Source organism: Solanum lycopersicum, chromosome 7 (genome assembly GCF_036512215.1).
Source record: "Solanum lycopersicum chromosome 7, SLM_r2.1".
Taxonomy (NCBI): domain Eukaryota; kingdom Viridiplantae; phylum Streptophyta; class Magnoliopsida; order Solanales; family Solanaceae; genus Solanum; species Solanum lycopersicum.
Window position 1 is genome coordinate 50,161,842 of NC_090806.1, and position 60,948 is coordinate 50,222,789.

Below are 60,948 nucleotides of genomic sequence, written 5' to 3' on the forward strand. Positions count from 1 at the left end.
TTTCATTTACCTCTAGCCTCATAATGTCGTTAGATAGAATCTGAACCTCTCTAGCCAATGGACGTCTAGAAACTTGCAAGTGGGCTAGACTTCCCATGCTCCTTGCCTTTCTACTTAAGGCATCTGCCACAACATTAGCCTTTCCCGGATGATACAAGATAGTGATGTCATAATCCTTCAGCACTTCCATCCACCTTCTCTGTCTTAAATTATAATCTTTCTGAGTAAAGACATATTGTAGGCTACGATGATCCGTGTAGACTTCACACTTAACCCCATATAAATAATGTCTCCATTACTTTAATGCAAACACTACCGCAGCCAACTCCAAATCATTGGTCGGATAGTTACGTTCATGCACCTTTAATTGCCTCGAAGGATAAGCAATTACGTTCTTCTCTTGCATTAGCACTGCACCCAAACCCGAATAGGATGCATCACAATAGACAATGAAATTCTTACCTTTCACGGGCAAGGTGAGAATTGGTGCAGTAGTCAACAAAATCTTGAGTTTCTGAAAGCTTTTCTCTCATTCGTCCGACCATAGAAATGGAACATTCTGCTTAGTCAAGTTCTTCAATTAGGAAGCAATGGAAGAGAATCCCTTGACAAATCGACGGTAATAGCTAGCTAAACCAACAAAGCTCCTTATTTCTGACACATTAGTAGGTCTTACCCAATTCTTCACTGTCTCAATCTTAGAAGGATCAACCATCACTCCATCCTTAGAAACCACATGCCCCAAGAAGGACACTGCATCTAGCCAAAACTCGCACTTGGAGAATTTGGCTAAAGCTTTTTCTCCCTCAACATTTCCAATAAAATTCTCAAGTAATTCTCATGTTCCTTCTTTCTCTTTGAGTATACCAATATATCATCAATAAATACGATCTCAAAGAGATCCAGATATGGCTTAAAAATCCCGTTCATCAAGCTCATGAAAGCAGCAGGGGCATTCGTAAGACCAAAAGACATCACTACAAATTTGTAATGCCCATACCTGGTTCAAAAAGAAGTCTTTGGCACATCCGTTGTCCGTATTTTCAATTGATGATAGCCGGACCTCAAGTCAATCTTAGAGAAGACACAAGCACCTTGTAACTGATCGAACAAGTCATCAATGCGAGGAATGGGATACTTGTTCTTAATAGTTGCCTTGTTCAACTGCCGGTAGTCTATGCACATCCAAAAACTCCTATCTTTCTTCTTCACAAACAACACAGGAGCACCCCAAGGAGATGCACTTGGTCTAATAAAGCCTTTCCATAGCAAATCTTGAAGTTGTGCCTTTAAATCTCTTAACTCCGCGGGAGCCATTCTATAAAGAGGTATAGAAATGGGGCGAGTACCCGGTTCAAGATCAATGCAGAAGTCTATATCTCTATCCGGTGGCATACCAGGAATGTCTGCAGGAAACACATCTAAAACTCACGAACTATCGAAATCGACTCAATTGGAGGTACTTGGGTAGTATCATCCCTGATATGTGCCAAGAAAGCTAAACAACCCTTACTAACCATTTTCTTAGCACGAAGAAAGGAGATGACGCGAACCGGATTGGAAGTGTAGTCACCCTCCCACACTAACAAATCTGTCCAAGGCTTGGCTAACGTCACAGTTTTAGCATTACAATCCAAGATCACAAAATTCGGAAAAAGCCAAGTCATACCCAGAATTACATCAAAATCAACCATTTCTAAGATAACCAAGTCTACATAAGTATTGCTCCCTACAAAAGTCACCAAACAAGACCTATATACTTTTTTAACTATCACAGACTCACCCATCGGAGTAGAAACACGAATAGGCATGTCAAGCAATTCACAATCAAAAATAAGACCATTAGCAAATGAGGAAGATACATAAGAAAATGTGGATCAAGGATCAAACAATACAGAAGCCATGCAAGCACAAACCAAAAGATTACCTGTGATGACAGCATCAGATGTCTCCGCTTCAGATCTCCCAGGGAAAGCATAACAATGGGCCCTATCACCTGTCTGCCCGTTGCCCCTACCATGTTGCGCTGCAGTAGTTCCCATTTGTCCGTCACCCCGGCCGTTTTGGTGACCAACATTACCCCGGCCACCACATTCTCCAGAATAACGGCCTCTACCATGACCACCTCTACCTGTAGGTATCGGGGGTCTATAAGTCTGTTTTGGACAATTCCTTCTAATATGTCCAGTCTCCCCACATCCATAATACTCCCTGGAGTAAAGCATAGGTCTCTCAGAGAAGTGTTGACCGGTCTGAGGTGGACCCCCAACTACAGTCTGTAGTGAAGACTTACTTGGTCGGACTAAGTAACCTCCTGAACCCTATCCTCTAGAGTAAGAACCATTAAACTCACCTCCCTTTCGAAAACTTTTTGATGTCGACGCCATGATGAAGTCATCTGGCTTCACTCCTTCCACCTCTATCACAAAGTCTACCACTTCTTGAAAGGATTTTGCCGTAGCCGTTTCCTGTAAGGATGAAATTCGCAACTCTGATCTCAACCCCTTCACAAAACGGCGAATCCGCTCTTGTGGACTGAAACAAAGTTTTGTGGCATACCTGGATAAGGTACGTAACTTAGCCTCATATGCCGTAACCGACATCCTACCTTGCTCTAGGCTTAAGAATTCATCTGTTTTCCTATACCTCAAAGTCCGGGGAATATACTTCTCCATAAACAAGCTAGAGAATGATGCCCAAGTCATAGGTGGTGCCTCTGTTGGTTGACGCTCAACACGTGACCGCCACCACATTTTAGCGTTCCCTTGAAATTTATAAGTCACAAACTCAACACCAAACCGTTCTACTATACCCATCTTGTGTAGTAGCTCATGACACTCAACCAGAAAATCATAGGCATCCTCAGATTTAGCACCCTTGAAGGCTGGAGGTTTCAATTTCAAGAACTTACTGAAAATTTCATGCTGATCATTTGTCATAATCGGCCCTGTAGTCAGACGAGGAAACGTTCCTATTTCCAATGAGGTATCCATGCGGGGAGCCATAGTAGCCGCATGTTGTACCTCCGCAACCTGAGGTGTTGGTGCAGAAAACACTGGAGGTGTCTGACCTTGATCAGATAACCCGCTAAGATAAGCAAGAACATGATTGATCATCTCTGGGGTAGGTTGGGGTGGTATTTCCTCATTCAGTACTTGTTCATTTTCCCCATCCTCCCCTTCTCTTACTACTTCCTCAGTCGGTGGAGGAGTCACCGCCCTAGTACCAGATGGGCCAGGCGTTCGTCCTCTTCCTCTAGAGGACGTCCTCCCGCGACCTCTACCGCGACCTCTTGCCACTACTCCTCTTTGAGCTACAGTCTCAGCGGCTGGTTCAGATGCATCTTGTCTTGCCGATGTTGATGTTGGCACGGTTGTTGCTCTAGTTCTAACCATCTGCGAAATAGAGTGAAGATGGTCAGATAACAATTTGTATCACCTAGATACCAATTGGACCAAAGTAATAGTACGAAAGAAAGAATGAAAGAATGGAATTTTCCTAAAATCTTATAGCCTCTCAAAGAAAAGTAAAGGCGTCCCCCTACCGTTCCTTAAGACTCTACTATACTCGTTCTTGTGTGATGAGACCAACGAACCTAATGCTCTGATACCAAGTTTGTCACGACCCAAATCGAGCCGGGACTTACACTCACACTTACCCTCCTATGTGAGCGAACCAATCAATACAAAACCCAACATTTCAATATAATAACACAATATAATGCGGAAGACATAAACTCATTAATGAAAATCAATTTGAATAACTTCAAAAAACTCAACAACTATTATTATCCCCAAAATCTGTAAGTCATCATCACAAGAACATCTATCTCAAATTACTAAATCTAAGAGTATCTAAGCAGCTAAAATAAGTAAAAGCTAGTCCATGCCGGAAGTTCAAGGCATCAAGACATGAAGAATAACATCCAGTCCAAGCTAGAAGCTTTAGCTCACCCTGAAATCTGGCGTGATGAAGACTGGCTAGAGTTGCGGTTGAGTTGAAGATGACCACACGTTTGCTGCACTCCACAAATAACAAGAGAAAAACATATAAGTAGGGGTCAGTACAAAACACGGGTACTGAGTCGATATCATCGGCTAACTCAAAATAGAAACAGTATATATCAGATCATATCATAAATAACCTACAATACTTAATCTGTAGCAACAACATGCACACGAATCTTTGATAAATAACGTCAAGTAAACTCATGAGGACTCAAGACTCCATATCATACTCATCTGGGAATTAGGTTCATTAAATTGAGTATATTAGCATCTTTCAAGATTCATTATCTTTATTCCTCTCGTGTCGGTACGTGACACTCCGATCTTCATCATACTATTCTGGTGTCGAAACGTGACACTCCGATCCCCTAATACTATGTGTCAGAATGTGACATTCCGATCCCCTAATTCTACGTGTTGATTCGTGACACGTGATCCCCTAATTCTACATGTCGGTTCGTGACACCCGATCCCCTAATTCTACGTGTCGGTTCGTGACACCCGATCCCCTAATTCTACGTGTCGGTTCGTGACACCCGATCTCCTACTTCTACGTGTCGGCTCGTGACACCTGATCCTCTAATTCTACGTGTCGGTTCGTGACACCTGATCCCCTACTTCTACGTGTCGGTTCGTTACACCCGATCCCCTACTAATCTAATTCTGTTAATTCATCAACCCTTCTTTCATACTAAGGCATCATTAATCTCATTACTTTAGTTAATCAAGCCTTCTTTCATACTAAGACATCATCAATCTCATTACTTTAGTTCATCAAACCTTCTTTTATATCAAGGCATCATCATTAACAAGGGGTTTTCAAGATTTGGGATTCAATAGTTTCATCATGCTTATTTTATCACAATTACATAATCACATTCATGTAAGCATACAATTAAGCATATAGAAGGGTTTACAATACAACCCATACATATCATTTGCTATTAAGAGTTTACTACGAATAACATGAAACCATAACCTACCTCTACCGAAGATTCGTGATCAAGCAAGTAATTTCTCAAAGCTTTGTTTTCTCTTCGTTTCCCTCTTTCTCGATCGTTCTCTGTGTCTCTCTTGTTCTTTCTACTTTTCTTATCCAAACCCTCTTTCTTTTACCCTAATTAGCATATAATTAAGTATAAAAGATGAGGACTTAACCCACTAATTAACTCAAGGTTACCTCTTTTAACCTTCAAGTAATTGAGTTATTAATATTAAACCACTAACTTTATAATTATAAGTCGGAATAGTCCAAAACGCCCCTTAAAATAATTATAGAAATCCGACCCAGCTTGCGATTACGCAGCCTGTGATGGCCCGTCTTGCCTGCGACAGTCCGTCCTGCTGCTCCGTCACAGAGTTCAGAGATTCAATTCCATTAAAGGGTCTATGACGGTCCGTCGTGTCCACGACGATCCGTCCTGCCATTTCGTTACGAAGTTCAGAGAGTCGATTTCAGTACCCAAATTTGAGAATTTTAAGTGTTTTGGAACGAGACCCCCTCGACGGTCCGTCGTGCCCATGATGGTCCGTCATGGGATCCGTCGACTCAGCCAGTTTTTCCAGAAATAAAATCTGCTACTCAAAACTACTAAACAGGTCGTTACAGTTTAGTATTAACTTACTTCTAACACTATTCACCAAAGAAATTATAATGCTTGTTTGGAAAACATAACAACTTTCTATGTCTAATTGGTTAAGTTATAACTTAACTAACTCTATTAATGAACTAAATCACATTAACTTATTTGAACAACTTAAAGACTTCCTAAGTATAATTAGATAGGTTTTAACTTAATTCAATGTCGATATTTACCAATTAAATCACATTAACTTATTTGAAGAACTTTACAATTTTTCTTAGTGTAATTAGTTAAGTTTTAAGTTACTTCTAACACTATTCACCAACGAAATTACATTACATCTTTGGAAAACTTAACAACTTTCTAAGTGTAATTAGTGAAGTTTTAGCTTACTTCTAACAGTATATTCACCAAATAAATCACGTTAAGTATTTGGAGAAATTAAAGACTTTATAAGTCTAATTAGTTAAGTTCTAACTTAGTTCTAACACTATTCAGCAACGAAATCACATTACTTGTTTGGAAAACTTACCAACTTTCTAAGTGTAATTAGTTGAGTTTTAACTTACTTTTAACACTATTCACCAACCAAAATCACATTCAGTATTTGGAGAACTTAAAAATGTTGTAAGGCTAATTAGTTTAGGTTTAACTTACTTCTAACACTATATTAACAAACTAAATCACATTAAGTATTTGGAGTTGTTATGAAATTTCTAAGTCTAATTAGTTAAGTTTTAACTTACTTCCAAACACTAGATTCACCAACAAAATCACATTACTTATTTTGAAAACTTAATAACTTTCTAAGTCTAATTAGTTGAGTTTTAAATTACTTCTAACACTATTTACGTACGAAATAACATTACTTGTTGGAAAAACTTAACAACTTTCTAAGTGTTATTAGTTAAGTTTTAAATTACTTCTAACACTATATTAACCAACTAAATCAGATTAAGTATTTGGAGAACTTAAACACATTGTAAGGCTAATTAGTTTGGGTTTAACTTAATTCTCACACTACATTGATCAACTAAATCACATTAAGTATTTGGAGAACTTAAAGACTTTCTAAGTCTAATTAGTTAAGTTTTAACTTACTTCCAAATAATTTTTTGACCAACGAAATGACATTACTTATTTGGGAAACTTAACAACTTTCTTAGTCGAATTAGTTAAGTTTTAACTTACTTCTAATAAAATATTCACTAACTAAATTACATTAAGTATTTGGGGAACTTAAAGAATTTCTAATGCTAATTAGTTATGTTTTCACTTAACTAAAACACTATATTCATCAACTAAATCACATTAACATATTTGGATAACTTAAAGACTTTCTATGTTTAATATGTTAAGTTTTAACTTACTTCCAAACACTATATTTACCAAAGAAATCACATTACTTATTTGAGAACTTAACAATTTTTCAAAGTCTAATTAGTTAAGTTATAACTTACTTCTAACACTATATTGACCAACTTAATCACATTAAGTATTTGGAGAACTTAATGACTTCGTAAGTCTAATTACTTATGTTTTCACTGACTTCGAAACACTATATTCACCAATGAAATCACATTAGTTTTCCAAAAACTTAACAACTTTCTAAGTCTAATTTGTTATGTTTTAACTTACTTCTAACACTATATTCGCCAACTAAATAACATTAAGTATTTGGAGAACTTAAAGACTTTCAAAGACTAATTAGTTAAGTTTTAAGTTAACTAAAACATTATATTAACCAACTAAATCACATTAACTTATTTGAAATACTTAACAACTTTCTAAGTCTAATTAGATTAGTATTAACTTATTTCTAACACTATTCACCAACGAAATCATATTGCTTGTTTGGAAAATATAACAACTTTCTAAGTATAATTAGTTAAGTTATAACTTAATTAAAACACTATATTCATCAACTAAGTCACATTAACTTCTTTGAAGAACTTAAACACTTTCTAAGTCTAATTAGATAAGTTTTAAATTAATTCAAAGACTATATTAACCAATTAAATCACATTAATTTATTTGAGGAACTTAACAATTTTTCTTAGTGTAATTAGTTATGTTTTAACTTACTGCTAACAGTTTTCACAAACGAAATTACATTACATGTTTGGAAAACATTACAACTTTCTAAGTCTAATTAGTGAAGTTTTAACTTACTTCTAACACTATATTCACCAACTAAATCACGTTAAGTTTGGAGAACTTAAAGACTTTCTAAGTCTAATTAGTTATGTTCAAACTAACTTCTTACACTATTCACCAACGAAATCACATTACTTCTTTGGAAAACTTACAAACTTTCTAAGTGTTATTATTTAAGTTTTAACTTAATTCTTGACACTATATTCACCAACTAATTCACAGTAAGTATTTGGAAAACTTAGAGACGTTGTAAGGTTAATTAGTTAAGTTTTAACTTATTTCTAAAACTACTCACCAACGAAATCACATTACTTTTTTGCAAAACTTTCCCACTTTCTAAGTGTAATTAGTTAAGTTTTAACTTACTTCTAACACTATATTCACCAACTAAATAACATTAAGTATTTGGGGAAGTTAAAGACGTTTTAAATCTAATTAGTTTATGTTTAACTTATTTGTAACACTATAATGACTAACTAAATTACATTAAGCACTTGGAGAACTTAAGGACTTTCTAAGTCTTATTAGTTAAGTTTTAACTTACTTTCAAACACTATATTCACCAATGAAATCACATTACTTATTTGGAAAACTTAACAACTTTCTATGTTTATTAAGTTGAGTTTTAAATTACTTCTAACACTATTCACCAACGAACTCACATTACTTGTTTGGAAAACTTAACAACTTTATAAGTGTAATTAGTTAAGTTTTAACTTACTTCTTACACTATTTTCACCAACTAAATCACATTAAATATTTGTAGAACTTAAAGACATTGTACGGCTAATTAATTTGGGTTTAACTTACTTCTAATACTACATTGACCAACTAAATCACATTAAATTTTGGAGAACTTAAGGACTTTCTAAGTCTAATTAGTTAGGTTTTTAATAATTTCCAAACAATATATTCACCAACAAAATCATATTACTTATTTGGAATACATTAAAATTTCGAAGTCTAATTAGTTAAGTTTTAACTTACTTCTAACACTACATTCAATAACTTAATCACATTAAGTGTTTCGAGATGTTAAAAACATTCTAAGCCTAATAAGCTAAGTTTTAACTTAACTATAATACTATATTAATAAACTAAATCAAATAAACATATTTGAATAACTTAAAAGACTTTCGAAGTCTAATTAGTTAAGTTTTAACTTACTTCCAAACACTATATTCACCAAAGAAATCACATTAATTATTTGAGACTTAACAATTTTTCTTAGTCTAATAAGTTAATTTTCAACTTACTTCTAACACTTTATTCACCAACTAAATCACATTAAGTATTTGGAGAACTTAAAGACTTTCTAAGGTTAACTAGTTAAGTTTTAACTTAACTAAAACACAATATTCATCAACTCAATCACATTAACTTATTTGAAGAACTTAAAGACTTTCTATGTGTAATAAGTTAAGTTTAAACTTAATTTAAACACTATATTCACAAACTAAATCACATTAACTTATTTGAAGAACTTAAACAATTTTTCTAAGTCTAATGAGTTAAGTTTTAACTTACTTCTACGTCACGACCCAAAAGGAGTCGTGAGTGGCACCCACACTTAACCTCCTAGGTGAGCGAACCAACAAATCTAAACCCCAACATTTACCAACAATTCAACTATGAATTACAAATATAATGCGGAAGATAAAAAACTTATTAATGTAACCAATTAAATAAGCTTCTAAAGTTTAATACTTATTATCCCAAAAATATGGAAGTATCACATCAAGGACATCTATCCTCAAATTACCAAGTCTAAGAGTATTTAAGAAACAAAAATAAGAAAAAAGATGATCCATGTCCGAAATTCAAAAACATCAAGACGTGAATGAGAGTATCTAGCACGAGCTAGAAATAATAGCTCACCCTAAACTCTGATGTGCTGGAGACTGGCTAGAGCTAAGGGCGAGTCGAAGTCAATGGTACACTTGCTGCACTCCACAAAAGAACACAGTAGAAAATACAAGTCGGGGAAGTGCAAGGAAAACGTACTGAGTAGGTATCATCGGCAAAATCAAAATAGAAATCAATATACATTGAATAATAATATACAATAAACTACAATACTAAACAGGTGACAAAGAACAAACACATGAACCAGTGACAACAACACTATAGTAGGTAGACCATTAATCACAACATAAAGCACAACTATGAGGGCTCATGCCTCCACACCATACTCATTTGGAAAATGGGTTCTGTGAGTTTGAGAATAATAAGTTGATTCAAGATTCCTTTCCTTTAATGTTATTTTTTCGTAACATCACACTACGATCCCATATACCGTCTCGGAACGTGACACTACGATACCATAATATCGTGTCGGAACGTAACACTCCAATCCAATAATACTGTGTCGGAACGTGACACTCCGATCAAATTATTTTATTATTTTATTTCACCAAGCCTTCTTTATTCAAGGCGTCATTTTAATAGAGAGGGTTCAAGTTAGAAATTCAACAGACTCATAATTTTTGGCCAACCACAAACCATGAAATCAAGACATACAACCACAAAATCAAGTATACAGGAGACTTTACAATATCACTTAATTCATATCAACCGCCATTAAGAGTTTACTATCAAATAGCATAAACCATAACCTATCTCCACTGAAGAACCGAGTCAAGCAACTACTTCTGCAATACATTTCCTTTCCTTATTGCTTCCGAACCATTCCAATCTATCAAGTATATATCACACAAGGTGTAAGTTTATTCTTGCCTAGTCTATACCCATCAATTCACCTAATTCTATAATCACTTTCTTAAAGTTAAACCTAAGGGTAAGTCTTAGTTCTTCCAATTAGCATAATTTTAATGAAATTTAAGTAATTGAATACACCTAATATTTAATTACCTATCACAATATATCAAACATAATCAAAATACAATAACAAAACTATAATATTTTAAAAAAATAAAATCCACTGGTTACGAAACCAGTGGCAATGAACGCTCAACCATGAGTACACTTTATAACACAATTGTTAATATCAATACAAACATGAGTGCCTCAATCATTTGGTAGTCATTACCAATGATTGCAGGCAGAAAGTTTTTGGATTAACATATAACAAAAATGTATTTAATACTTTGCCAAAAGAACATTTTCAACCGCAATCTATTTTTAACCAACCAATAAGAACTAATGTATATATAATAATAACAAAAATTGATTCTCTCACTACAGATATAAAACTTAACATGTCCAATAGTAGTCTCACCCTACTAATATTAATATATGAGAGCATAAAAATTACCTTGATATTTTCTTTCCAGGTATAGCAACAAATATTGTTTTCTCCTCAATTTTCTTTTTTTCTCCAATTTATTTATTACCCTTATTCTTATATAATCAATTATGAAAATTAGTAAAAGTGAACCACGATTTATTTAATATTATTTTCTTTAACCACCAACTAAATAAATTATTAAAAGTACCCTATAAATTTTATCATTGTAGTTATGAATAGTAAAAATTTCTATTTAGAATCTATCGAAAAGTATTTTATCAAATAAAAGCTCTAGTACTTTAAACGATTATAAGGGTCATTACAATAGATACCAATTTACACACCGTTCGTCCTCGAAGGATCAAAAGAATGGCGAGGGCGAGAAAGAGTATCCGAATTGGTAAAAAGTTGTGGATATCTTTCATGCATATCAGCCTTACTCTCCCAAGTGGACTCTTCAACTGGCCGATTATTCCACTGAATTTGATAGATGCAATTTCCTTTAATCTCAACTTGCGGACCTCCCTATCTAGAATAGCAATAGTCTCATCATCATAAGACAGATGAAATACCGGGTGCAATCCTGACAACCATGGAGTAAATGCCAATTCATAGCCACCTCCCCCACGCGCTTCAGAACTTCCAATGGACCAATTTACCGCGAACTAAGCTTACCTTGCTTACCAAATTGCATCACACCTTTCATGGGTGAAACCTTCAGAAAGACTTGTTCACCCTCCATAAAATTCAAGTCTCTAACCTTTTGGTTTGCATATTCCTTCTGCCTACACTGAGCTGCTAAAGGCTTTTCTTGAATAAATTTCACTTTCTCTAATGATTCCCTCAGGAGATCACTACCCCAAGGTCTAACCTCAAATGCATCAAACCAACTAATGGGGACCTACATCTCCTTCCATAGAATGCCTCAAATGGCACCATATCAATACTCGAGTGATAGCTATTGTTGTATGAAAACTCTGCTAAAAGTAAAAATTTAACCCAATGTCCACCAAATTCTATCACACATGCACGAAGCATATCCTCCAACACATGAATCGTTTGCTTAGATTGACCATCGGTCTTGGGTGAAATGCAGTACTAAGATCCAGTGTAGTACCTAATTTAGCATTTAATGTCCTCCAAAACATAGAAGTAAATTGCATACCTCTATCTAATATGATGGAAAGTGGAACTCCATTTTATCGAACAATCTCAGAGACATAGAGTTTGGTTAACTTCTCGGCATTGTAAGTCATCTTAACCGGAATAAAGTGAGCATACTTAGTTAACCTATGAACAATTACCCAAATGGAATCAAACTTACCCAATGTCTTTGGAAGACCAACTACGAAATCCATTGCAATTCTTTCCCACTTTTATTCAGGAATGGGCATTCTCTGAAGTGTCCCTCCAGGACTCTTGTGCTCATACATTACTTGCTCATAATTCGGGGATTGCGCAACAAAATCAACAATGTCACGCTTCATTCTACTCCACCAAAAATGTTATTTTAGATTATGATACATCTTGGTTGCACCAGGATGTATAGAATTACTTCAACTATAAGCCTCTCTAAGAATAAGGTGCATCAAATCATCCACACGGGGCACATATATCATTCCCTTATTCATCGAAAGACGCCTTCTTCTTATATTACTGCCTCTTTAGCCTCTCCTCGCAATACCATATCTCTAATTCGACTTAGCTTCTCATGAGCAAACTGATTTTCCTTAATCTAGTCAAGAAAAGAAGATTTTGCCTCCACACACGCCAAAAATCCTCCTTTCTCTAGTACTTCCAGCCTCATAATTTTATTAACTCGAGTCTGAACCTCTCTTGACAATGGGCGTCTAGAAACCTGTAAGTGGGCTAAACTACCCATGCTCCCTGCTTTTCTACTTAAAGCATCTGCCACAACATTCGCTTTTTCTGGGTGATACAAAATTGTAATATCATAGTCTTTCAATAGTTCCATCCACCTCCTCTACCTCAAATTCAAATCTTTCTGAGTAAAGACATATTATAAAGTATGATGATCTGTATAAAATTCACATTTTACCCGATATAGATAATATATCCATTGCTTTAATGCAAATACCGCTGCAGCGAACTCCAAATTATGAATCGGATAGTTACGTTCATGCACTTTCAATTGCCTCGAAGCATAAGCAATTACATTCCTCTCCTGCATTAGCACTGCACCCAAACTAGAATAAGATGCATCACAATAAACAATAAAAGACTTCTCTTCCACTGGCAAGGTAAGACTTGGTGCAGTAGTCAACAAGGTCTTGAGTTTTTGGAAGCTTTCTTCACATCGTCCGACCATACAAATGGAACATTATTCTTAGTCAAATTTGTCAGCAGGGAAGAAATAGAAGAAAATCCCTTGACTAATCGACGGTAGTAGCTAGCTAAACCAACAATGCTCTTTACATCAGAAACATTAGTAGGTCTTACCCAACTCTTCACTGCTTCAATCATAGAAGGATCTACCATAACTCCATCCTTAGAAACCACGTGCCCAAAGAAGGAAACTGAATCGAGCCAAAACTAACACTTAGAGAATTTGGCATAAAGTCTTTTCTCCTATAACAACCCCAATAAAATTATTAAATGCTCTTCATGTTCTTTCCTGATCTTTGAGTATACCAGTATATCATCAATGTATACAATAACAAAGAGGTCCTGATCTGAAAATAGCAGGGGGCATTTGTAAGCCCAAAGGAGATTACTAAGAATTCACAATGCCCATACCTGGTTCGAAAAGCAGTCTTTGACACATATGTTGCCTGTATTTTCAATTGATGATAACCGGATCTCAAATCAATTTTGGACAAGACACAAGATGTTGTAGCTGATCAAAAAAATCAACAATGCGAGGAATGGGATAATTGTTCTTAATAATTACCTTATTCAGCTGCTTGTATTCTATGCACATCCGAAAACTTCCATCTTTCTTTTTTACTAATAAAACAAGAGCAACCCAAGGGGATGCACTCACTCTAATAAAACCTTTACCTAACAACTCTTGAAGTTGGGCCTTTAACTCCCTTAACTCAACTGGATCCATTCCATAAGGGGGAATGGAAATGGGGTGACCACCCGGCTGCAGATCAATACTAAAATCAATATCCTTATCCGGTGGCATACTTGTAAGGTCTATAGGAAACACATCCAGAAACTCACGGAATATCAAAAAAGAGTCAATCGAAGTTACTTCAGAAGTATCATCCCTGAGATGTGTCAAGAAAGATAAACAACCTTTACTCACCACTCTCTTAGCACGACGAAAAGAGATAATAAGAACTGGAGTGGAAATATAGTCACCCTCCCACACTAGCAGCGGATCTGTCGCAGGCTTGGCTAATGTCACAGTTTTAGCATTAGAATCTAAGGTTTCAAAATTTGGAGATAGCCAAGTCAAAACAAAAATTACATCAAAATCAACCATCTCTAAAATAATAATATCTACATAAGTATTGCTCCCCACAAAAGTCACAAGGCAAGACATATACACCTTGTCAACTATCACAGACTGACCCATAGGAGTACAAACACGAATAGGCATGTCAAGAAAATCATAATATAAATCAAGAACAGTAGCAAATGAGGAAGACACATATGAAAATGTGGATCAAGGATCAAACAATACAGAAACTATGCAATCACAGACCAATAGAGTACTTGTGATAACAACATCTGTTGTCTCTACTTCAGACCTCCTGGGGAAAGCATAACAATGGGCCCTATCACATGTTAGTTAATTGCCCTTACGAAGCTGCGCTGCAGTAGTCCAAACTTGCCCGCCACACCGAATAAACTGGTGACCACCATTACTTTGGCCTTCACGTCCTCCAGATTGGCGGCCTCTACCATGACCACCTCTACCTCTAATTATTGGGGGCCTGTAACTCTAGTTTAGACAATATTTCCTAATATGTCAAACCTCTCTAAATCCATAACAATTCCTAGAGTAAAGTATAGGTCTTTGTGAAAATCAAGAAGTCTGGAGATAACCTCCAAACTCAGAAAAAGGCTGACTGGTCTGGATGGATCCCCAGATGAAGCCTGCAGTGAAGACTGAATAGGATGCGCTGGATAACCTCCTGAACCCTTCCCTCTTGAGTAAGAACCACTAAAATTCTTAAATGTTGACGCCGTGGTGAAGTAGTCTAGCTTCACCCCCTTTACCTCTATCACAAAATCAACCACTTCCTGAAAGGATTTTGCTGTAGAACCTACCTCTAAGTCTAGAATCTGCAAATCTGACCTCAATCCTTTCACAAAGCAACGAATCCTCTCTTGTGGACCGAAGCAAAGTTGAGTGGAATACCTGGATAGTGAACGAAACTTGGCCTCATAAGCAGCAAAAAAAACATCCTTTCTTGCTCTAGGCTCAGGAACTCATCTCTCCTCCTATCCATAAAAGTCTGGGGTATAGACTTCTCCATAAATAATTTAGAAAATGTTGCCCAATTCATACGTGGTGCCTTTGCTTGTTGACACTCAACATAAAACCGCCACCATATTTTGGCATCCCCCTGAAACTAGTAGGTCACAAACTCAACACCGAATCCATCTTATGAAGCAGTTCATGACATCAACAACAAAATCATAGGCATTTTCAAATTAAGCACCCTTGAAGAATGGAGTGTTTAAACTTTAAGAACTTAATTAAAAGTTCATGCTGATCACCTGTCATTATAGACATTGTAGTCAATCGAGAAAACGTTCCTACTTCCAGTGATGCATCCATGCGGGGAGCCACATCAGCTTCAAGTTGTACTCATTGAGTTTCAGGTGCTGGTGGAAATAACACTGGATGTTTCTAGCCCTTATTAGATAACCAGCTAAGATAAGTAAGAACCTGATTAATCATCTCTGGGGTAGGCTGGGGTGGTACTTGCTTATCCTGAAATTGCTCATTTTCCCCTTCTTAACAATCTCTCACTACCTCATCAATCGATGCAGGAGTCACTGCTCTATTCCAAGCTGGACCAGCTGTTTTTCCTCTTTCTCTAGGGGGCGTATTCCTGTGACCCCTACCACAGCCTCTTGCCAATGCTCCTCCTTGAGTTACAGTCGCAATGATTGGCTTAGACGCACCATGTCTTGCCGGTGTTAGTGTTGGCATAGTTGTTGCTCTAGTTCTAACCATCTACGAAATAGAGTGAGAAGGTCAGATACCAATTAGTATCACCTAGATACCAATTGAATCTAAGAAATTGCACGAAAAAAAGAAAGAATAGAGTTTTCCTCAAGTCTTATAGCCTCTCGAAGAAAAGTAAAGGCGTCCTCATACCGTTCCTCAAGACTCTACTAGACTTGTCCTTGTGTGATGATACCAACGAACTTAACGCTCTGATACCAAGCTAGTCACGACCCAAAACGAGTAGTGAGTGGCACCCACACTTAACCTCCTAAGTGAGCGAACCAAGAAATCTAAACCACAGCATTTACCAATAGTTCAACTATAAACAAAACAAATAATGAGTAAAATCCAAAACTTATTAATGTAACCAATTAAATAAGTTTCTAAAGTTTAACACTTATTATCCCCAAAATCTAAAAATATCACATCAAGGACATCTATCCTCAAATTACCAAGTCTAAGAGTATTTAAGAAACCAAAATAAGCAAAAAGATGGTCTATGTCTGAAATTCAAAGACATCAAGACGTGAATGAGAGAATCCAGCAGGAGCTAAAAATAATAGCTCACCCTGAACTCTGATGTGCTGGAGACTGTCTAGAGCTGAGGGCGAGTCGAAGTAGATGGTACATTTGTTGCACTCCACAAAAGAACAAAGAAGAAAATACAAGTAGGGGTAAGTACAAGGAACACATACTGAGTAGGAATCATTGACCAACTCAAAATAGAAAGAAATTTACATTGAATAATAATATACGATCAACTACAATGCTTAACAGGTGGCAAACAAAAAACACATGAACTAGTGACAACAACACCATAGTAATTTGGAAAATGGGTTATGTGAGATTGATAATATAAAGTTAATTCAAGATTCCTTTCCTTTAATGTTATTGTGTCGAAACTTGACAATCCGATCCCATATACCGTGTTGAAACGTGACACTCCAATTACATAATATCGTGTCGGAATGTGACACTCCTATCCAATAACACTTTGTTAGAATGTGACACTGCGATCCAATTATTTCATTATTTTATTTCATCAAGTCTTCTTTATTCAAGGCTTTATTTTTATAGAGAGGGTTCAAGATCAAAAATTCAGCAGTCTCATAATTTTAGGCAAACCACAAACCATGAAATCAAGACATATGATATACCGTCGTTTCACGGTATTTTTAATGCCTTTTCCTTAAGTTTAATGTGTGTCCAAAAGCCTTTTTGTACTAATTTTTATGTAAGTTCCCCTTTATTCGCAAGAAATCTGTCTAAAAAATGAACGTAGAGGTTTTTGAGCAAAAAATGTAGAAAAGTACCTCCTACGGCGCTTGTGACGGTCCGTAGGCGGCATCATAGTAAAGCCGCTAAAGGAAGATGGGGATGTCTGACCAAGTGTGGGGTTACGGAGTGTGTGACGGACCGTCGTGGACATGACGGTCCATCGGCTGGTTCGTCATGAAGATTAGACGGAGACCCTCGACAGACCGTTGTGCCTGTGACGATCCATCATACCTTCCGTCGAGGGTAATGAAGAGAGCAGCAGAAGAATTTGGAAAGTTTAGGACAACAAAATCCATGACGGCCCGTCTTGACCACGACGACCCGCCGCGAGGTACGTCGACCTAGTCGCGTTTTCATAGATTTCCAGCAAATAGAGTCATTCTTTTGTTAGGTTTTTGTTTTTTTATAAATAGTTCGAAAAACCTCATTTATGGGGTTAGAATCTTTGGTGATTAGACTCTCATATAGTTAGACTCTTGGTTTTTTTAGTTTTTTTTTGTGGATTAGACTTGGTGATTATTATTACACTTTTGGAGAATCTTTAGTCTTCAATTAATTTCAGTAATTGATTGTTGGTGTTTGTTGATTAATCAAGTGAACTTCTGGATTTTATTCTTTCTGATTGACGTAAGTGCATGAATTCTTATATTACATATTTGAATATTGTGATTATGACAGTGGGTAACTAAACTCCATAACAAGGGTTGTGGGAACCACAGGCGAATAATGAGGTAAAACCTTACTAAAATAACAATTCTAGAATAGAGTCTTACAAGTATTGATAATTCATTCGCTTAGAAGTCTTTTTAATGGATGACCAACGTTTGAAGTCGCCTTAATGCTACTTTCCGGACCAAGGAGGTTGATAATAGGAAATTAATTATCGACTTAGATTTAGTGTATACTATCTAATAGACTAGTATTGATTGGTATGAGGTAATAACTTAGTCAAATATCGAATACGGTGCTTAATATGAGGTAAAGGTAAGGGTTAGTATAGCAACACATAAAGCCGGACCAAGGTGCGGAGTGAAATTTTCTAGAATCCTTACCAAGGATTTACGAATACATAACTTGTCACTTTGCATGCAAGATACTAGGAAAGAACTGTTATAGTTAGAATTATCAAGTTAGAAACCTGTGGCGAACACGTAAACCCTAGTTACTTTTATTTATTTATTAAACTCCAACATTTTCAGGTGTTAGTTCTATCCTTTAATTTAGCTAGTTATTTTCATTCATTTAGAAGTAAAAAACACCATTTTTATTGTCTTTGGTTTCCATGGAAATAATTGACTAAATAGTAATATTAATAGACTGAAATTAAGTCTGAACTATTTTCCTCGTGGGAATTATCCCAACTCATTAGTTGGGTTCTTTACTTGATACGACCGCTTCGCTCCTTATCTGAGAAGTAAGTTTGAGTTTATCAAATTTTGGCGCCGGAAAGTAGCTTTTAGATTAACTTAAACTTATTACTGAAATTTAGTCAAAATTTCTTAATTTTACTTTGTTTATTGTTTTTCATTCTTGCAGAACTATTTTCCTTGTATACCAAATACACGGAGAGTAAGAGAACCCTTGTTTTGCTACGATCACAGTTAGAGCGTACACTACGCAACATGAATCGAAACTTGGGTATTAATGATGATGATCCAAAGCAGAACATCCCAGCTCCGGTTGATGTTCATGGTCAGTTGTTACCTGATCTCCGGGTGAAAACCGACAGAGGGGACAAAACCCCGCTCCACGGCCCCAAGAATACTGTAAAGGCTATGAAAATATAGTAGACTAGGATGAGTCACTTGTCTTGCCCCCTTTACCACAAGGCCACACCTTTGTGGTAACTAGTAGCATGATGCAAATGCTCACTGCCAGAGGTTTGTTTTTAGGGCTACCTTCTGAGGATCTAAATTCCCACATAGCTCAGGTAAAGGCATTGTGTAAAAGTTGTGTAAGGAGGCCTTAATTGGACTTGGAAGTAATAGGGCTAAGAGTGTTTCCTCTCTCACTGACCAGAGATGGTTATATTTGGTTTAATGAGCTCCCTTATAAGTAAATTTTCACTTGGAACCAACTAAGGGATGTTTTCTTATCACGCAACTACCCGGTCTCCATAAAACTAAATCACAAAGACAGAGTGAACAACTTTGTGTCACTACCAGGAGAGTCAGTTAGTAGTTTTTGGGATAGATTCACCTCGTTTTTAGAAGAGTCCGCAATCACTGTATAGATGATGAGTCATAGAAAGAATACTTCTATCGAAGACAGGGTGATAATAATAAAGTGGTTTTGGATACTATAGCAGGAGGTTCTTATGGGGAGTGTCCTTATACAGAGATAGCTGAAAAAGTTAGTGAAAATCTCCCGGAACAATAAAGCTTGGAGTACTAGAAAGTCGGATACTGGGAGAAATACCTTCCCTGTGCAATATACTCACAACCCAGCCACAGATGAGATTGGTGAAGAGATAGATCAGATGATAACTGAGCTTAGGTTGGTATTAAAACATATCACTGGTGGGTGCAGTAAAGATAAATACAGTTAAGTACTTGCGCAAACCACCACCACCAAATGATGAATGCTATTATGCGGAGGATTCCTATGCGGTAAACGAGCAGACGGGGGTTTCCAACCAGGTGCCCAAGGCTCTAATAAGGAGAATTGGCTCCAAGATCAAGGGAACAAAGGTCAGATCTAAGGTAACTATAACCGTGAGGGTCATTATGTCCGAGATGGAAACTACAACAACGACAACAACTTAAATAAGGGTAGCTATGGTAACAGAATTGATAGGAATGGGCCTTATGTCCCTCCTTAAAATAGTGAAGTTACTCCTAGGGATGGTGGAGATAGTATGGCGCGAGTTAAGGATATGTTGGAGAAAATGGTGAGGAGGTTCGATGCTAATATGAGAACATTAAAGATTTAAGGAGTGATTTAGCGGGTATTGGGCAGAGAGTCGATACACAAGCAATATCGATTAAGAAGATCGAGTTTCGAATGGCCCAATTATCTGACGGCAACCGGGCACTCTTCCTAGAAACAGTATCCAAAATCTAAAAAATGATGCATACTGTATGGCAATCACTACTCGGGGTGGTAAGTAAACTATTTACCCACCTATGCCGTCTAATGAGGAAAAGGTGAGAAAGGGTAATGATAAGTTGGTAGAGAGTAGTGGTGAAGCAGAAGATAGCACTGGAAAAGATGCGAAAACACCTATAAAGGTAATTCCCATGCCTAGACCACCACCTCCCTTTCCTCAAAGATTAGTGAAAAAGACCGAGAACGGTAAATATCAGCGTTTTATAAAAATGCTGAAGCAGCTTTCTATCAATGTCCCTTTGGTAGAAGATCTAGAACAAATGCCCGGTTATGTCAAGTTTATGAAAGATCTGGTTACAAAGAAAAGATTGGTCACTTGCGAGGATGATAGAATGCAACATTGTAGTGCTATTGCTACAAGATCACTCGTACAAAAGAAAAAAAATCAAGGTGCCTTCACTATTGCTTGTACAGTCGGGTCATTATGTTTTGCGAAAGCATTATGTGATCTAGAGGCAATCATAAATCTCATGCCCATCTCGATTTACATGAAGTTGAGTTTGGGTAACCCAAAGCCCACTGCAATGCGACTAGTGATGGCCGATCGAACACTGAAAAGGCCTATAAGGATACTCCACGATGTGCTAGTAAGGGTGGAGTCCTTCATATTTCCAGTAGATTTTGTTATCCTTGATTGTGATGCCAATTTTGAAGTGCCTATTATTCTTGGGAGGTCATTCCTTGCTGCGGGTAGAGCCTTAGTGTATATGGAAAAGGGGGCAGATTAAATTTTGGTTGAACAATGACGAAGCGGCATTCAACATTTGTAGGTCCATGGTGTAGAGTGGTTAACTCCAATCGGTATCTGCTATATCCTACAAAGAAAAGATGAAGAAGGATTATGACCTTAAAAGTGAAAAAAGAGATTTTATGTATGGTGATTTGGTGCTTTTAGACAGTTTTAGGTTGTGTTGGCTTCCGGGCAAGCTCAAGTCCAAATAGACTGGCCCTTTATTGATTACCCAATAATTCCCTCATGGAGCTGTTGAGTTAGAAACAAAGGATAGAGTGTGGTTTAATGTGAATGGAGAACGAATAAAACCCTATTTTGGGCATACTGAATAGTCAAATGAGGGGATCGAGGACTACCATCTTGATGAATGTTAAGTAATCAAGCGTCCTTAGTTGTCCTGCGACGTTAAATCAGGCGCTTGTTGGGAGGTAACCCAACAGTTATAGTTTTTCTTTCTACTAATGGTAGCATTTTCTACTAATGGGTTTTAAATTTGCAGGCACATCAGCAGGAAATTCTGCAGAAAATCACTCTGCAATAGTCACTGGATGACCCATCGACGGCCCGTCAACAATGCGATGGACCGTCTCATAAATCTGTCGTGCCAGGTGCGTCTTTCAGTTATATTCAAAACTAGGGAACACGCGATGGAACTAATGACGGACTGTCACAACTAAGATGGACCGTCGCCGGGGACTCGTCACGTCATAAATGAAGCTTACCCTACCCAACCCGGTTGGGGTTTTTTTAAAATTCTTAACATTTAAAAACCCCATCCCTTCATTTAACCAATTTCCTTCCCTCTTCCTCCCATTTCCCTCCGTTTTCAACTTTCAGTTTCCTACCTCTCTTTCAACATATCATTTTCGCAAATTCCCAAATTCCTAAAATCTACTCTCTTCTAGTTGGAGTCTGCTGATGTGGTTCTCTTCTTGACCACCAAGCACCTTCCTCTCTTGTTTTTCTTAAATTCTCAGGTTTTTGTCTCTGATTTCTACCCATTTACATTGCATTTTATTTTATCAATTAGTATTAGCCTATTTCTTATTGATGGGTTCATTCATTAATACATATTATATCTGATCTAGGTTGAGAATCCTCAAAATTTCCTTTTTAAAACTATAGAAATGGGTGCTTTAGCATTGCTAGTTTACTATAGAAACGGATCGTCATAGGGTCCATCCCAACATCCCTAACACCCTATTGTCCAATTTTCTCCACGTGTCCACCAACTGACACATGCGAAGGACCGTCATTCTTACGAAGGTCCGTCCTGCACAACCGTTCTTGTTGTCAGAGACCCTTTTCCTAAGGGTCTCCAACTTTTTCCAAGTGTCCTCTTACGGACATATACGACGGACCTTCATACCCGCGATGGTCAGTCCTGCACAACCATTCTGATTTTCAGAGACCCTGTTCGTAAGGGTCTCCAACTTTTTCTAAGTGTCCTGTTACGAACATCTATGACGGACCGTCATACCCACGACAGTCCGTCCTAGAATAACCGTCATGATGGTCATAGACTCCTCTCCTAAGGGTCTCCATAATTTTTTCTAAGTGTCCCACGACGGACATCGACGATGGACCGACATCATCACAACGGTTCGTCCTGCTTATCCATCATACTTGTAAAAGACTTTCCTTCAGGGGTCTCCACTTAAATATAGTTTAAGTAAGACATGATGGATCCCATGACGGTCCGTTGTACTCCCGAGGAGTCGTCACCTGGTTCGTTGTGTTTCCCTGTTACTATAGAAATGTCATTACATCTTAACTCTTTTATTTAATTTGTGTCGTTTTGCTTGTCTTTTTTGCTCCTTCTAGTACTTATATTGATTCTTTAAAGGTACTATCTATTATGGCACCAAAAAAATTTGAGTCTACGCACGTGGGCGATCGAAGTCTGTAGCCCTGTCTGCCCGCCCCGTCTGCCTGCCTTGTCATTAGCTATGATGATGAGCCTTACCCCGAGTACGTGTCCACAGGCACTTCCGCCCCATATCGAGTTGCACGTGCTGCAAGAACCACAACCAAAAAGGTGGCATTTGGCGTAGTCACTGCCTTGTAGTCTGATGAGGAGCGCACACTGACCGGCACACCTTCTGGGTCAGCTACTCATGAAGAAGGAGCGTCTGGCTCCTTAGGAGTTTCGTGGTCGGGGGAATCCTTCGGATCTTCTGAGGTCACTGCACCCGCCACAGCTGCATAGTCTACCTAATCTGATTACGCTGAGAGTTCTAAATCCACACCCAACTCACCGACTCATGCTCTCACCCCGATTGCCGACCTGCCCAACTAGTGGTTTGTTGACGGGCAGTATCAAGTTTATTAAGACACAAAATTTTTGAATGACAAAGAAGTCATGGAACGAACCCTTTCATCAGAGAGGTCGGTCCTTACGGAAAGTCTCCCGACTATGCCAGAGAACCACAATCTCTTCACCAGATATCGACAGGAGTGGACAGCGCGTTCGTTGGGCTGTTATAGTTAAGAATTGGTCCGAGATTTCTACGCCTCGTACGTGGATACTCTCAGATCAAAGATTGATAGGCGAGCAGCCCCCGCCAAACAGGCCCCACTGGAGTATGAGCAAGTATGTGGCATTTAGGTTGATATCTCCCTACCTTCCATCCGCCAGTATCTATGCGACAAAAATATCGATACCAACTGGACCCCTCTCACCGCCCAGTTTGACTACTGGTGTCAAATTGTCTAAGATGGTCAATTCTAACGTGAGCCATCGCTTAGCGAGACCACCAAGAGGTGGATGGACCTGCACTTGTCTGTTGATGGAGAGGGTGCTGACTGTGTAACCGAGCCGAAGGGAGCCATAAAGAAGCCTAACCTAACCTTCACGGCGAAGTTGTTATGGTTAATTGTCCGCAACTGCCTTTCCCCACAACCGTTGATAATATAGTCACATGGGATCGTGTAGTACTGATGGCGGCGATGATAGCCGGGTTTGAGGTGGACTTTGCTTAGATTCAACATGCGGTCATGAACGAGAGGGCTTTTAATGACACAACTACTTACCCTTTCCTGTGCATGATATTTTCTTTATGCAGGTCCGCAGGTGTGCCCATCTAGAACATTGATCAGCTCAAGACCCCGCTGGGCACTGCTGATATTGGCCTCATCAAAGATGAGGCCAATGAGTTTGCTCCACGCAGAGGGCCCCGTCCAGAGTTGCCTCCACTTGGTGACGATCTGGCTGATACGGTATCAAAAGCTTGCACGGCTACGCAGGTTTCTTCAACTGACACTACCCCGGACGAGTCTATCCTGGGTAGTAGAAATGCCCCGAGCTCCTCTCACTCAGCCCCTTTCCCTGCTCTGGTCCCGCTTGCTAGGGTGCTGAAACTAGAGTCACAGATAGCTGCACTTTTGAATAACATCCAGCCTTGGAAAAAGAGGTCTATTGCTGAGGCAGAAGAACGCTTGGAGGGGAGAATGGTCCAGCACACAGAGCGGAAGATCGCTGAGGTTCATCAGGGCTTGGACGCTTTTGAGTTGCGGGTTATAGCCCGGCCAGCCTCTCAAGTGGATGTATCGACCCTTCAGGCTGCGGTTGAGAGTCTTCGTGCAGATACCGATAAGATCCTAGAGGATAGGGTTCCTTATTCTAAGGCCCCCTCTGCAGAGCCTGCTGAGGACACAGTGATGGAGCCTTATTCACCACATCTGAGATTCCACCACCTTCCCTCGAGAGCATGCCAAGAGGAGTAGGGGTCGTGAGGAGGATGCGTCTAGATGACGGAAGAAGGATCGCCGTGAGATAGAGGATGCGAGGAGAGCCTCGCTTGCTTATGAGGAGGCACGTCAGATGAGCGCTGTAGTGTTAGCTGCTGGGGAATCTAGCTCCAGAATGTGGACATAGAGGGAGGCACTACTTATTGTGTTGTTACTACTGAGGACATTACTGAGGGTGTCCAAATTACAGAAGTAGTGGGTTCCAGGGAATCGGAACCACGAGCTTGCTAATCAGCGACGCTTTGCGGGCCAGGGTTGCTTCACCTACCACTCTCGTATTTCAATTCTTTTTATGAATTGCGAACAATTGCATGACTTTTTGTTGGGGGTGGGGTAAATGGAATGTGAGTGCTAGGGTGAACTCTAAGTATGGCAATTCACTATGCTCTTTTACTATTTTCTTGCATGTGTTTGTTTTCCCCAAGAGACTGATTATTTTTACTGTTAAACCGACATGTTTATATCTTGTGTACATAGTTTAACTCTGAAGCATGAGGGGTAAAATGATATCCTGATGAAATGAAAATAATGCATGACTAGGCATAGTAATTGATAAATGTGTCGCTCTAAGCATGACATAGATATACACCACTGCATGACCCTAAGTCTAAAATGCTAGCTAAATGTCTGAATAATCTGGTAGAATAATGAGATGTCAAGTGAGTGTGAGGAAGATTTGAATAGTCCACTATTTGTACTGAGCTAGAACTATCCTTGGTAGTCCAGCTAAAAGTAAGTTGTAACAGATAATTAGGAAAGGATCATAGGCCCTTGTTCAATATAGCCCATTTTTAGTCTAAATAAATAAAAAAACAAATGAAATTAATCCTTCTCTGATACAAATGATTTGAGCTTCAACTAGACCTTTCTTTTAAACATCAACTGATCTTTTCTGGAAATAATGTGTTGGCCCTGGTCCATCCTTGGACATGTGCACCTCAGATTATGCCAAAGACATAAGTTGAGGGTGGCAAGTGGAGTAAACAACCTTTTTATTACCCTGACCCAAATTTTGGTATTGTGTACTTTGATACATGGCAAAGGCATGAGTTGAGGGTGGCTATTATGAGGAATGCTCTGGAAAGTGGGGTTGAAAGAACAAAGAGAGAGTAAGAACAAAAGTAAAGTGACTCAAGAATCAGTTGAAAGAAAAGTGAAATAAAAATAATAATAATACAAGAAATACAAGCAAGAAAAAAAGATAGTAACTTACACAAATGACGAAAGAAGCGAAAATAGAAAGGTGAAAGAATATGAGAAACTGGGTGAAATAAAATGATAAAAAGTTGTATGTTTAGCCGATATGTCCAGAAGGGAAAATGTCACTAAAGTATACCTAAATATACCCTACCTGACCCTGAGCCTATGTTACAAGTTAAGAAAGTCCTACTGTGATCCTAAAAGTTATATAGCGAACTTAAAGCAGTGAAAATTAGGGCAAGTTTATGACAATATGTATGAATGAGTTGTGAATATGTTCTGAAAGTGAGTGTTGAAAAGTAATCCTTATACTCAAACTAAACTCATTGTGTGAAAAATGAGGATATTGTTTTGAAATAAGATACTAGTTGCAATATCAAAAATATTATTACATCGATGAGAAATTCAAGAGGATAGGTGTTAGTGCGCGGTGAGTCTGTGTCATGGTCTGATTCCACAGAATTCAAGCCTAATAGTGATAACATGCATAAATATGATGAGACTAATCGGGATTGATAGACAAATGATTGCGAAAGATAAAACATGGATACTATTATACAAAGATTTTTTATTGAGCCATAGTGCGTCGCTTTAGCACAAACAACGAATTTAAGTTGAGATTTAGTATAGCAACACATGTAGCCGGTCCAAGGTGTATAGTGAAATTTTCTAGATGCCGGACCAAGGATTTCGAAATACATAAGTTATAATTTTGCCAGCAAGATACTAGGAAAGAACTTTTATAATTAGAATTATTAAGTTAGAAACCTGTGGGGGAACACATAAACCCTAGTTACTTTTATTAATTGATTAAACTCCAATATTTGAAGCTGTTACTTGTCTCCTTTACTTTAGCTAGTTATTTTCATTCATTTAGAAGTAAAATAAACCTTTTATTGTCTTTGCATTCCAAGGAAATAATTGACTAAATAGTAGTTATAATAGATTGAAGTTAAGTCTAAACTATTTTCCTCGTGAGAACGATCCCAACCGCATTAGTTGAGTACTTTACTTGATACGACCGCTTTACTTCTTATTGGAGAAATAAGTTTGAGAGTATCAACATACAACCACACAATAAAATACGTAGGATACTTTACAATATCACTTAATGCATATCAATCGGAATTAAGTGTTTACTATCAAATAGCTTAAACCATTACCTACCTCCACCGAAGAACCGAGTCAAGCAACTACTTCTCCCACAGTTTTCCTTTCCTTCTTCGTTACGAACCCTTCCGATCTATCAAGTATATATCACACAAGGTTTAAGTTCACAAGTCCTTAAACACTAGGATTATTCTGTGTCTAGTCTATACCCATCAATTCACCTCATCCTATAATCACTTTCATAAAGATTAAACGTTATGGTAAGTCTTAGTTCTTCCAATTAGCATAATTTTAATGAAATTTAAGTAATTCAATACACCTAATATTTAATTATCTATCATAATATATCAAACTTAATCATAATACAATAATAAAACTATAATATTTATATATATCAAAAAGCCCCAGGTTACGAAATCACTGGCAATGAACGGTCAACTAGGAGTACACTCTTTATCACAATTGTTAATATCAATACTTACATGATTTCCTCAATCATTTGGTTATCATTACCAATGATTGCAGGAAGAAAGTTTTTGGATTTATGTATAGCCAAAATGTATATAATAATTTAACAAAAGAACATTTTCAACCGCAATCTCTTTTCAACAAACCAACAAGAACTAATGTATATATAATAATCATAGCAAAATTGATACTCTCACTACCGATATCAAACCCAAAATGTGCAATAGTAGTCTCACCCTACTAATATTAATATATGAGGGCATAAAAATTACCTTGATGTTATTCTTTCCAGGTATAGCCGCAAATATTATTTTCTCCTCAATTTTTCCTTCTTTCTTTAATTAATTTATCACTCTAATTCTTATACAAACAATCATAAAAAGTAGTAAAAGTGACCCACGATTTATTTAATATTATTTTCTATAACCACCCACTAAATAAATTATTAAAAGTACCCTATTAATTTTACATTGTAGTTATGAATAGTAAGAAATGTCAGTATAGAATTTATCGAAAAGTGATTTATCAAATAAAAGCTCTAGTATTTTAAACGATCATAAGGGTCGTTACATTCTAATACTATTCACCAACAAAATCACATTACTTGTTTGGATTACTTAACAACTTTCTAAGTCGAATTAGTTAAATATTAACTTACTTCTAACACTTTATTCACCAACAAAATCACAGTAACTATTTGGAGAACTTAAAGACTTTCTAAGGCTAATTACTTTAGGTTTAAATTACTTCTAACACTGTATTCATCAACTAAATCACATTAATTATTCGGAGCACTTAAAGTCTTTCTAAGTCTAAATAGTTAATTTTTAACTTACTTCCAAACAATATATTCACCAACAAAATCACATTAACTTGTTTGAAGAACATAATAATTTTTCTACGTCTAATTAGTTAATTTTAACTTACTTCTAAAACTATTCACCAATGAATGCTTATTATTAGTTTGGAAAAAACATTCTAAGTCTAATTAGAGAAGTTTTAACTTAACAAGAACACTAGATTCATGAACTAAATGTTATTAACTTATTTGAAGAACTTAAAAACTTTCTAAGTCTAATTAGTTAAGTTTTAGCTTAAATCAAACACTATATTAACCAACTAAATTACATTAACTTATTTGAAGAACTTATCAATTTTTCTAAGTCTAATTAGTTAAGTTTTAATTTACTTCCAAACATATTCGCCAACAAAATCACAATACTTGTTTGGAAAACTTAAAAACTTTCTAAGTATAATTAGTTAAGTTTTAACTTACTTTTAATACTATATTTACTAAGTAAATAACATTTAAGTATTTGAGAAATTAAAGACTTTCTAAGGTTAATTAGTTAAGTTTTAACTTAACTAAAACACTATATTCATCAACAAAATCACATTAACATATTTGGGTAACTTAAAAACTTTCTAAGTCTAATTAGTTAAGTCTTAACTTATTTCCAAACACTATATTAACCAAAGAAGTCACATTACTTATTTGAATGTCATGACCCAAACCGGGTTGCGACTAGCACCCAGACTTTCCCTCCTATGTGAGCGAACCAACCAATCTAACCTTAACATTTCAATATAACATCAACAGGAAGTAATGCGGAAGACTTAACTCATTAAATAAAGACCAATTCATTAAATTCTAAAATTCAACATCTATTATTCCCCCAAAATCTGGAAGTCATCATCACAAGAACATCTATGATCAAATGACTAAACTAAGAGTATTCTAAAAGCTAAAAATACATAAGAAGCTAGTCCATGCTGGAAGTTCAAGGCATCAAGACTTGAAGAAGAAGATCCAGTCCAAGCTAGAAGCATTAGCTCACCCTGAATTTCCGATGTAGTAAGACTGGCTTGAATTACTGTTGAATTGAAGACGATGGCACGTTTGCTGCGCTCCACAAATAAATAAGAAGGAAACATAAAAGTAGGGGTCAGTACAAAACACGGGTACTGAGTAGATATCATCGGCCAACTCAAAATAGAAAATAGTATATACCAAGTAATATCATAAACTCAACCATGATACTCAACATGTGGCAACAACAAGTACTATATCATTAACAATTACCGTCAAGTTCACACATGAGGACTCAAGCCTCAATACCATACTCATTTGGGAATTATGCTCATTAGATTGAATATATTAACATCTTTCAAGATTCATTATCTTTATTTCTCTTGTGTCGGTACGTGACACTCCGCTCCCTCATATTCATTAATCCTCTTGTGTCGATACGTGACACTCCGATCCCTCATATTCATTAATCCTCTTGTGTCGGTACGTGACACTCCGATCCCCTAAATCTACGTGTCGGTTCGTGATACCCTATCCCCTAAATCTACGTCTCAGTTCGTGACACCCGATCCCCTAATTCTACATGTCGGTTCGTGACACCCGATCCCCTAATTCTACGTGTCGGTTCGTGACACCCGATCCCCTAATTCTACGTGTCGGTTCGTGACACCCGATCCCCTAATTCTACGTGTCGGTTCGTGACACCCGATCCCCTAATTCTATGTGTCGGTTCGTGACACCCGATCCCCTAATTCTACGTGTCGGTTCGTGACACCCGATCCCCTAAATCAACTTCCATCAATTCATCAAGCCTTCTCCCTCACCAAGGCATCATCAATCTCATTACTTTAGTTCATCAAGCCTTCTCCTTTATCAAGGCATCATCATTGAAAAGAGATTAGGTTTTTATCAAGATTTGGGATTCAATAACTTCATCATGCTTAATATAATCACAATTATATCATCACGTTCATGCATGCATACAATTAAGCACATAGCAGGGTTTACAATACTATAAATACATACCATTCTCTATTAAGAGTTTACTATGAAAGCATGAAAACATAACCTATCTCCACCGAAGAATTGAAATCAAGCAAGTTAATCCTCAAAGCTTGGTGTTTTCCTCTTCTTCTCGATCGTTTCTCTCTCTCCCTTCTTGTTCTTTCTATTTTCTTATTCAAACCCTCTTTTTTTTACCCTAATTAGTATATAATTAAGAATAAAAGATGGCAATAATACCCCACTAATTAACTTAGGGTTACCTCTTTTAACCCCCAAGAATTTGAGTTATTAATATAAACCCACGAACTTTATAATTAAGGCAAGAATAGTCAAAAACGTCCCTTAAAACTTAACCAGAAATCCAACTCCAACTGGGATTTCGCAAGCTGTGACGGGCCGTCGCGCCTGCGATGGTCTGTCCTGCTGTCCGTCGCATAGTTCAGAAACTGGATTTTGGGTGAATGGCCTGTGATGGTCCGTCACACCTGTGACGGTCCGTCCTGCCACTCTGTTACGAAGTTCAGAGAGTCGATTTTCAGCACCCAATTTCAGATTTTCTAAGTGTTTTGAATTGAGACCCTGCGACGGTCCGTCGTGCCCATGACGGATCGTCGTTTGGTCCGTCGCCTCAGCCTGTTTTTCCAAAAATAAAATCTGCTGCTCAAAACGACTAAACAGGTCGTTACAATAGATACTAACTTACCCATCGTTCGTCCCCGAAGGATCACAAGCAGAAAAACAAGGGCGAGAAGGAGTACCTGAATCTTTAAACAGATGTGGGTATCTTTCTTGCATATCTGCCTCCTTCTCCCAAGTGGCTTCTTCAACCGGTCGATTCTTCCATTGCACCTTGATGGATGTAATCTCTCTTGACCTCAACTTTCGAACTTCTCTATCTAAAATAGCAACAGGCTCCTCCTCATAAGATAAGTTTTCATCAAGCAAAACTGAATCCCAATGGATAATGTAATTTCCATCCCCATGGTATCTTTTCAACATCGACACATGGAATACCGGATGTACTCCGGACAGCCCTGGAGGCAAGGCTAACTCATAAGCCACCTCTTCTACTCGCTTAAGTACTTCAAATGGTCCAATGTACCTTGGACTTAGTTTACCCCTTTTTCCAAACCGCATCACCCCTTTCATGGGAGAAACTTTCAACAAGACTTGTTCACCCTCCATGAACTCTAAGTCTCTAACCTTTTGATCTGCATATTCTTTTTGTCTACTTTGCGCCGCTAGAAGATTTTCTTGAATAGACTTCACTTTCTCTATCGAATCCCTCAAAAGGTCAGTACCCCAAGGTCTAACCTCGAACGCATCAAACCAACCAATGGGAGACCTACATCTCCTACCATACAATGCTTCAAATGGAGCCATATAAATGCTTGAGTGATAGCTATTATTGTATGAAAACTCCGCTAAGGGTAGGAAGCTATCCCAATAGCCACCAAACTCTATCACACATGCACGAAGCATATCTTCCAACACTTGAATCGTTCTCTCAGACTGACCATCGGTCTGAGGATGGAACACAGTACTAAGGTCCAACCTAGTACCCAATTCCGCATGCAATGTTTTCCAAAACATAGAAGTAAATTGCGTACCTCTATATGATATGATGGATAGTGGAACCCCATGCAATCGCACCTCTTCCGAGATGTAAAGTTTGGCTAACTTCTCTGCATTGTAAGTCACCTTGACCGGAATGAAGTGAGCAGACTTAGTTAACCTATCAACAATTACCCCAATAGAATCAAACTTTCCCAATGTCTTGGGAAGACCAACCGCAAAGTGCATTGCAATTCTCTCCCACTTCTATTCAGGAATGGGCATTCTCTGAAGTGTTCCTCCGGGCCTCTGGTGTTCATACTTTACTTGTTGACAGTTTGGACACTTGGCAATAAAGTCAACAACATCACGCTTCATTCTACTCCACCAAAAGTGTTGCTTTAGGTCACGATACATCTTGGTTGCACCCGGATGTATAGAATACCTTCAACTATGAGCCTCTGTCAGAATAGTGTCGATCAAATCATCGACGCGGGGTACACATACCCTTCCCTTGATCCTCAAAACACCTTCCTCATCAATTTGTGCTTTCTTAGCCTCTCCTACTTTATCTTAAATTCTGCGCAGTTTCTCATCATCAAACTGTTTTCCCTTAATCTTGTCAAGAAAAAAAGATCTTGACTCCACACTATCCAACAATCCTCCCTTCTCATTTATTTCTAATCTCATCAAGTCATTAGCTAGAGTCTGAACCTCTCTAGCCAATGGGCGTCTAGAAGCTTGCAAGTGAGCTAGACTTCCCATGCTTCCCGCCTTTCTACTTAAAGCATCCGCTACAACATTCGCTTTTCCCGGATGATACAAGATAGTGATATCGTAGTCCTTAAGTAGCTCCATCCATCTCCGTTGCCTCAAGTTCAAATCCTTCTGAGAAAAGACATACTGAATGCTACGATGATCCTTGTAGACCTCACACTTAACCCCATATAAATAGTGTCTCCATTGCTTTAATGCAAACACTACCGCAGCCAATTCCAAATCATGAGTTGGATAGTTACGTTCATGCACTTTTAATTGTCTTGAAGCATAAGCAATCACATTCTTCTCTTGCATTAGCACTGCACCCAAACCCGAATAGGATGCATCACAACAAACAATGAAGTTCTTACCCTCTACTGGCAAGGTAAGGATAGGTGCGGTAGTCAACAAAGTCTTGAGCTTCTGAAAGCTTTCCTCACATTCGTCCGACCATACAAATGGAACATTTTGCTTAGTCAAGTTCGTCAGTTGGGAAGCAATAGAAGAGAATCCCTTGACGAATCGGCAGTAGTAGCTAGCTAACCCAACAAAGCTCCTTATTTCTGACACATTAGTAGGTCTTACAAAATTCTTCACTGTCTCAATCTTAGAAGTATCCACCATCACACCATCCTTAGAAACCACGTGCCCCAAGAAGGACACTGCATCTAGCCAAAACTCACACTTAGAGAACTTGGCATAAAGCTTTTTCTCCCTCAACATTTCCAATACCATTCTCAAATGCTCTTCATGTTCCTTCTTGCTCTTTGAGTATACCAATATATCATCAATAAATACGATCACGAAGAGGTCCAAATATGGCTTAAAAATCCCGTTCATCAAGCTCATGAATGCAGCAGGGGCATTCGTAAGACCAAAGGACATCACTACAAATTCATAATGCCCATACCTCGTTCGAAAAGCAGTCTTTGGCACATCCGTTGCCCGTATTTTCAATTGATGATAACCGCATCTCAAGTCAATCTTAGAGAAGACACAAGCACCTTGTAACTGATCGAACAAGTCATCAATGCGGGGAATAGGGTACTTTTTCTTTATGGTTACCTTGTTCAACTGCCGGTAGTCTATGCACATCCGAAAACTCCTATCCTTCTTCTTCACAAACAAAACCGGAGCACCCCAAGGAGATGCACTTGGTCTAATAAAGCCTTTGTTTAACAACTCTTGAAGTTGGGCCTTTAACTCTCTTAACTCCGCGGGAGCCATTCTATAAGGGGGTATCGAAATGGGTCGAGTACCCGGTTCAAGGTCAATACAGAAATCAATATCCCTATCTGGTGGCATACCAGGAAGATCTGCAGGGAACTCATCCAGAAACTCACGGACCACCGAAACCGACTTAATCGAAGGTACTTAGGTAGTGTCATCCTTGAGATGTGCCAAGAAAGCTAAACACCCTTTACTAACCATTTTCTTAGCACGAAGTAAGGAGATGATACGCACTGGATTGGAAGTGTAGTCACCCTCCCACACTAACGGATCTGTCCAAGGCTTGGCTAACGTCACCGTTTTAGCGTTACAATCCAAGATCGCAAATTGCGGAGAAAGCCAAGTCATACCCAGAATTACATCAAAATCATCCATTTCTATGATAACTAAATCTACATAAGTGTTGCTCCCCACAAAGTTCACCAAACAAGACCTATATACCTTTTCAACTACCACAGACTCACCCACCGGAGTAAAAACACGAATAGGCATATCAAGTAATTCATAATGTAAGGTTAGACCATTAGAAAATGAGGAAGATACATAAGAAAATGTGGATCCAGGATCAAACAATACAGATGCCATGCAATCACAAACCAGAAGATTACCTGGGATGACAGCATCAGATGCCTCCGCTTCAGACCGCCCAGGGAAAGCGTAACAATGGGCCCTATCGTTTGTCTGTCCATTGCCCCTACCATGTTTTGATGTAGTGGCTCTAGTTTGCCCATCACCTCGACCATTTTGGTTACCACCATTTCCTCGACCACCACACCCTCCAGAAAAACGGCCTCTACCATGACCACCTCTACCTCTAGCTATTGGGGGTCTGTAGCTCTGTTTTGGACAATTTATCCTAATATGTCCAGTCTCCCCACATCCGTAACACTCTCTGGACTCAAGCATAGGTCTCTCGGAGAAGTGTTGACCGGTCTGAGGTGGTCCCCCAACTACAGTCTGTAGTGAAGACTGAATTGGTCGGACTGAGTAACTTCCCGAACCCTGTCCTCTTGTGTAAGCACCATTAAACTCACCTCCCTTTCGAAACCTTTTTGATGTCGATGTCGTAGTGAAGTCGTCTGGCTTCACTCCTTCCACTTCTTTCACAATGTCTACCACCTCTTGGAAGGATTTTGCCGTTGCTGCTATCTGTAAGGCCGAAATCTGCAATTCTGACCTCAACCCCTTCACAAACCGGCGAATTTGCTCTTGTGGACTGAAACACATTTGGGTGGCATACCGGGATTATGCACGAAACTTTGCCTCATATGCATTGACCGACATCCTACCTTGCTCTAGGCTCAAGAACTCATCCCTTTTCCTATCCCTCAAAGTTCGGGGGATATACTTCTCCATAAACAAGCTAGAGAATGAGGCCCAAGTCATAGGTGGTGCCTCTGTTGGTTGACACTCAATATGTGACCGCCACCACATTTTGACGTTCCCTTGAAACTGATAAGTCACAAACTCCACACCAAACCGTTCTACTATACCCATCTTGTGTAGTAGCTCGTGACAGTCAACCAGAAAATCATAAGCATCCTTCGATTCAGCACCCTTGAAGACCAGAGGTTTCAATTTCAATAACTTACTGATAGTTCATGCTGATCATTTGTCATTATAGGCCCAGTAGTCAGACGTGGAAATGTGCCTATGTCCAATGAGGCCTCCATACGAGGAGCCATAGTGGCTACATGTTGTACTTCTGAAACCGGAGGTGCTGGCGCAGAAAACACTGGAGGTGACTGACCTTGATCAGACAACCCACTGAGATAGGCGAGAACCTGATTGATCATCTCTGAGGTAGGTTGGGGTGGCAATCCCTCATTCTGCACTTGTTCAGTTTCCCCATCCTCCCCTTCTCTTATTACTTCCTCAGTCGGTGGAGGAGTCACTGCCCTAGTATCAGATGGGCTAGGTGCTCGTCCTCTTCCCCTAGAGGACGTCCTCCCACGACCTTTACCACGGCTCTTGCCGCTGCTCTTCCTCGAGCTACAGCCCCAGTGGCTGGCTCAGACGCACCATGTCCCGCCGGTGCTAGTGTTGGTGTTGGCGTAGTTGTTGCTCTAGTTCTAACCATCTGCAAAAGAGAGTGAAGATGGTCAGATACCAATTCGTATCGCCTAGATACCAATTTGACTCAAGTAGTAGCACGAAAGAAAGAATGAAAGCGTGAAATTTTCCTAATGTCTTATGGCCTCTCAAGGAAAAGTAAAGGCGTCCCCCTACCGTTCCTTAAGACTCTACTAGACCTGTTCTTGTGTGATGAGACCAACGAACCTAATGCTCTGATACTAAGTTTGTCACGACCCAAACCGGGTTGCGACTGGCACCCACACTTTCCCTCCTATGTGAGCGAACCAACCAATCTAACCTTAACATTTCAATATAACATCAACAGGAAGTACTGCGGAACACATAACTCATTGAATAAAGACCAATTCATTAACTTCTAAAATACAACATCTATTATTCCCCCAAAATCTGGAAGTCATCATTGCAAGAACATCTACGATCAAATGACTAAACTAAGAGTATTCTAAAAGCTAAAAATACATAAGAAGCTAGTCCATGCCGGAAGTTCAAGGCATCAAGACTTGAAGAAGAAGATCCAGTCCAAGCTAGAAGCATTAGATCACCCTGAATTTCCGATGTAGTAAGACTGGCTTGAATTACTGTTGAATTGAAGACGATGGCACGTTTGCTGCGCTCCACAAATAAACAAGAAGGAAACATAAAAGTAGGGGTCAGTATAAAACACGGGTACTGAGTAGATATCATCGGCCAACTCAAAATAGAAAACAGTATATACCAAGTAATATCATAAACTCAACCATGATACTCAACATGTGGCAACAACAAGTACTATATCATTAACAATTACCGTCAAGTTCACACATGAGGACTCAAGCCTCAATACCATACTCATTTGGGAATTAAGTTCATTAGATTGAGTATATTAACATCTTTCCGGATTCATTATCTTTATTTCTCTTGTGTCGGTACATGACACTCCGCTCCCTCATATTCATTAATCCTCTTGTGTCGGTACGTGACACTCCGATCCCTCATATTCATTAATCCTCCTATGTCGGTACGTGACACTCCGATCCCCTAAATCTACGTGTCGGTTCGTGACACCAGATCCCTTAAATCTACGTGTCGATTCGTGACACTCGATACCCTAATTCTACGTGTCGGTTCGTGACACCCGATCCCCTAATTCTACGTGTCGGTTCGTGACACCCGATCCCCTAATTCTACATGTCGGTTCGTGACACCCGATCCCTTAATTCTACGTATCGGTTCGTGACACCCGATCCCCTAATTCTACGTGTCGGTTCGTGACACCCGATCCCCTAATTCTACGTGTCGGTTCGTGACACCCGATCCCCTAAATCTCCTTCCATCAATTCATCAAGCCTTCTCCCTTACCAAGACATCATCAATCTCATTACTTTAGTTCATCAAGCCTTCTCCCTTACCAAGGCATCATCATTGAAAAGAGATTAGGTTTTTATCAAGATTTGGGATTCAATAACTTCATCATGCTTAATATAATCACAATTATATAATCACGTTCATGCATGCATACAATTAAGCACATAGCAGGGTTTACAATACTATCAATACATACCATTCTCTATTAAGAGTTAACTATGAAACCATGAAACCATAACCTACCTCCACCGAAGAATTGAAATCAAGCAAGTTAATCCTCAAAGCTTGGTGTTTTCCTCTTCTTCTCGATCGTTTCTCTCTCTCCCTTCTTGTTCTTTCTATTTTCTTATTCAAACCCTCTTTCTTTTACCCTAATTAGTATATAATTAAGAATAAAAGATGGCAATAATACCCCACTAATTAACATAGGGTTACCTCTTTTAACCCCCAAGAATTTGAGTTATTAATATAAACCCACGAACTTTATAATTAAGGAAAGAATAGTCAAAAACGTCCCTTAAAACTTAACCAGAAATCCAACTCCAACTGGGATTACGCAAGCTGTGATGGGCCGTCGCGCCTGCGACGGTCCGTCCTGCTGTCCGTCGCATAGTTCAGAAACTGGATTTTAGGTGAATGGCCTGTGATGGTCCGTCACACCTGTGACGGTCCGTCCTGCCACTCCGTTACAAAGTTCAGAGAGTCGATTTTCAGCACCCTATTTCTGATTTTCTAAGTGTTTTGAAACGAGACCCTGCGACGGTCCGTCCTGCCTATGACGGATCGTCGTTTGGTCCGTCGCCTCAGCCTGTTTTTCCAGAAATAAAATCTGCTGCTCAAAACGACTAAACAGGTTGTTACATTGAAGAACGTAACAATTTTTACTAGTCTAATTAGTTAAGTTTCAACTTACTTCTAACACTATATTAACCAACTTAAAACACATTAAGTGTTTGGAGAACTTAAAGACTTTCTAAGTATAATTAGTTAAGTTTTCACTTACTTCCAAACACTATATTCAAACATTAAATCACATTACTTATTTGTTAAATTTAAAAACTTTCTAAGTCTAATTAGTTAAGTTTTAACTTACTTCTAACACTATATTCACCAACTAAATCACATTAAGTATTTGGAGAACTTAAAAACAATCAAAGGATAATTATTTAAGTTTTAAGTTAACTAAAACACTATATTCACCCACTTATTCACATTACCTTATTTGAAATACTTAACATCTTTTTATGTCTAATTAGTTTAGTATTAACTTACTTCTAATACTATTCACCAATGAAATCATATTGCTTGTTTGGAAAACAATAACAACTTTCTAAGTCTAATTAGTTATGTTTTAACTTAACTAAATTTAATGACCCTAATTGTTATTTTTGATAATTTTAATCATTTATCTATAGTTAATTAATCTACGGGTAATTTATTTACCCCAAAAAATAAAGGACAAAATCTTAAATGTTAAAATAGGTGGTAGAAATTTTCACTTTTAATCTATATAATTAATTTGGAAAAACAAACTGGAACAAAACTAACCTAAACGTGTGACGAAAAACAAAGCAGAGGAAAAAGTCTAGAAAACACTCACAGCGCCGTCGAACAAGTGCACTTGATTCAGGTAATAATTTTAAACTTTACATTGAGGCGGCTGAATGTGTCTTGTAATTAATGTACAATTATAATATTTATTTTAACTTTAATATGTGCTTTTGGAATGTGAAACACGGCAAAATAAATATGGAATAAGGAATTAATAATTTGAAGTTGGTATATCGGTATGAAGTAATTTTGAAATTGAGAAAGAGGGTATTGCCAATCATGTGATAATTATTGGCGATATAATTGAATCAAGATGATTGAAAAATAATAAATAGGAATATAGCATATCAATTTGAGGTTTTAAAACTTATTTTTTTCTCGGGATTTTCTCCGTAACTTAAGGCTTTACTATTTCTTAGAATTTTCTGATTATTATCATATTAAGATTCAAGTGTGATATTAAATATTAGATATATTATATTATATAGATATCGTTAATTATGATATTTGGAGAAATTGGAATTTAACCGTAAGCTTGAATTTTTGAAAATATGATAGTTTAAATATTAATTAATATCAAGAATTACAAACTTGATTATAAATTTGGAGTAAATTTTTAGGTCAAGGTTAAACACATAATGGTGTGAGTGTTGTTAGTTTTGAAACCTTATTGTGAATGTATAGTTGAATAGATTCCATTGGTTTGTAAGCTCAACATAAAGGGAAGGCTCAAGTCCAAGAGTGATTATTCGATTAACTAAGGCAAATAGATATCGTTAATTATGATATTTGGAGAAATTGGAATTTAACCATAAGCTTGAATTTTTTAAAATTCGTGTATTTCCTTGTGTGATGTTGAGAATGATTTGGAGACTTGTTTCTTATTTGTTGGTTTTTATCAAAATGGCTATCTTCTCATTTTCTAGTATGTAATTCACAGTGCATTAGAAACATTGTTGTGATAAGAGTTATGTGATAAGAGGATGTACCATTTCGAGGGTCGTATCGCTTGCCACGATGGAGATTATAATTCGAGGGATGTATCGCGCGCCGCAACAGTTACTACTGTCGAGGTTCGTGTCGTGACCCGCAACAGATGCATGGACAAATATGTCCCCCATGGGTCCCAGACTGAGAGATAGCGGGTATGTATCGTTAGGGAAGACATGCATCACTATCCTTGACATTGCATCTCATGGCATTACACATTTTTATTATTTATGAACTTGAATACGTGGTTTGCTGATCTTGTTAGTGTTTCTCTGTGAAAATTGTGACTGTTGAATATTGAGATGTTATTGAGAATATGTAAACTAATAGAGTGTGGTTATTGAGTTGCGTTTTTTGTAAATTGTTAGTTGTTTATAGTGTGTAGGTTCAGATATGGGGTAAGGAGTACCCGTTTTTTTCCCTTAACTTGTGTTTAGAGGTTTTCTTGTTGGGTACCGCGTGGTTTGGTACTCACCCCTTGCTTCTATAAATTTTTCTACGTTACGAGCCCGGATTTTTGTGATACCTTCCATTCTCTTCGTTCCCGAGGCATCTTGTGGAGGATTTTGAGGTAGCTACTTGTCATCTCAGCGAACTTTTCTACTCCAGTTTATGACATTGTTTTTACTTGAAAGACAACTTCATTTTAGACTTGTATTTTTGTTTCAATTCTAGTATTTATATTAGAGGCTTGTGCACGTGACTACTAGGTCTTGGGAATCTAATTAAGTTGAATTGTTTTCATATTAGAAATCGTTATCAGACTTTGGATTTAGTTCTGCATTATATAAAAATTATTAAGTTAGGCTGACTTGTCTTGGTGGGATAAGACAAGTGCCATCATACCCATTTTTGTGTTGTGACAAAATAATATCAGAGCCCGGGTTCGTAGATCTCACGTGTATACAAGTCGAGTCTACGTAATGTCCCAATGAGCAGTAGAGAGATGTATGTACTCATCTGTGAGAGGTTATAAAGATTATTAGGAAACTTCCTTTTGTTCATTCTTTCTCATCCTACGTAGTAACGTTCTTTAGTACAGAGTTGTTATATACTCTTTTGACAGATGACAAGGACTAGAACTAATGTTACTCGTGGTAGAGGGGAGGCGCTTCTCGAGGCAGTTGTTGAGGCCCCCCCAGCTAGGGGTAAAGGTAGAGCTCGATCTAAAGGTCATACTCGTGGTACGACAGTAGCCAGAGGTTATGGCCGTGGAGCAGCACCAGAGAGAGGTCATGCTAAAGAGGTCTCTCCAGAACCTCAGATTGATGGCAGAGAGGACCAGGTTCATCAAGAGCATGTAGTCACGCCTTTGCTTCAAGATACACTATTGAGGGTGTTAAGTGTGCTAGAGGGCTTTTCTCACTGTGCTGGTGCGACCGCCACACCACATGACCCATGTACTAGAGAGGTAGCTCAGACCCAAGAGCAACAACAAGCTCCAGTTGTTCAGGATTCGGTGGGGCAACAACCTGTAGATCCCGCGGTTAAACATGATGTTGCACCAGAAGTTGGGGGTCAAGTTGCACAGGTGGTTGTTCTGACAAAGGATGAGCAGCGTAGGTATGAGAGATTTTAAAAGATGGACCCACCTCAGTTTTAGGGTGGGAAGAGCGAGGACGCTCATGAGTTTCTAACTACCTGCCGAGAGATACTAGAGGTGGTTTGATTAGATGAGTCAGATGGGGTTCGATATGCTACACTCCAGCTTCGTGGACCAGAAAGAGACTGGTGGAGGACTTATTCGGGGGTTTTTCCTTTTGGATATCCTCCTGTGACTTGAAAGCAGTTTGCTAGTGCATTCCAAGATCATTTTTCCCATGGAGCGTGAGAGACGAGATTCACTTGAGACTTGAGAGTCTGAGACAGGATGGTTTATCGGTTATAGAGTATAAGGCGTGTTTTTTCTTAGTTGTCTAGGAATGCATTGGCCATTATAACAATCGTAGAGAGGATCCGCAGATTTGTATGGGAATTGACCTTGTCTATCAGGTCAGTTGTGTTTCGGACATCTAGGGAGGGGGCTTCTTTCCAGTCCATTGTGAGCACCACCAAAGAGGCGGAATTGACGGAGACAGAGGAGTTTGAGGACCCTAAAAGGGCCCATATATCATCTCAATTTCATGGTGCCTTATCTGGAGGTAGGGGATCACAGAGAGTGAGTGGTTTTTTTTCTACAACGTGGACCTATTCATGCATCTATGCTGACATTTGAGGGTAGACAGACATTTAGGAGTTCTTATAGCCCGGGTCAGGGCTCGTATGGTTCACAACAGCTACATACAGGGTGAGGCAATAATAGTGGGTTTTTAAGGTTCTCACAGCAGTTTCCAGGTCAGAGATTTTGTTTTACTTGTGGAGATCACGATGATCTAATGCGGAAGTATACTTCTCAAAGGGGTCCTGGTGGGCCTCGACCTAATTCCTCATTCCAGATAGACCACAAGAAACACAGGGTAGAGGTCGTGGCAGAGTTCAGTCAGGTAGACGTGATAGAGTTTCTAGTAGTGGTGTTGCAGCTCAGCAGAGTGGGGGTAGAGGTACTACCTAGGCTAGAGGTGAACGAGGAGGCCACTTCTATGCTTTCCTAGACACCTGAGGCGGAGACTTCTGATGCTGTTATTACAGGTATCATCAAGTTTGCCATCGACCTACGTCTGTGTTGTTTTATCTAGGTTCTACATTCTCTTATGTATCTACGTATTTTGCTGCTAAATGTGATATGATATGTGATAGCATTATTGTACCTATTCATGTTTCTACACCCGTGGGAAAGCCCTTAGTGGTGGATCGAGTGTATCGATCCTGTCTTGTTTCTTTGGCTAGGTATTACACCTGAGTAGAATCAATCATTCTGGAGATGGTAGACTTTGATGTTATCTTAGGTATGGATTGGTTTCTCCTTATCATGTTGTCCTTGATTGTTATGCTAAGACTGTGACTTTAGAAATTCCTGGTGTTTCGAGGGTTCAGTGGAACACTGTTAGTGGTTCTTATCCTAGCAAGCTTATATCTTTTATCCGTGCTCAGAGATTGGTGAAGAGGGGGTATTTGTCTTACTTAGCGTTTATTTGTAATACTAGTGTTGAACCACCTCCCATGGACTATGTTCTCGTGGTTCAGGAGTTTCTCGATTTATTTCCTTCTGATCTTCCAAGTGTTCCTCACGATAGGGATATCAATTTTGCTATTTATTTGGAGACGGGCACTAAGCCTATTTCTATACCTCCATATCGTATGGCCCCAACATAGTTGAATGAATTGAAAGATCACTTGCAAGATTTATTAAGTAAGGTTGTTTTTCTCCCTAGTGTATCACCTTGGGGTGCCCCTATATTGTTTATGAAGAAGAAAGATGGGAATATGAGAATGTGTATTGATTACAGACAGTTGAACAAGGTAACAGTAAAGAATAAGTATCCTCTTCCGCGTATTGATTACTTATTTGATCAATTACAGGGAGCATCATTTTTCTCTAAGATTGATTTGAGGTCTGGGCATCATCAGTTGAAGATTAGGGCATAAAATATCCCTAAGAAAGCTTTTAGGACTGGGTATGGGCATTATGAGTGCCTAGTGATGTGCTTCAGATTGACTAATGCCCCTGCAACATTTATGGATTTTATGAATGGGGTGTTTCGACCATACAATGATTCTTTTGTGATTGTTTTAATCGATTACATCTTGGTTTACTCTAAGACTAAGGAGGACCATGTCCGACACTTGAGGATTGTACTTCAGAGGTTGAAAGAAGAGAAATTGTATGCCAAGTTATCAAAGTGTGAGTTCTACTTACTTCTGTGGCATTCTTCGGACACGTGGTGTCCAAGGAGGGTATTAGTGTAGATCCGGCCAAAATTAAGGTAATTAGAGGCTGGACACGACCTACTTCACCTACTGAGATTCGGAGATTTTAGGGATTGGCAGGCTATTTTCGACAATTTATTCAGAGTTTCTCTACTATTGCAGCTCTATTAACTAGATTGGCTCGACAGGATGTGCGTTTTCAATGGTCTGATGAGTGTGAGCAGAGCTTTCAAAAACTCAAGAGTTTGTTCACTTTAGCTACAATGTTGACTCTACCTGAGGAGGTTGTAGACTTTACAGTGTATTGTGATTTTTCAGGAGTTTGATTGGATGGTGTGTTGATGCAGAATGGGAAAGTTATTGATTATGCTTCTAGGCAATTGATGTCCAATGAGAAGAACTACCCTACTCATGATCTAAAGTTGGCAACTATGGTATTTGTATTTAAGTTATGGCGTCATTATTTGTATGGAGTGCATTGTGAGATCTTCACTGATCATCAGAGTCTTTAGTATATCTCTAGTCAGAGAGATTTGAACTTGAGGCAGCCTAGATGGCTTGGGTGCTAAAGGACTATGATGTGACAACTCTGTATCATCTGAGGAAGGCCAATGTTGTGGACGATGCTTTGAGTAGAAATACTCCTAGCATGGGGAGTCTTGCATCTCTTAGTATTGAGGAGAGACCATTGGCTAGAGATGTTCAAATGTTAGCTAACAATCTTGTCCGATTGCAGATTTCAGAGAAGAGTGATGGGATGATTGCTTTTATTGAGGCTCGATCTTCTTTAGTCAAGCAGATCCATACACACCAGTTTAATGATGAAAAGTTATGTCTCAATAGAGACAAGGTATTGAAAGGGGAAGCAAAAGAGGTTGTCATTGATTTTAATGGTGTCTTGAGGATCGTAGGCAGGATTTGTGTGCCCAAGACAAGCGATTTGATTAGACTGATTCTTGAGCGGGCTTATTGTTCTCGGTATTCCATCCATCCGAGAGCGGCGAAGATGTATCATGATCTGAGTCAGCATTACTGGTGGTGTGGTATGAAGAGGGATACTACAGACTTTGTTTTGAGGTGTTTGACTTGCCAGCAGGTCAAGTGTGAGCACCACCAGACCGGGGGTGTGTCTTAGAGAATGCCTATTCCTACTTGGAAGTGGGAACGGATTACTATGGACTTTGTTGTGGGTTTTCCTACCATAGTGGGTGGTTATGACTCTATTTGGGTTGTTGTTGATAGGCTGACCATGTCTGCGCACTTCATTCCGGTTCAGGTGAAGTATACAGCAGAGAAGTTAGCCGAGCTATATATTAGTCAAATTATGTGAATACATGGAGTTCCTTTTTCTATCATATCAGATCGACGTTCACTATTTACTTCTGACTTCTGGAAGGCATTACAACATGATCTGCGTACTCAGTAAGTAATGAGTACAACCTTTTACCCTCAGACAGATGGCAAGTCTGAGAGGACAATTCAAGTGGTGGAGGATATGCTCCGAGCGTATGTGATCAATTTCAAAGATAAATGGGATCCACATTTACCCTTAGCAGAGTTTGCCTCTAATAACAGTTATCACTCTAGTATCCAAATGACCCAATCTAAGGCGTTGCATGGAAGATGGTGTAGGTCTCCGATAGGTTTGATTGATTCAGCGGAGATGGACTTTTTGGATAAAGACTTGCTTAGAGATTCTATGGAGAAAGTCCGTATGATTCAGTATAAATTACTGACAGCTCAGAGTCGATAGAAGAGTTATGCAGACCGGAGATTTAGAGCCTTAGTGTTTATGGAGGTTATCATGTTTGGCTTCGAGTATCATCAATGAAAGGTATGATGAGGTTCGAAAAGAAGGGCAAGCTTCGCCGTAGATTCATTGGACCTTTTGATATTTTGAGCCAAGTGGGAGAGGTGGCCCATAAGTTGGCCTTGTCACCTAGTTTGTCTGCAGTTCATCCTGTTTTCCATGTCTCTATGCTTCGGAAGTATATTTCGAATGAATATTATGTTCTTTCACTTGACTCTGTGGAGTTTTGTCCAGACTTGACATTTGAGGAGGAGCCTATAGCTATTTTGGATAGGCAAGTTCGAAAGCTAAGGACCATAGAGATTGCTTTAGTGAAGGTGCAATGGAAGCACCGATCACTGGGAGAGGCAACTTGGGAGACTGAGTCTGACATGCGTGCCAGATATCCTCAACATTTTGAAGATTCAGGTACTTCCTATTACTTTATGTTCGAGGAAGAACATGGTTCTTAGTGGTGGATAATATAATGACCCGAAAGGTCATTTTTGATAATTTTAAACATTTATGTATAGTTACTTAATTTACAGTAATTTATTTACAATCAAAAATAAGGGACAAAATGTGAAATGTTAAAATAGGTGGTAGAAATTATCACTTTTAATCGATATAATAAATTTAGGGAAAAAAAGTGGAACAGAACTAACCTAAACGTGTGACAAAAACAAACAACATGATAATGTCTAGAAAACACTCACAGCGCCGTCGAACAAGTGCACTTGATTCAGGTAATAATTTTAAACTTTACATTGAGGCGGATGAATGTGTCTTGTAATTAATGTATTATTATAATTTTTATTTTAACTTTCATATGTGCTTTTGGAATGTGAAACACGGCAAAATGTATATGGAATAAAGAAATAATAATTGGAAGTTGGCATTCTGGTATGAAGTAATTTTGAAATTGAGAAGAAGGGTCTTGTCAATCATGTGATAATTATTGGGGATATAACTGAATAAAGATGATTGAAAAATAATAAATAGGAATATAGGGTATCAATTTGAGGTTTTAGAACATTTTTTTGTTCTCGTGATTCTTTTTGTAACATAAGGCTTCACTATTTCATAAAATTTTCTTATTATTATCATATTAAGATTCAAGTGTGATATATTGAGATAGGTAAATAAATATTGGATATACTATATTATATAGATATCATTAAATTTATGATATTTGGAGAAATTGGAATTTAACAGTAAGCTTGAAATTTGGAAAATATGATGGTTGAAATGTTAATTGACATCAAGAATTACAAACTTGATTATAAATTTGGAGTAATTTTTTAGGTCAAGGTTAAACACATAAAGGTTTGAGTGTTGTTAGTTTTAAAACCTTATTGTGAATATATACTTGAATAGATTTCATTCGTTTGGAAGCTCAACGAAAAGGGAAGGCTCAAGTCCAAGAGTAATTATTCGATTGGCTAAGGCAAATGGATTTCTAAACTTTTGTTAAGCGTATAAAATTCTTGTATTTCCTTGTGTGATGTTGAGAATGATTTGGAGACTTTTTGCTTATTTGTTGGTTTTTATCAAAATGGCTATCGTCTAATTTTTTTCAGTATGTAATTCACTCTGCATTTGAAACATTGTTGTGATAAGAGATTATGTGATAAGAGGATGTACAATTTTGAGGGTTGTATCGCGCGCCGTGATGGATATTATATTTCGAGGGACGTATCGCATACCGTGATGGATATTATATTTTGAGGGACGTATCGCGCATCGTGACATTTACTGTTGTCGAGGGTCATGTAGTGAGCCGCCACAGATGCATGGACAAATATGTCCCCCATGGGTCGCAAAATGAGAGACAGCGTGTGTGTATCGTTAGGGAAGACATCATCACTATCCTTGACATTGCATCTCATGTCAGTACACATTTTTATTATTGATGAACTTGAATACGTGGTTTGTTGATCTTGTTATTGTTTCTCTGTGAAAATTGTGACTGTTGAATATTAAGATGTTATTGAGAATATGTACACTAATAGAGTGCGGTTATTGAATTGCGTGTTTGGTAAATTGTGAGTTGCTTGTAGTGTGTAGGTTCAGGTAGGGTGTAAGGAGTACCCGTATTTTTTTACCTTAACTTATGTTTAGAGATTTTCTTGTTGGGTACCGCGTGGTTCGGTACTCACCCCTTGCTTCTATAAATTTTTGTAGGTTACAAGCCCGGATTTTTTTGATACCTTCCATTCTCTTCGTTCCTGAGGCATCTTCTGGAGGATTGTGAGGTAGCTGCTTGTCATCTCAACGAACATTCCTACTCCATTTTATGAATTTGTTTTTACTTGAAATTCAACTTCATGTTAGACTCGTGTTTTTTTTTCAAATCTAGTATTTACATTAGAGGCTTGTGCGCGTCACTACCAGATATTGGGAATTGAATTAAGTTGAATTGTTTCCTGTTTAGAAATCATTATCAGACTTTGGTTTTATTTCTATATTTTATCTAAATTATTGGGGTAGGCTAACTTGTCTTGGTGGGATAAGACGAGTTCCATCACGCCCATTTATGAGTTGTGACACTAAAACACTCAATTCATCAACTAAATCACATTGACATATTTGAATAACTTGAACACTTTTTAAGTTTAATTACTTAAGTTTTAATTTAACTAAAACACTATATTCATCAACTAAATCACATTAACTTATTTTGAGAACTTAAAGACTTTGTAAGTCTAATTAGTTAAGTTTCACTTAATTCAAACACTATATTGACCAAGTAAATTACATTAACTTGTTTAAAGAACTTAATTATTTTTCTACGTCTAATTGGTTAAGTTTTAAGTTACTTATAACACTATTCACCAACGAATGCACATTACTTAACAATTTTCTAAGTCTAAATTGATAAGTTTTAACTTAACTAAAACATTATATTCATCAACTAAATCTTATTAACTTATTTGAAGAACTTAAAGACTTTTTAAGTCTAATAAGTTAAGTTTTAAATTAAATCAAAAACTATATTCACCAACTAAATCACAATAACTTATTTTAAGAACTCAATTTTTCCAAGTCTAATTAGTTAAGTTTTAACTTAATTCTAACACTATTCACCAACGTAATCACATTACTTGTTTGGAAAACATAAAAACATTCTAAGTCTAATTAGTTAAGTTTTAACTTACTCATAACACTATATTCACTAACTAAATCACATTAAGTATTTGGAGAACTTAAAGACTTTCTAAGTCTAATTAGTTAAGTTTTAACTTACTTCTAACACTGTTCACTAACGAAATCATATTACTCGTTTGGAAAACTTAACAACTTTCTAAGTCTAATTACTTAAGTTTTAACTTACTTCTAACACTATATTGAACAACTAAATCATATTGAGTATTTGGAGAATATAAAGTTTTTCTAAGGTTAATTAGTTTAGGTTTAACTTATTTCTAACACTATGTTGACCAACTTAATCACATTAAGTATTTGAAGAACTTAAAGACTTTCTAAGTCCGATTAGTTAAGTTTAAACTTATTTTCAAACACTATATTAACCAACGAAATCACATTACTTATTTGAAAAACTTAACAACTTTCTTAGTCTAATTAGTTAAGTTTTAACTTAATCATAACACTATATTCACCAACTAAATCACATTAAGTATTTGAAAAATTAAAAGCCTTTCAAAACCTAATTTGTTAAGTTTTAAGTTAACTAAAACACTACATTAACCAACTAAATTACATTAACTTATTTGAAATATTTTACAATTTTGTAAGTATAATTAGTTTAGTATTAACTTACTTCTAACACTATTCACCAACGAAATCACATTGCCTGTTTGGAAAAATTAACAACTTTCTAAGTATAATTAGTTATGTTTTAACTTAACTAATACATTCTATTCATCAACTAAATCACATTAACTTATTTGAAGAACATAAAGACTTTCTAAGTCTAATTAGATAAGTTTTAACTTTATTCAAAGACTATATTCACAAAATAAATTACATTAACCTAACGCTCTGATACCAAGTTTGTCACGATCAAAAACCAGCAGCGAGTGGCACCCACACTTTTCTCCTAGGTGAGCAAACCAAAAAATATAAATCCCAACATTTACCGGTATATCAATTATGAATAGTAAAAATAATGCGGAAGATCCAAAACTTATTAACGTAATCAATTAAATAAACTTCTAAAGTTTAATACTTATTATTCCCAAAATCTTTAAGTCATCACATCAAGCACATCTACCCTCAAATTTCTAAATCTAAGAGTATTTATGAAGCTAAAATAAGTAAAAAGATGGTCCATGTACGAACTTCAAAGACATCTAGACGTGAGGGAGACAATCCAGTCCGAGCTAGGAATAATATATCACCCTAAAATCTGATGTACTGGAGACTGCTAGAGCTGAGGGCGAGTCGAAGTCGATGGTGCACTTGCTGCTCTCCACAAAACAACAAGAAGCAAATACAAGTAGGGGTCAGTACAAGGAACACGTACTGAGTAGGTATCATCGGCCAACTCAAAATAGAAATCAGTATATATTAAAAAATAGTATAAAACCAACTACAATAATTAACAGGTGACAAGAAACAAACACATGAAACATTGACAACAACAACACCATACTAGGTACACCATCAATCACAACATCAAGCACACCTATGAGGACTCATGCCTCCACACCATACTCATTTGGGAAATAGGTTCCTTGAGTTTGAGTGAATTAAGTTAATTCCAGATTCCTTTCCTTTAATGATATTGTGTCGGAACGTGACACTCCGATCCCATATATCGTGTTAGAACGTGACACTCCGATCCCATCATACCATGTCGGAACGTGACACTCCGAACCAATAATACCGTGTCGGAATGTGAGACTCCGATCCAATTATCTCATCATTTTTATTTCATCAAGCCTTCTTTATTCAAGGCGTCATCTTTAATAGAGAGGATTCAAGATAAGGAATTCAACATTCTCCTAACTTTAGGCCAAACACAAACCACACAATCAGGAACACACAACCACACAATCTAGTACATAAGAGACTTTACAATATCATTCAATACATATCAATTGCCATTTTGAAATTATCTATCACATAAAAATTAACTATAACCTACCTCCACCGAAGAATCATGATCAAGCAAGCTACCTCCCCAATGCCTATGAACCTTTTAAATCTGAAGTCTAAGTCACTTGCTTTCTTCTTCGTTCTCTCTCTCTCGCTCGTTCTCCACTTCTATTCTTTTTTTTATTTTTTTCTTCTTCAAATTCTTTTTACCCTAATTATCATTTAATCAATTATGATAAAGTAACCCACTTTTTATTCCCTATTATCTACTTTAACCCCAACTAAATAAATTATTAAACTTACCCAACTAATTTCATAATTAAAATCATGAATAGTCCGAAACACCCCTTTAAAACTTTTAGAGGAAGTCTGACCAAGTAGGGGTTACGCACATGTGATGGTCCGTCGTATCTACGAATGTCCGTGCAGCATTTCCGTCATGAAGTTCAGAGAGTCGATCCCAGTACCCAAATTTCAGAGTTAAAGTGTCTTGGAACGAAGACCCTCGACGGACCGTCGTTCCTATGACGGTTCGTCCTACCTATCGTCAAGGGCAATGAGGAGAGCAGCAGAAGAAATTACACAAGTATAGGACGACGGAGTTCATCACTGTCCGTCGTGACCATGACGGTCCGTCGCGTGTTCTATCGACCCGGTCAGTTTTTATCAAAAATAATTCTACTGCTCAAACCCACTAAATAGGTTGTTACAATAGATACCAATTTACCCATCGTTCGTCCTCGAACGATCACAGGAAGAAAAGCAAGGGCAAAAAAGAGTACTTGAATCTGTAAAAAGATGTGGATATCTTTCTTGCATATAAACCTCATTCTCCCAAGTGGACTCTTCAACTAGCTGATTCTTCCACTAAACCTTGATAGATGCAATCTCCTTTGATCTCAACTTGCGGACCTCTCTATTTAAAATAGCAACAAGCTCCTCCTCATAAGACAAATTCTCATTAAGAAGAACTGAATCCCAACGAATAATGTAGTTTCCATCCCCATGGTATTTTTTCAGCATAGACACATGAAATACCGGGTGCACTCCTGAGAGTCCTGGAGGCAATGTCAAATCATAATCCACCTCCCCCACGCGCTTCAGAACTTCAAATGGATCAATATACATCGGACTAAGCTTACCTCGCTTACCAAACCGCATCACCCCTTTCATGGGTCAAACCTTCAGCGAGATTTGTTCACCCTCCATAAAATTCAAGTCCCTAACCTTTCTATCTGCATATTCTTCTTGCCTGTTCTTAGCTGCTAGAAGCTTCTCCTGAATGAATTTTACTTTATCTAACGATTCCCCAAAAGATCGGTACCCCATGGTCTTACCTCAAATCCATCAAACCATCCAATGGGAGACCTACATTTCCTCCCATACAGTGCCATAAATGGGGCCATATGAATACTGGAGTGATAGCTATTATTGTATGAAAACTCTGCTAAGGGTATGAAGTTATCCCAATGACCACCAAATTCTATCACACATGCACGAAGCATATCCTCCAACACCTAAATCCTTCGCTCAGGTTGACCATCGGTGTGAGGGTGAAATGCATTACTAAGATCCAACCAAGTACCTAATTCAGCATGCAATGTTCTCCAAAACATAGAAGTAAATTGCGTACCTCTATCTGATATGATGGAAAGTGGAACTCCATGCAATCGAACAATTTCTGAGATATAGAGTTTGGCTAACTTCTCTGAATTGTAAGTCACCTTGACCGGAATAATGTGTGCAGACTTAGTTAATCTGTCAACAATTACCCAAATAGAATCAAACTTACCCAATGTCTTTGGAAGACCAACCACAAAATCCATTGCAATCCTTTCCCATTTCCATTTAGGATTGGGCATTTTCTGAAGTGTTCTTCCGGTCCTCTAGTGTTCATACTTTACCTACAGACAATCCGGGCATTGGGCAACAAAATCAACAATGTCACGCTTCATTCTACTCCACCAAAAATGTTGCTTAAGGTCACGATACATCTTTGTTGCACCGGGATGTATAGAATACCTTGAACTATGAGCCTCTGTAAGAATAGTGTGCATCAAATTATCAACACGGGTTACACATAGCCTCCCCTTAATTCTCAAAACGCCTTCCTCATCAATTATTGCCTCTTTAGCCTCTCCTCGTAATACCATATCTCAAATTCAGTTCAGCTTCTCATCAGTAAACTGTTTTCCCTTAATATTGTCAAGAAAAAAAGATCTTGACTCCACACAGGCCAAAAATCCTCCCTTCTCTAGTACTTCCAGCCTCATAAAGTCATTAGCCAGAGTCTGAACCTCTCTAGCCAATGATCGTCTAGAAACCTGTAAGTGGGTTATACTTCCCATGCTCCCTGCTTTTCTACTTAAAGCATCTGCCACAACATTAGTTTTTCCTGGGTGATACAAAATAGTAATATCATAGTCTTTCAGTAGTTCCATCCACCTCCTCTGCCTCAAATTCAAATCTTTCTGAGTAAAGACATACTGTAAACTACGATGATCTGTATAGACTTCACACTTGACCCCATATAGATAATCTCTCAATTACTTTAATGCAAACACAACTACAGCCAACTCCAAATCATGGGTCGGATAGTTATGTTCATGCACTTTTAATTGCTTTGAAGCATAAGCAATTACATTCCTCTACTGCATTAGCACTACCCCCAAAAAAGAATAAGATGCATCACAATAACCAATGAAATTCTTACCTTCCACTGGCAAGGTAAGAATTGGTGCAGTAGTTAACAAAGTCTTGAGGTTCTTGAAGCTTTCTTCACATTCGTCCGACCATACAAATGGAACATTCTACTTAGTCCAATTTTTCAGTTGGGAAGCAACAGAAGAAAATCCCTTGACAAATCGACGGTAGTAGCTAGCTAAACCAACAAAGATCTTTACCTCTGTCACATTATTAGGTCTTACCCAACTCTTCACTACTTCAATCTTAGAAGGATCCACCATCACTCCATCCATAGAAACCATGTGCCCCAAGAAGGACACTGAATCTAGCAAAAACTCACACTTGGAGATTTTGGCATAAAGACTTTTCCCCCTCAACAATTCCAATACAATTCTCAAATGGTCCTCATGTTCTTTCCTGCTCCTTGAGTATATCAGTAAATCATCAATAAATACAATAACAAAGAGATCCAGATATGGCTTAAAAATCCCGTTCATCAGGCTCATGAAAGCAGCAGGGGCATTCCTAAGCCCAAAATACATTACTAAGAATTCATAATGCCCATACCTGGTTCGAAAAGCAGTCTTTGGCACATCTGCTGCCCGTATTTTCAATTGATGATAACCAGATCTCAAATCAATTTTTGAGAAGGTACAAGCACCTTGTAACTAATCGGACAAATCATCAATGTGAGGAATAGGATACTTGTTCTTAATAGTTACCTTATTTAATTGCCTGTAGTCTATGCACATCTGAAAACTTCCATCCTCCTTCTTCACAAATAAAACAGGTGCACCCCAACGGGATGCACTTGATCTAATAAAACCTTTACCTAACAACTCCTGAAGTTGGGCCTTTAACTCCCTTAACTCAGTTGGAGCCATTGTATAAGAGGGTATGAAAATGGGGTGATTACCCGGCTCCAAATCAATACAAAAATCAATATCCCTATCCGGTGGCATACCAGGAAGGTCTGCAGGAAACACATCCAGAAACTCACGGACTATCGAGACAGACTCAATCGAAGGTACTTGGGAAGTATCATACCTGAGATGTGCCAAGATATCTAAACAACCCTTACTAACAATTCTCTTAGCACGAAGAAAAGAGATGATATGAACTAGAGTGGATATATAGTCACCCTCCCACACTAGTGGATCTGTCCTAGGCTTGGCCAATGTCACAGTTTTAGCATTACAATCTAAGATTGCAAAATTTGGAGAAAGTCAAATCATACCCAGAATTACATCGAAATCAACCATATTTAGAATAATCAAATCTACATGAGTATTGCTCCCCACAAAAGTCACATGACAAGTCCTATACCCCTTCTCTACTATCACAGACTCACCCACAGGAGTAGAGATGCGAATAGGCATGTCAAGCAACTCACAATATAAATCAAGACCAATAGCAAATAAGGAAGATACATATGAAAATGTGGATCAAGGATCAAATAATACAGAAGTCATGCAATCACAGACCAAAAGATTACTTGTGATAACTAAGTGTGGCAGTGGTACCGGAACCGGCAAAACCAGACCGGTAATTACTGGAACCGGTACGGAACCGGTACTCTATATACCGGTATTGCTCCGGAACCAGAACCGGACCGGTCTGGGAAACCGGTAAAATAACTATTATTCCGTCCCGGTACGGTAGTAAATCGGTACTAGACAAGACCGGACTGGATCGGTATCCGGGACGAACCGAATTTTTTTTTAAAAAAAAATTTAATTGAATCTAACTTTTATTATAATTTAAATTTTCAAACTTTAAAGTTATAAATTTAAATTTTCAAACTTTGAATTCAAACTAGTTTGAAAAATTTAAATTCAAATTTTTAAGTTAAATTTAAATTTCAAACTTTATAAACTATAAAGTTTTAATTTAAAATTTTCAAATTTTTAAATTTCAAATTTAAATTTTCAAACATTAAATTAAAACTTTTAAAGTTTTAAAATTTAAAATTAAAATTTTAAAGTTATAAAATTTAAATTTCAAACTCTTAAAGTTTGAAATTTTTTATTTTAAACTTGAAAGTTATAAAATTTAAAATTGACTATATCAAAAATTAAATTTAATACAACAATATTAAAAAACAAATTAAGGTGAATAGCCTATATTTTTATTAATATATATTTGATATTACTATTACATTTACAAAAATATTTGTTTGAATTAATAGTTGGTGCCACCATATAAATCCCTTCGTAAATCATTCAGCATTTCTTTAGTAACATGTTCGGGAATAGGTCTAATAGAAAGATCTTCCATTGCTTCAATCCCGTTGTCACTATAATCCTTCATTACTTCATCAACGTCATCCTGAAATTTGGTCGGTAGTGGTTCACGACCCAAATTCCTTCTCTCGGCATTAATCTAATCTCGAAATAATACTGATATCTCCAAGCTGTCGGCTACTAGTGAATGCCTATGTTCTCCAAGTTGAAACCTTGCTGCACTAAAGACGCCTTCAGAAGCTACCGACGACGCTTGCATTGCTTATATATCTCGAACAATCGGTACTAGTTTTGGAAATCCTTTGATGCACTCTCTCCAACATTTGAGAACATCTTTAGTAGGTTCTGTAATTTGATTAATATATGCATCAAAATCATTTCTATTATCGTGAGAAAGTTTAAGATAATCCTCTAAATAATTATCAATATTATTTTCATCAAATCTAACCCTAGAGCTTTCAGGTTCATTTTCACTTGATAGATTTTTATTAGCATTATATAAATCATACAATTTTCTTGCTTCAATTTTTATGCTATCTTCAACTTGTTGACAGCTACGAATTTCTTCTAATTCATCATTAATGTCTAAGTTAAAATATATTTTTTCAACAATTCTTGATGAACCGGAATCTTGATAATTAAGGTGTAACAAACATGCAGTTAAATAAATTTGAGGCATAGGAATATAATATTTTTTAAATTTTATAATCATTTTTTCAATGGTTTGTTGAAACCTTGGTTTATTTTTAAATTTATTTAATTTTGAAGAAATCATACAAATATCAGGCAAAACAGTACAAATTGATGGACTATAAAGTACAGAATTCTTTTTGTAGTTAAGTAAAAAACTTTTGGGAAATCTATAAGTTCATTTATATCACGCCAATCATTATCATCTAGTCTATATGTCATATCAAAATTATGATCATTCCAAACCATTTGTAAGGGTATTCGATATTCATAAGCGATTACAAGCATTTCATATAAAGTATTCCATCTAGTAGCCACTATTTTTGGAATTTTTCTAGGTGGAAGATTATTTTCAAAACAGCGATTTTGAAAATCTTTACGCCGAGACTTAAATTGACATTTAAATATAAAAGGACATGCATTTTCAACTTTCGTACATCCGTTATAATACATATTTACACCATCTCTAACCATCAAATTATATATATATGTGCAGTACACCTAATATGATAATTATCACCATAAAAAGGACAAAGTGTAGTTTTTAAATATTGAACAGCAGAATTATTACTTGAAGCATTATCTAACTTTGTAAAATATCTAAAATATTTTGAGCAATATAACTACCGGTTTTTTGCATTTGACAACATTTGTAACCTAAAATTCTTTTTTGCATATAAAAATTTTCATCAATCCAATGTGCAGTAACAGTCAAATTATCGTTACCATTTACACTACGACCCATATCAGAAGTAATAGCTATTTTAGAAGTATTATAATAAAATAAACAACGAAGATATTGAAAATGTTGTGCATGATAATCAAATACAGCCTTTTTTTATTGTATTTCTAGCAAAACCTTTAAAATTTGGATTATATACAATTTGTATATAATGTATAAAGCCGGGATTTTCAGCAAAACTAAATGGCAAACCCATAACGCATATCATTTTAGCTAGTTCTTCAAGATCTTTTTCTCTATTATATGAAGGTAGTAAACTAGAGACAGAAACATTAGACGGATTTAATTGTGTTTGTACCATTTTAGAGCCGCCTACTCCTACATTTTCAGGAAGGGGGGTACCATTTTTTTTAGCTTCGCTTACCGCTTTAGCATGCAAAAATTCATTTTTACAACAAGACATTAAATGACTACTCAAATGTCCCGTCCCACCAGATTTTCCCACAGTTTTATGATTTAATATATGTTTACATTTATTACCAATAGCTTGTGTTTTATCTTCGTTTTGTGTCATAAATTTCAAAACAACTGATTTTTTAACACGTTCTACCTTAGGCCTAGGATGTACTGGGGGAACTGCGGCAGGACAACGAAAGGGAGCGGGACTAGGAGTAGTAGTAGCCGTAGGTGGCTTAGTTTCATCATCATCATCATCAAAAATAGGCGTATCAGTATAATTATCAATATCATTATCATTATCATTGTAACTAGGCAAATCCTCATCAAAATTACCAAAGCGACGTTGTAAATGTTCATGATAAGGATCTAATCTTGAATTACTATCAATATTAAAAACCGTATCATCAACATGTGTATAATCATCCGTATTTATTCTTAATATAGTAGATTTTTTAGTTTTTGATTTATAAGAACTACCGGTTTTTGTATTATCGGAGGATGTAAAGTTACAAACATTTCGTACACGCTGTAATGCACTTTTTTCCCCTTTGCTTTTTCAACAATATTTTTTCTGAAATCCATATTAAAAAATTAAACGTGAGATTAAATATAATAAGAAAAATGTTATGCAATTATCCAAATAATAAATCACAAATAAATAAATAATTGTTTAAATATAAATGAAACGTAAAATAAAAGTTAGAACGAATGTACCCAACGTTTACTTTAAAAAAGTAGAAATTTATGACCGCCGATAGCCGAATGTGGAAAGTTGAAAATTGAATTTTGAAGCTCAAAATCTAATTTCCAAAGACCAAGTAAGGCAACACCGAAATTTAAGATATTATATATTATTGAATTAGAGATTAGAGATAGAGAGTAGAGAGTTGAGAGAGTAGAAGATGAATAGATGATATTGTGATTTAAAAGAATGAAATTTAGGGGTATTTATAGTTGAGAGAGTAGAAGATGAATAGATGATATTGTGATTTAAAAGAATGAAATTTAGGGGTATTTATAAGTAAAAAAATGGATTAAAGTGTAATTTTTAAAACTTTAGGGTATTAAAAAAGTTAGGGGTGGGGTAAGGGCTTTATTGGATGAATTTTTCTTCAACTAGTCGTTGGGGGGCCCCATTAGCCATTACCCAATGGCTAGTAACGGCTGTATTTAAAAAAAATTAAACCGGACCGGACCGGTAATTACCGTAACCGGTAAAAACCGGATATTCCTTAATTCCGTCCCGGTTCCTGTCCCGGAACCGGAAAAACCATACCCTAAGATGTACTAACCGGCATTGGAGGATGTAAAGTTACAAACATTTGTTCACGCTCGATGAACTCCAAGTCTCTAACCTTTCGATCTGCATATTCCTTCAGCCTACTTTGAGCCGCTAAAAGCTTTTCTTGAATAAATTTCACTTTGTCTTATGATTTCCTCAAGAGATCGGTACCCCATGGTCTTACCTCAAATGCATCAAAGCAACCAATGGGAGACCTACATCTCCTCTCATACAGTGCCTCGAATGGGGCCATATCAATACATGAGTGATAGCTATTATTGTATGAAAACTCTGCTAAGGGTAAGAAGTTATTCCAATGACCACCAAACTCTATCTCACATGCACGAAGCATATCCTTCAAAATTTGAATTGTACGCTCAGACTGACCATCGGTTTGATGGTGAAATGCAGTACTAAGATCCAACCCAGTACCTAATTCAGCATGCAATATTCTCCAAAACATAGAAGTAAATTTCGTACCTCTATCTGATATGATGGAAAGTGGAACTCCATGCATCGAACGACTTCTGATATATAGATCCTGGCTAACTTCTCTGCATTGTAAGTAACCTTAACCGGAATGAAGTGAGCAGACTTAGTTAATCTGTCGACAATTACCCAAATAGAATCAAACTTACCCAATGTTTTTGGAAGACCAACCACAAAATCCATTGCAATTCTTTCCCACTTCCATTCAGGAATAGGCATTTTAAGAAGTGTTCCTCTGGGCCTCTGGTAATCATACTTTACCTGCTGACAATTCGGGCATTGGGCAACAAAATCAGCAATGTCACGCTTCATCCTACTCCACCAAAAATGTTGCTTTAGGTCACGATACATCTTGTTTGTACCCGGATGTATAGAATACCTTAAACTATGAGCCTCTGTAACAATAGTGTGAATCAAATTATCAACTCGGGGCACACATACCCTTCCCTTCATTCTCAAAACGCCTTCCTCATCAGTTTTCGCCTCTTTGGCCTCTCCTCGTAATACCATCTCTCGAATCTGATTCAGCTTCTCATCCGCAAACTGTTTTCCTTTACTCTTGTCAAGAAAATAAGATCTTGCCTCCATAAAGGAAAAAAATCCTCCCTTCTCCATTACTTATAGCCTCATAAAATCATTAGCCAGAGTCTGAACCTCTCTAGCCAATGGGTGTCTGGAAACTTGTAAGTGAGCTACGCTTCCCATGCTCCCTGCTTTTCTACCTAAAGCATCTGCCACAACATTAGGTTTTCCTAGGTGATACAAAATAGTTATATCGTAGTCCTTCAGTAGTTACATCAACCTCCTCTGTCTCAAATTCAGATCTTTCTGAGTAAAGACATATTGTAAACTACGATGATCTTGATAGACTTCGCACTTGACACCGTATAGGTAATGTCTCCATTGCTTTAATGCAAACAGTAATGCAGCTAACTCCAAATCATGAGTCGGATAGTTACGGTCATGCACTTTTAATTGCCTCGAAGCATAAGCAATTACATTCATCTTTTGCATTACCACTGCACCCAACCCAGAATAAGATGCATCACAATAAACAATGAAATTCTTACCTTCCACTGGCAGGGTAAGAATTGGTACAGTAGTAAACAGGGTCTTGAGTTTCTGAAAGCTTTCTTTACGTTCGTCCGACCATACAAATGGAACACTCTGCTTAGTCAAATTTATCTGTTGGGAAGCAACCGAAAAAAATCCCTTGACAAATCGACGGTAGTAGCTAGCTAAACCAACAAAACTCCTTACTTCTGTAACATTAGTAGGTCTTACCCAAATTTTCACTGCTTCAATCTTAGAAGGATCCCCCATCACTCCATCCTTAGAAACTACGTGCGCGAAGAAGGACATTGAATCTAGCCCAAACTCACACTTGGAGAATTTGGCATAAAGCTTTTTCTCCCTCAACACTTCCAACACAATTCTCAAATGCTCCTCATGTTCTTTCCTACTCTTTGAGTAAATCAGTATATCATCAATGAACACAACGACAAAGAGATCCATATATGGCTTAAAAATCCCGTTCATCAAGCTCATGAAAGCAGCAGGGGCATTCGTAAGTCCAAAAGACATTACTAGGAATTCATAATGCCTATACCTTGTCCGAAAAGCAG

At 37.5% G+C, this 60,948-nt stretch overlaps 3 protein-coding genes across 3 annotated transcripts; 2 read left to right on the forward strand and 1 right to left on the reverse strand.

Moving 5' to 3' along the window:
• Window positions 1–20,552: 20,552 nt before the first annotated feature.
• LOC138337476 (uncharacterized) lies at window positions 20,553–21,263 on the forward strand. Its single transcript, XM_069287389.1, has 2 exons — window positions 20,553–20,721; window positions 20,782–21,263. Exons 1-2 carry the CDS (start codon window positions 20,553–20,555, stop codon window positions 21,261–21,263), a joined length of 651 nt encoding a protein of 216 aa, XP_069143490.1.
• A 24,519-nt stretch (window positions 21,264–45,782) lies between these two features.
• On the forward strand, window positions 45,783–46,205 carry LOC138337477 (uncharacterized). Its single transcript, XM_069287390.1, has one exon. It carries the CDS (start codon window positions 45,783–45,785, stop codon window positions 46,203–46,205), a length of 423 nt encoding a protein of 140 aa, XP_069143491.1.
• A 5,455-nt stretch (window positions 46,206–51,660) lies between these two features.
• On the reverse strand, window positions 51,661–59,938 carry LOC138337478 (uncharacterized). Its single transcript, XM_069287391.1, has 6 exons — window positions 59,765–59,938; window positions 59,473–59,584; window positions 57,634–57,918; window positions 54,201–54,451; window positions 51,976–52,071; window positions 51,661–51,891 (listed from the first exon to the last, which is right to left on the reverse strand). The coding sequence occupies exons 1-6, from the start codon at window positions 59,936–59,938 to the stop codon at window positions 51,661–51,663; spliced, it is 1,149 nt and encodes a 382-aa protein (XP_069143492.1).
• Window positions 59,939–60,948: the final 1,010 nt, after the last annotated feature.

What these genes read in the sequence shown, in the direction of transcription:
- LOC138337476 (XM_069287389.1), top strand. Translation starts at nt 20,553, where the DNA reads ATGCCGTCTAATGAGGAAAAGGTGAGAAAGGGTAATGATAAGTTGGTA. An exon ending in AGTGAAAAAGACCGAGAACG is followed by an intron (nt 20,722 to 20,781) that starts GTAAATATCAGC and finishes TCCCTTTGGTAG; the next exon opens with AAGATCTAGAACAAATGCCC.
- LOC138337478 (XM_069287391.1), bottom strand. Translation starts at nt 59,938, where the DNA reads ATGGAGAAGGGAGGATTTTTTTCCTTTATGGAGGCAAGATCTTATTTT. An exon ending in TTTTGAGAATGAAGGGAAGG is followed by an intron (nt 59,585 to 59,764) that starts GTATGTGTGCCC and finishes AATTGTCAGCAG; the next exon opens with GTAAAGTATGATTACCAGAG. An exon ending in ACTACAGGCAATTAAATAAG is followed by an intron (nt 52,072 to 54,200) that starts GTAACTATTAAG and finishes AAATTCATTCAG; the next exon opens with GAGAAGCTTCTAGCAGCTAA.
- LOC138337477 (XM_069287390.1), top strand. Translation starts at nt 45,783, where the DNA reads ATGAGGTTCGAAAAGAAGGGCAAGCTTCGCCGTAGATTCATTGGACCT.